The sequence below is a fragment of the Trachurus trachurus genome (assembly GCF_905171665.1).
Source record: "Trachurus trachurus genome assembly, chromosome: 13".
NCBI classification, from domain to species: domain Eukaryota; kingdom Metazoa; phylum Chordata; class Actinopteri; order Carangiformes; family Carangidae; genus Trachurus; species Trachurus trachurus.
The window spans coordinates 29537177-29602170 of record NC_139892.1 but is presented as its reverse complement, the minus strand read 5'-3'; the positions used below and the strand labels follow the sequence as shown (position 1 = coordinate 29602170).

Here is a 64994-nt window from a genome sequence, read left to right as displayed (position 1 = left end):
GTGCCACAAACATGACAGCTGATCACTTAACCATATCAAATAATTAACATGCACGTCACCATTTAACCATTAGATCATTATTTGCCATTTACTAACATTGGTGTACTACATTGCTGGCCAGCTTAGATATTTCGCTCCTGCTGTCTCATCAGGGCAGCAAAATATCACTATGTGTTCTACAGTCTAATGGAGTCACTTTGATTATTGATTGTACATCGATGGGAATGATCATTTTGTTGCCCGGATAACAACGTTTCTGTATTAACAATTTTAATGGAAAAACAAAATTGAGTTAAGTATTTCAGTATCGTTTCTACAATGTTATACAATTACCAAGAAATGCTAATCGGTGCACTACAATTACAGGGGTGGCACTACAGGGAGTCATACATACTTAGTAGTAATCAAATAGCTCATTACTGCACCACCTATGATGTACAACAGGTGAGAAAAAAGGGGGTCTCCCTACTGGTGTGCACGTTCTACTCCGTTCAGTTAAAGCAGAAGTAAGTGGTCTGGTCGTTTTCGCTAATGCTGCGTTCCAGGTAGGCTTTTGAAATCGTAAATTACAGCTTCAAGTCACAACTTACGACTTTGTAGCGTTCCAGGCAACCCACTCGTGTTTTTCCGACCTGTTTTACCGGTGAAAGTCACTATAACGGCCACTCGTAACTTCCGACCGGTGAACTCGTACCAGATCGAACTGGTACGACTTCACGGTCGGAAAAATACGAGTTTCCTTGAACGCACCATAACAGTCCTCGTCCCTACGTCACCACATTCACGGCGTTCCTTGGCTGCACACACAGCCCTGCATGCCGTTCTCTCTCCTCATTGGATAAAAACTGTAGGATACGATAAATGTTTTCTCCTCGGCTCAGAGCAGAGCAGAGTGACTGACAGACCCGTGATTCAGACCAAACACTCTATGTAAGTGATTGCTGTCGGAAGATATAACTATTTAAGACTTATATTAACACAAATATATCACTTACTTCTGCTTTAAACCAGGTCACCCTAAGAACTCATAAGCCCTTTTTCTTTCATAGCAGGTATAAAAACCTCCACCCAGTAATCCTCTGACATAGTGCTTCAATCCACACCACAGAAATACACACTCAGTTCTGAAAAGTAGTGAGCTGCAGTGAGAACACACAGGTATGTTAACACCGACCTCCCTTTGTTCACTGCTTCCTCTGCAGAGGACTTTACTCGTCATGGTCACTGTCTTCATATTCACAGGAAATACACAACAAATACCAAGACACTCACTCTCTCACACACACACACACACACACACACACACACACACACACACACACACACACACACACACACACACACACACACACACACACACACACACACACACACACACACACACACACACACACACACACACACACACAGTATCCAAAACATGTCAAAGCAAAATATCAACTTGATAAAATGCACTTCATCATGATGTAACTGTAAAACTCAATACTTTGGTCAAAGAAATAAAAATAGTTTTGTATCTCTACACAACATCAAATACAATTTAAGGCAAAAATCAACCATTTAACAAGTCAAACAACAAAAAGGTTCAAAAACGTACATTGAAAATATTTCTATTTACAATATTATCTTATAGAAAAATATGTTTGACTTGCACAGAGTTTTAAACATGGCCACAATAAGACTCAATTCAACGGAGTGCACAAGACAGCATCAGATTTAATCACAAATCTATTGGCTCCGGTGCAGCTGTAAATAAACGGATGCTATGGCATCCTGGTGGAGTTTCAACTGGCGTGGGGTCTAATGTACAATATCCTGCAAGCCACTGCAACTACTAAGCAATTACACTGCCAATAATGATAATTACACTGTCACTGTAATTATGTAGCTGAACAAGAGTTGCTCCCGTTTTAAAGCAGTGTCTGTCAATCTGTAAACATTTTATGGTCAAATCAACACTTCCCTACAAACTATTTGTGTTTAATCCTGTAGTAGTTACAGTAACCAACAGACAGAGCCAGAGCACGATCTGCAGGAGAAACAGGAACTACAAGTACAAATACAAATATAACTCTTTTGTATCTTAAGCTAGTGCCGCAGCTAAATTGAAAATAATTGTGGCATAGTGCAAATGCGGCCTCGGGAACCGAGTCATGCACAGCACAGCGCTTCAGTTGCTGTGGACCTGGTCTGAGGCGGCTGTCGAAAAGGCATATTCTGCCTCACTTGTAGAGGTGAAGGAGGATGGGTTGGGTGGGGATTGGCAGTCTCAACGCAAGGGAGACATCTAACAATAAGAATGAGATGGGAGGTCGGCCGATTTGGGCTCCAGATCGCAGAGCTCATGTACAGATTGAACCTAAATGTCACAGTGCTTCTCTGTCAACAAGCCCACGCAGGATGGGTTGTGTTGAGTATTTACACCGATGCAGGAGTCAGACAACATGACCACCTGTCAGCACAGCGGTCTGAATGGGATGAGAGTGTGGCGCAGCATCTTGTAATCTGCTGCTTGAGTGTCAGCATGTTCAAAGTCACGTCAGGCGTCATATTTTTCATCCTCTGAAACATGTGTGCGCATGAATATGTGTGTATATTTACCATCTCGAGTATGTTCTTCTGATTTTACAATTAGACACAATTTGAGCTTGACACGGCCATCCCCAAAAATCACTGGCATCCCCGGCATCTTCTTCACATTTCAGGCAACTGGAGACTAAGTGACATTATCCACGGGCAGGTCCGGAAAAAGGGGCCGAACGGGGGTCAAAGTGTAGAGGGCCAAGCGCAGAGGTAAAGCTGAGCTGTGAGCGATACCAGCAAAGGATCCAATGTACAGGTTCAGTAGGTAGAGATGACACTGTCAAATGAGAGAGGGAAATTAGGCACGTTTCTCACACTCGGGGAAAAGTCGACGGGTTGATGAGTGTTTGCACACTCTCTGTCAGCGTATTTGCTCCAACATATCTCATGGTGATACAGCTCCAATCTCCATAATTGCAACGACAATATTTCCAAAACTAAAAACGAGTGGATTTCAAGCATGGGAGGACACTGCAGTTGTAGCTCATCAGTACTCACATAATCATAATCATGCTGCTGCTAATAATAGCACACAAGAATAATTTTTCCCTCCTGTTGTTTTTGTCCTTTTTTTCTTCTTGCCTCTTAGACGCAAGTTTATTTTTAAAAATATGAATGCCTCTGCGTAAAGACTGTAATGTATCAGGTACAACAAAGAACATAATCTAATCAACGTGGACATTTATTGACTTTGCCGGAACTCAACATTAGCGAGCAAAATCAATCTACGTTTGTGCCACTGCTTTATGGAGCGTTGTGCGCTTAAAGGCTTAACAAGCAATGCAGTGAAGTGAAATGTGAAAGGCTGCATTATTCATCAAGATTTATTAAATTCATGTTAATGTCCACTGCTGTTTGTGTGAAAGTGATTGTTATTTTTAAGTGGGAAACAGTAACACAGCAATCTCATGCATATTGACAGTCTGCACTGCTGTGATGCTCTCAACACAAGTCTGTGTACTTTTGTCTTTTGGTACAGTAGTTTTCACACCCATTATATAAATAATACTTCAGTACACATGAACTGTACTTGAGGCCACCTTTTCAAGTGGATCTGAGCATCGATCAATGAACCGTGGCTGGGTCCACTTGAAAAATCTGCTCTCAACTATTGTACACAGTGCTCACACTGATCAAACACACTGCACTTTGTACTTGGTACTCAGATCCAGGCCCAGGTCCCTGATGTGAGGGGCCCACATAATGAAAGAAAATTTGTCCACTGATTTAAACAGATTTCTTCACAGGCAAAACTCAAATGCTATCCACAATGCACAGCATCTTGCCAACCAATCTTTTTTTTAAATACGAAACTAAATAATGTGTCTTGTAGCTCCATTCTTGACACAGTGCAGTACAGCCTCACATTGCTTTGTCGCAAGAGAAAACCTGCATCATTTGTGAAAGACATCTGTGCAAGTCCAGACGGAGATGAAACAAGCAGTTGGACGTGCTGTAAGTGACACCTGCAATATCAGTAATATTCCCTCACTGCACAAGAAGACTGTGAGCACACGACTGCATCAAGGTCAAACGCGGAATCTAGTGGTTTGCAAATTGCAAATTGCATTTAAGTAATGTATTTTCTGTTCACCTTCGTTTTCTCAGCCTACAGTAAAGCTTGTGTTCAATCATTTGAAGGTAATGATGAGGAATGCCTCAAATGTAAGATCCAAGTTGTTACAACCTCTAATTATAAGTTCAATCTTCAATGAACAACAAGATCTCACCTTGGCTCTAGACACTAAGACCTTTTTGTTCTCCTCTTCTTCCGTCCTCCTACAATCCTCGCATTTTGTTTTTGACGTCAGGGAGTTGTGTCTCCACGGTGTATGGAGGCCCGTCCCCATACACCTTGTCCACCGCCACCGCCTCCTCTTCCACCTCCGCCTCCGCCTCCCCCTCCTCCTCCTCCTCCCCCCGCATGGTCCTTATCGGACTCTGGCTGGCTCTGGGCTCGCTCAGGCTTGGGGTTGGGTGTGCACGGTGGGTCGGGTTGTTGTACTGACATGGTCCTGCGCAAGTGGGTCCGCTTACACAGGAAGTCAGGCTTCGCTGAGAGACCAAATGATCCTTTCCTTAGGACCATACGAACCGAGGGAGATTTCTTTGGTCTGGCTCTGTGCCCAAACTGAAGCGTGGAGAGGTGCGCTGCGTAGCCCTCACATAGGAACTGGAGACAACACACAGAGAGAGCATTGTAAGGAGATGATAGTAAATAAGAAAACACAATAGTAAAACCACAAATTTCAACTGAGGTAAAAGACAGAAACACTATTAAAAAGAGATAAAAGCAACAAATGGAAATTGAACCACCTGGCACTGATTCTGGTACTTCTTCGAAGGTCTGCCAACAATATAAATCTGTGAGGGGCTGAGGCCGAGCATGTTGTAAACAGAGATGTCCTTCATGGAGCCATAAGCAGAGTTGATCTTAATGTGACACTGGTGAGAGAGGAAATGATCATTCAGAGATGTTTGTGGCATTTCAATGCAGCACAACCCCAGACTGAGAGCTTGCAGAACAAGAGTGACACAGAGCAGAGAAATAGAAATATCGCTTCAGGGAGGAGGGGTAAAATGTTTCACATGCTTTTAAAGACAGATTAAATGCCCAGTTAATGTCAGAATGCTGCTGTGTCTCAGAGGTCTACCTCCTGTATTAGGTTCCTGAGGAAAATAGTCTTTTGTCGCAGGGGATCGTGAACCAGGCCTTCAGAGAAGAAGATCATTCCGTGGGGAAAATTGTGCTGCGAGAGCCAAGATACCACACGCTGTTTCTGCATATCGGGACGACCCGTTATGTAGATGATCAGATACCCCAGGTCCTGCCAGTGCCTGTGTGTGAATACATAACATCAAAACGGTTTCAAAGATATTCATCTCAAAGGTTTTCCTGTAGTAGGCATTAACATGGGAAGAACACGCTTAAATGTGTAAAACGCTTGGCGTGCACAAAGGAGGACACTTCAGGCACTTCTGAATTCTTACATCGCTCTGAACACTCACACGTGCAAACGCACTCACCCACGCACATTCAGAGGCTGCCTGTTACCTGACGACGTCCACGGCTCCCGGGCGGACCTTGGGGTCGCTGCCCATGATTGACACACTGGCAGCAAAAGAACCGTCGATGCTGAAGACCACACACTCCATGCCCCGTGGCAACACAGTCAGGTAGGCCTCTGCACTGGTCTGATCTCCCCTTGGGTTAGAAAAAAGGAAGAAAGAGAAACTGCATCAGCTACAACATGGTTGTTGGCCAGTTCAAGACAGCCTTTTATTACTGCTCTCTGCAGCTAGAAAGCTCACACACCGATACAGAGCATGAGCATAAGACCTAATTCAATGAGTCTCTCCTTTTTCTATGTCTTGCTACGTCTTATTAGATAATGCAGCACTCAGTAAAGGGCATGCTACATGGATGCTTACTTGACCACCATTTTAATCGGATAGACTCCCAGGCTGAGCTTCTTGCTCTTGGGTATGGTGTATGTGACTCTACCGCTGCTGTTGGTCACGTCCGTGTCAAAGTGCACCCAGCGGCCAGACTGAGGTTGTGTCATCAGCAGGATGTCCACCTGACAAGGACAAAGTGAGTCACCATGTAGCGGTTAAAGTCAGTCTTTCACACACAAACCTGTACCGTCAGTGATCAATCATGTCGCTCTTTTTCACCTTTTCTCCGGTCAGAGTGACCATGTCCAAGGGGCCGTACATGAAGCGACCAACCAGAGTCTGAGGTCCATCCTCCGTGGCGATGATATCATTCACCCTGTGGTTGGCTGTGACATTCTACAGTGGACAATAAGGAGAATCATAAAATACTTCATTCACGACATTAATGTTTCAACCTTTTGTTGCAACAGTAATACACATTTAACCACAAGAGCTTTGACAAAGACACCAAGCAGATTCAGACATCCTGAGATTATTTTTTCACACATGTTGCTACTGTCAAGAATTAACTTCCATGCTCAAACCTCAGGAAGCTTGACAAGGAGCAACATCAGATGTGTGTATGATTAGACAGTATGGTGTCTGCCTGAGCCACCACAAAGCTCCACTAACATCACCACTGGTGTTTGTCCTTAAATAATGTGCTTTTACAAGATTTTGTGACATACAGCACTACTCAACATGACAGAGAATAGCTGAAGTTTTCTCCACTTTGATGTGTTGCATTTCCAGATTTCAGCGCCTGTGAAGCACATACCGTGCGACCTTAGAGAAAAGAGTGTTAACTCTCTGTTAAGCTTCCTCGTCATGTTCTTTTCCATTCAGTGACTACCTCCGAGTGAGCCAGCAGAAAAACACTAATCCCTAAATCTCTTCTTGCAGAGATGGTTGCATTTTAATAGCATATTATGATCACTCTAATGTCTAATTCTCAGACACTGTTGTGGGTCACCATGACAGAAAATTTCCCCAACAGACTTCTCTGCCATTTCTGTAATCTTTACTTTGTCCTGGAGAACTGCTCGGCACCCATGTTCTTTTCCAGCACATGGCAGACATACTGACAGTAGTTGTCCTGTAGAGAAAGTATAGCATTTCCTCCACAAGTGGAGCATGTGCACTGAGTGCTCAGTAAGCTAATGTGATCAACCAAGTTGTGGATGTGTTACACAACCACACTGGCCAATGAGAGCTGATTTAAAGGATGTGATATCTAACTTCTAAGGAAGTTTAACATTTCCAGCTGTTATCCTGCATTAGCTTTGTTAAATGGTAACTTTCATTTCTTTTTTTTATTTATTGAATTGGGACAGTGCACATTCATCAATACTGACGCATTAAGCATGAGTGTAAATGTGCCGGACTTAGCACAACTGCTAAATTTCAGCTGCTGTTTTCAAACGCAAGTTCTCACTTACCCACTGATAGCACACATGCAGAAAAAGCAAACATGTATGTTCACACAAGTACAAATACAAATTCACACATAACTTCACAGCCCTGTGTGATGTGTGGAGGCCTGACGCCGTTCAGTATCTCCTGGAATTTCCCCAACACAGTCCACTAAATACTTGTGTGTTCTTATGTAACAACAGGAAAATAACATGTGCCTCAGTATCACCAGACTGAAAGACAGTGTGAAAGACAGACGGTGGAGTCAGCTGCCTTCGAAAGAGCAACATGTACAAAAAAAACCCAACAACAACAACCAAAAAAAAAAAAAAAAAAAAACAGCTACGCAAGTGGTTCCTCTCCAGCTGTGACAAAGACCTCTTACCGAACAGAGGAAGATCAGAAATAGGTGGCAAGCCTCTTGAATAGTATCACTCTGCAGCAGTGTATGCTGTGACTCTGCCTCCACTGAATCAGCACAGAGCAGTTCTAAATCTCTGTACAATGAATTGCATTCAGGACATGGCAACTTGTCACAGCTGTTTTCCTTGAAGCACTTACATCAGAGACACATGACTTGGCAGAGGTGAGGCATGAACAAGATGACACAGGAAACCGTCATGGCCCCATTTATAGATATGTTTTCATGGCTCTCTGGTTCTATAGCCTCTTGAAAAGAATGCAGTCACTAAATTCTTTAGTCTTTTGAAATAGCAGATAAAAGCAATGTTTGGTGGATAGCAAACCCTGGACCCTGATTGTTCTACTCTGCACGGCTCAGAATCAGCAGGTAATTGTTTTAACCCTCCATCTCATGGATATGTGTGGCATGACATGTGTGTCTGTGTTGCTACTGTTAAGGATGTGTGATTGTCATTGTGTTGTTTATGTCTGCACCTGTACTGACGTTCTCCTGCATTGAAGTTCCTAATGGAAAAATAAAGTGATTTTGACTTTGAATTGTCTGTCTGCCTGCTTGATTCAAGGTGAATGTGTAGGACTATTTCCAGAATCAGGCCACAGCACATTCACACAGACTGCACAGCTGAAGCACTGCAACCTCTGGAGCTATTGATAACTCTATTTTTAGTGTGAATGAATGCAAGGCCACTGCATAATAAAAGCCAACTTGTGCTGTTGTGGATGTGTGCGTATGCATGTGTGGGTGTATCTCTGAGATTGAGGTAACCTTGGAGACAATATCCTTGGTCGTGTAATATCTTAGCATCCAAGCCAAAGTGTTATGTCAAAATATTCACGAGTTTATTCACGTAAAGTTTGCGTATGAGCTTCTAAAAATGATTTGAATGGATTTCATATTTCTGTTAGTGATTTTGCAACCAGACTAAACTGGGACAAAAGTATATTTATACAAAAAAAAAACACACAGACTACTTTATTACCCTTAGTTTGACATGTGTCCTTCTTCTGAGCCATTTTTCTCGTGGGCTGGAGGGAGAGAATGGAGCCGAGTCCAAACGGTCCGCTTCCTGGGTCTTCACACAGTCACACCGCATGAGCTGCCAATAAACATAGATGCATATAAAAGTGGGCATACGCAAACACAAGCTAAACGTAATTAAATAACACCTCTCCTGCATTTGTACAGCACATGAGGAGCATTAAACGTGGGCTCTTGTCATGTCTCTTTGTTTCCTTTTCCGTTTCCTGTTTTATTCTGATTTTCACCTCTTGTCTTGTTCCAGCTTCCTGCACTTCCTGCCCTCCTGTGTGATTACCTGACCTCCATATAATGTGTTGCACCTGTGTCTCATTGTTTCCCTGGCCCCAGTGTGTTTAGTCTCAGTGTTCCCTCCACTCTGTGCCAGTGTTGTCTTGTTCACTTGTGTCAGTGTTAAAGCCTTTTTCAACATGTAAATTTAACCTATTTCTGGCAAAGACTGATCTATCCAACTGAGTTTGGTTTAATTTGTTGACCTGCAGAGCCAACATACAGTAAATGACCCTTGACCCTTTCGCCTATCGAAGAGTGAAGATAATAAAATAAAAGAGTTTCCACCAAACTCTCTAAGATCCTCAAGACAATCACATCCAATTACAGAGTGTGGAACATTTATTCGAATTAATGGGACTGCCCTTAACTGGTTGAGTCCTATTGCTGATTTCAGCATTATGAGGAAACACTTTAATCGTTATGCAGATGCTGATCGATTGTAGTTATAAAGGAAGGCTGGTGAAACAAGTCAGTTGGCAGAATGGATGTCTTGTAGTTTTATTTTTGGCTATTAGGGTAAGACAGAACTTAAGTTATTATACTTGGCCAAAAACACCACAGACATAATGATGATACAGTCAGTGTAGTTACTCTGGATGCTCTTGCCTCCAGCATCACTGTGAGAAATCACAGTGTTATCTCTGATCATGGTGGACCTTAAACTCTCATAGCAAATGTTCCATGTTAGCTTCACTACACTGGCTCCTTATACAAGCCATCCATCCAAAGAATTGAATCCTACACAGAATCTTCTTCACCCACAAAGCCCTTTATGCTCGGACACCATCATATCTCTAGAGTCTCAAAGAGTAGTATGGGAGGCAGAGTCTTCAGCTGTCAGGCTCTTCCCTGTGGAACCAGCTCCCAGTTTGGGTGCTGGATGCAGACTCTCTGTCTAAGTTTAGGAGTAGCCTTAAAACTTTCCTTTTTGATATAGCCTGGAGTTAAGGCTGGCTCAGACTTGCCTTGATCCGTCCCCTGGTTATGCTGCCATAGGCCTTCTAGAGGATGTCCCTTGATGCACTGAGCTCCTGTCCTGTCCTCTACCTCTGCCGCTGTATACATTCATATTCCCGTGGCACTTGTTACTAACTCAGGCTCTTCCATCCCAACAGGTTAGTGTTTTCTCACCTCACTCCTCCTGTCTCTCTCTGCAAGTATTTCTGCCTCTAGAGCCACTGTGCGACCCTGCTCCACACCCACTACCATATTATTATTCATTTTAGTATATTAATTATTATTACGTGTTTTGATATGGCACTATATAAATTTGACTTGACTAGTCTCACCTGAGCACTTCCTGCACATTGAGTGAGGAATACAAAGTAATCACTTTGAAGATTTAACTGCTGAAGCCTTGAAATTAAATCTGCGGTTATGTTTAGGGATCATAAATCACAATTCTAATGGAAAGCCATTGTGACAAGAGCAACACTGACGCAGATTAAGGGCTAAGGAGTGCTTTGGAATACTCAAATGAAAATGACTGCTCCCTACTTGAAAGAGGCCATGCATATTATTCTTGCCTCAGTCAATGGGTGGCTTGGACCTCCAGACGATCCGTGCGTATGGTAAAAGAGGTTCTCCCACTAGGTACACTGAAAAAAAACTTGATTTTAGGAAATTACTTTCTGCACAGCCCTTAAATTCCATGACGGTCTTTTAATACGGTACAGCGTCAAGTGGAGCTGAAAACCACTGAACCAAAATAATGATCTTCAAGTTTATTAGCTTTCTGATGGCGTCGATAGCACTTCTTATTTCCTATATGCTCTCCTCATTCCCCTCACGTTTCCTCACAAAGACATGCTGGAGCAGACAGTGGCAGGGAGGAGAAATTGTTCTTTTCTTTCTCCTTGGGGAACTCTGCTTTCTAATGATCAAGTTCAAAGACTGCCAGTGTTTCCAATGCCTCTAACAGGACATGACATGGTGCACTTTTTCTTTTTTGGGTCCTGCTCTTTGTTGTTGCCAGAGGATTTGGTTCACATTACAGTCTTTAAATCTGATGAACAAATACACATATACACAAATGCAATCACGGTTAAAGACATGATATTTCATGAGCAGCCAAGTGGGTAAATTGTTTAATTCCTACTTAGTACTTGAAATATTAGACTAGAGACACCATGAGACCTCTGATCAAAGGTTTCAAACTCCAAACTCCAAACTAACTCTTTATGCTTCTTTAATTTCTTCAGATTTAAGTCATGAGTTTTTATAATTATCCATAAATCAGCCCAAACTACATAACTATGTAAACACACCGGCCTTGATGTCTGTCTATATGTTGAAGTTTTCAACCCATAAATACTCTAGAGTAGCATTATCCACTGCTTTCACCCATCTTCAAACTCCACCTTCATCATGTTCTCAACTACACACTTGTATTTGCATTTTGTGTCTGTACATGGTTGTAACGCTAACATGTTGACAATATCAAAAACACCTGCCAATGTTTTTAGAATTCCCTCTGTGGTAGTTAGTCACACACAAAAACATACACACAGTCTCAGAGGGTGAAAACAATACAAGCATCACGCTGTTGCAGCTGGTAAGCATTTAATAAAATGGCCCCCACTTGTCTGGGGCTCAACTGTGAGGTGTGAGATGAATGCCAAACATTTCCACATAAAGTGTGCTAACAGTGGTGGTGGTGACCTTCCCTTTGTTTTGCCGACCATTACGCAATCTTGAATCACTCATCAAGGCTAAGTCAAGGTAAAAATGGGCCTTTACATCATGTGGCTTCCTGTCTGCTGTAAATCCACACGTCATGACTCAGAACCAGATTGTGCCTTAAAATTACTTCACACAAATCAATCAGTGAATATCGGTATACATTTCTTAACTGACTTTGTCCACAGCTACAAGTATTGACGGTGTTACTGGCTCCCTGCCAGACTGCTGGTAATAACATATTCAGTGAGTCTCATGTGCAGTAGCAGCCCTTGAACAGCTAAGCAGCATCTTTCTCCAGTGCCGTGTTGCTTGTGGGGCAAGACACCATTAAATGAAAAATGAAAACAGCTGCTCCACAAGCCGTAGCATTTGGAGATGGCAAAAGAGAAAAGTCATTAAGGATGCAGCATCTAACAAAAGCTGAACATACTATAAATTAAATGAAAAGTATTACCAAAATATCCCTGCATGTCAAGGCTAGTTTATATAAAGAAAAAGAAAAAGAAGAAAGGCCAGCAGCACTCGTGTCCTTCTCATTGTTTTTTATTGCGTCAGCGCTTAACACACGACGCTTGTGTGTGTGTTAAGCGCCGACGCAGTTTGCAATAAAAAACAATGAGAAGGACACGAGTGCTGCTGGCCTTTCTTCTTTTTCTCTAAGTGCAATTTTTGGCCGTGCACCTCTTCAGTTTGTTCCTGAAAGTTTTTTGGAGAGTGCGTGTTTTTCTTTGTTTTGAAGGCCAGTTTATATCAAATGTTCACAATAGGACTGTTGAATCTGTCCACGACCTTGCTTCTAAATTAGCAGCTTTACATAAAGGTATTATAATTCAATAATTACTTACAATAGATTTATAACATATTTAATAAATATAATGATATGATATAAAAAAAAATGTGTTTCAAAATGAACACTCTGTCCAGTGTCTTCACCTCCCACCTCCTACAACATTCTTGTTGATGGTTTTGTTAAGTTACAGTACAGTCTGAAACATTTCCCAGTTCATCTCTCATAATAATAAATGGTTGCGGCAGGGATGGGAAGTAACTTCCTGCTGCTCTCATTTGGGTGTAACAACATGTAACACAACAAACAAATGTGGAGGCTGTGGGCTTAGAGCAGAACACGCCTGATACATCAAGGAAGACAGGGTACACAGTCAAACTTATGGCCTGAACAAAAGACTGTGCTTGTACTGTCCTCTGTTTCTTTGTTTCATCTATTTTCTGAGCAGCGTGCTCAGAAAGCCTCCCCACCTTTGATTTAAGAAGTTCAGGCTTTTGAGATACGGTTCGGCAATTTCTTTTCTGCAAATAGCTTTGCCTTGCTGAAATGTCAAACTGAAACAGCCTTTAGATGATGTGTGAGCTAAAGTATACTTATAAATCACAGAAAACAACTCAAAACTTCCTATACAGTGTATGCTATGCTAAAAACACCTTCCAAATGTAAATGTGTGGTATTTGCAAGTGATGACAGCTGTCCCAGAGTATGAAACCTGCTGAGAAAGAAAGGTAAGGATGTAAATAAGGCTCTCCTACCTGTCGGAGAACAAAAGCTGCTACGTCGGTGGACTCCCAGTAGGAGGCATGAAAAAGATGCGGCAGAGCCACCGTTGGGAAGGTGGTCAGCACATCAGGGCAGTACAGAGCAAAGTCCAGCCTTTTGGAGCCCCACCAGCTACCGGATACTAAAACACACAGAGAAATAAAGACTGTGTTGAAAAGTAACCGGCTCAATTTACTAAAGGGTACTTCAGTGCAGTTTTGAAGTACTTCAGTCATCAGTCATCCAGGTCATGGTATTTCTAAGAGCTAAGAACTGTACCAATAGGCAGCTAGACTTGCTTGATGTTTTTGAGATGCTTCACCTCTCATCCAGGAGGCTTCTTTGAGGGGCAAGCTGCAAATTATAACTTTTCCCTGCAGCAAAGCGAACACAAGAGCTCCTGACGTCCACAAAGGATGATCTTATGCACCTATGATTATGCATAATGAATGATTTTACTTAAGTTACCAAGGATAAAATGCTCACATTCTGAATTATTTGAAGAGCATATTGGACAGTTGTTTTTCTGCATTTAGATCTAAATACCTCCTCTGAATGAGGAAATTAGAGGTCACCTTAAGAGCTGTGAAACCTTATGAACTTAACTTCATCTCAGGAGATTATAAATGAGACAAAGACAAGAGTCCTTTCCTTTTCTCCTCTCTTCTCCTTCCCTCCCACTCACTGTTAGCAATGGTTTTTCCTAGCTGGCCCATGGAGCAAACTGACGTTTCGCTTTCCATGCTGGTCAGACTGGCTCTGCGACCTCCCTCTTCTCCTCCTCCTTCAGTCTTTGTCTCAGAGGGCTGCTGTGGAGCTGGACCTCCGTGGGTTTGCTCACCTTCCAGAAACACGTTTGGATGGCCTTGGATACTCTCCTCTAGAGGGGCGGGAGGGGAAGGGAAGAGACAAGGACAAACAGGGAGAGATGAAGGCGGGAGATGCTTTGATCACACAACAACTGGCTGGCCTCAATCTTTAAATCAATGCTGGTATTTTGCTTAATAAGATAGTTTCTTGCTGTGTTTCGATTCGCTTCTTCTTTCAAGGAGGAAATCCAAGACAAGCACTAAGTAGGTGTACAATGTGAGATACTGCTTTTACTCTTTGGGGGTTGAATCCATTTGGCTTTGGAAGTCCCAAAAAGCATCTTGCTCTGCGCTCCTGCTGACAAGCAGAATAATTTATCAGGCTTAGTTCTTCTCTCCTACCGGCTTGTCTCTACGCAGCTCTTCCCTATTTGTTCGGCGATAATACTGTATATTAAGAAAATTTGAATTTTCCCCAGAGACCTGGTTCTACCAGGAATCATGGATCCACTTGCAATTCCCTGAGATGCAGAGCGCTTAGAAAGCACATCTTGTCAATAATTTAATCATTAGAGAAGCAAATGTCTACCAGATCAGCTCAATAGCACATTTAGGCTAAATCCTACAACCTCAAAAGGAAACTCACACTGAATGTAATTAAACTTCTACCAAACACAGGAAGCTGAAAAACACAGCAGCAACATCTTTCTTTGAAAACACCCCCACACCATGTTCCTCTCCAACCTGAATTATAAGAAAAACTTATTTTTTCAGCCTGACTCAAGAGAGTAGTCATTATCCTGTCAGCTAGACCTCCTATGTTACTATGTTACTAAGCTTAGCGAAAGTTCAGACAGGAAGACTATCTGGATTGCAAGGGTGTTTTATGTTTAATGTGGTTGAGTGTTTGTGTGATTTATGTATGTGGGTGGCTGTCAGTGTCTAGAATTTTGTTTGGGCCTAAATATGATCAAATGAAATGGTGTAGAGGTAGCAACTATCAGATGGTTCAATTAATAAATGTGATGGAGGATTTCAAGAAGTTTGGACAATGTGTTCAGTGAAATTACCTAAAAAGGGATTAAAGGTTGCTCACATCAATATATGCAGCCTAAGAAATAAAGTAATTGATATTACCAACATTCTTGTACAGGGAAATATACATATTTTAGCGATCTCAGAGACTCACCTGGACTCCACATTTGATAATTCAGCAGTGAGTATTCAGGGATACAGTGTACATAGGAAGGATAGAAATGAACATGGAGGGGGGGTCGCTATATACACTCAAGATCATATACCTGTAAGAATAAGGTGTGACTTAATGTCAAATGAAATCGAAGCAATATGGTTGGAAGTGCATATCCCTCACTTAAAACCCTTACTAGTTGGTTGTTGCTATAGGCCTCCCAATGCAAATGTTGGATATTTGGAAAAAATATGTGATATGATTGATAATGTGGGTGACCTGACTAATGAAATGTATTTATTGGGTGATTTCAACATAAACTGGAACGCAACAGACTGCCCACTGAAAAAAAGGCTTCTCTCAATTACAGATACATGTGGTCTAACACAAATGGTAACTGAGCCAACTAGAGTATGTGTTAAAAGAGATGGATCCAGAACCTCAACTTGCATAGATCACATTTTCACGAACACAGCTGAATTATGCACTAAGGTTATATCCATACCAATGGGCTGCAGTGATCATAACTTAGTAGTGATTTTGAGGAAAACAAGGGTTCCTAAAGCAGGACCCAAAATCATTTTAAAAAGGTCATATAAACACTTCAATGATAATCACTTTATTGATGATGTAAGAAAGATTTGTTGGGACCGTGTGTTAGAGGAAAATAATCCTGATGAGGCGGTAGAACATTTTAACAAACTTTTTGAGGAAATCATTAATAAACATGCACCTGTGAAGAAGAGATCCATCAGAAGTGTTAGATCACCGTGGATTGATAATGAATTAAAGGAATGTATGGAACAGAGGGATAATGCTAAGAAAATGGCAATCAGCTCTAATTATGAATCTGATTGGCAAGTATATCGCAAATTAAGAAATTATGTAACCAAGTTGAATATAAAGAAAAAGAAAATGCATTATGATAATCTGTTTAACAACATAAAACATGACAGCAAGCAATTATGGAATACTTTAAATAACATAATGGGCAGGAAATCTAGATCTACTCCTGCATTTCTGGAATCAGAGGGACAGTTCATTACCAGGCCTTTGGATATTGCAAATCATCTCAATAATCATTTTTTAAATAAAGTAAATAAACTTAGGAATGAAATGAGCCTAGTTGATAAGGTACAATCCCACTGTATTATAAGAAATCAAATCATGGAAGGCAAAAAGTGTGAGTTTGACTTTACAACAGTCACAGTCAAACAGGTAGAAAAACTATTACTTGGATGTAAAGACAAACCAGCCGGAGTAGATAATATTGACATGAAATTGCTCAGACTGGTAGCTAACCTAATTTCCGTACCAATTTGTCATGTGTTTAATTTAAGCATCAAGAAAGGTATTTTTCCTCAGGCATGGAAAACTGCAAAAATCATTCCATTACCTAAGAATCCTATTGTATCTTTCTGTACCTCAAATAGCAGACCAATAAGTTTGCTGCCTGCTCTGAGTAAAATAATGGAGAAAATTGCTTTTAATCAAATACAGCACTATTTTGCATCTAATGATTTGAATACTGACTATCAACATGCTTACAGGGAGGAACACTCCACTGCCACAGCACTCACACAAATGGCTGATGAGTGGCTTCAAGAAATTAACAATAGACATTTAGTTGGAGCAGTACTGTTAGATTTCAGTGCAGCTTTTGATATTATTGATCATAATTTGTTGTTACAGAAATTAGAATGTTATGGTTTCAGCTTGAATGCAACTCGATGGCTAGAGAGCTACTTGAAAAACAGGAAACAGACAGTCTGTTTTAACGGAAGTTTGTCTGAGACAAAAGTGATTGATTGTGGCGTCCCGCAGGGTAGTAGTCTTGGTCCTTTGCTATATTCAATATTTACCAATGACCTACCACTGGCCCTAAAAGACGCAAAAATTTCAATGTATGCAGACGACTCGACAATATATATAGCTAAAACCACAATAGAGGAACTTAGCAGTGTGTTAAATCAGGAACTTCAAGCAGTGGTGAAATGGATAGTTGATAATAAATTAGTTCTTAATACCTCTAAAACAAATAGCATTGTGTTTGGGACAAAAAATATGTTAACAAATGAGCCAAAACTGAAGCTATATGTGAATGATGTGATTGTAGAACAAGTGCACGAAACCAAGCTTCTAGGAATAATATTCGATAGTAAATTAACATGGGCAAAACATATTGAGAAAGTAATAAATAAAATGGGCAGGAGTCTGTCGGCGATAAGAAGATGTGACTTGTTACCTGTAAATGTAAGGGGAAGTGTAATTAAGAGCCTTGTGTTATCACACCTCGATTATTGTTCGGAGGTTTGGTCGTGTGCTGCTTCATCACTTATAAAGAAATTGCAAATTGCTCAAAACAAGGCAGCACGATATTTGTTGCGCTGTCCATACAAAACCAATGTTGATAAAATGCATAACTGTCTTGCTTGGTTGAATGTTAAGAACAGATTTACTGCCTCAGTAGCAGCTGTTATTAGAAGACTGTCTGTGACCAAATTGCCAAGGGTTCTATATAAACGTTTGTCTTTCAGTTCAGATGAGCATTGTTATAAAACAAGACATGCTACGGAGGGTAAATTCACCTTACCCAAAGTAAAAACAAACAAGATGAAAAGCACGGTAATGTATAGGGCCATGGTAATATGGAATGCTCTACCACCACATATCATCCAAGAACATAACAAATACAGATTTAAAGAGCTATTGAAAGAACACTTATTAGTCAAACAACTGTCTATCTAGCTGAAGCTATTTGGCACAATTAATTAGTATTTGTCTGATTTACTTGAAATATCTTCAGTCTGCTTGTGTATTGGGTACTGTCTGTAAGTTAATGTAATTATGAGGAACGAATGTCTTTAAACATCTGATTATTTCACAACTATGGTTAATAGCTAGCTACACTGTGGAAATGAATAAGGTCCAGTAATATGTATATGTTGTTTGTATTGTTTATGTTTTGTTGTTTTGTCTTGTTTTGTCTTGTTTTGTCTTGTAGATCGTTGTGAGTTGTTGTGGTTATGGATGTTGTTATTGTGTTTATGGTGTGATGTGTTTTTGTATTTATCGACTGCAATGGACAGTTTATCTGTGAAAGTAGACTCCAGGAAGAATAGCGATGGCCTTTGCCAAAGCTAATGGAGATCTAAATAAATGAAATGAAATGAAATCTCTTTAAGCACGCCTCAAAGCCTTTTCCTGTTTTCCCGCTATCCTCTCGCTCCACCCTTATTTTCATAATTCAACCAATCACAGTCTGCCATCCTCTTTCTCTTCCGCCAATCAGTCATTAGCATCAAATTTAAAAGTTATCTCTCTCTCTCCTGTCATCCAGCCATCATTTCAGCAAACTCTCCGCCCACCTCCACCCCTGCACCACCTCCATCAAGATACAGACTGTCTTAACCTGGATCTTCAACCGAGAAGTTCCCTCATCAGGCGACTTCAAGCTTCCCTACCACCACCAGTGTCTAGGCCCGGGGGGGATATAACTTCTTCAGATGCAAGCTTCTCATCCCCAGATCAGTTTACTCAGCTGGTCTACACCCCATGGTCTAAGTGCCAAAGTTTATTTTGTTCACAATAAATGTAATTTCATCTTCATCTTCAAACCTGGCTCTCTGGTCTATCCTGATTGAAATGACAATGGATAATGGTTTGACTTGCCTCTGCAACGCCGCTGAGATGCACAGTGTGCAACTAAAGAAATGTTGATGACCTATGAACCAATCCATGCCTCGTCAAACAACTAAATGGAAAGCAATCTGTACTGTATATTTGTATGTATGTCACATAAAAGCCAAGAGTCAAAGTGCAGGTGACCCCACTTGAGTATCATGTTATCTGCTCTCTGGTATTTACTGTAATACATATCAATTCCCTGTGATGTCTTTATGTGATGGAGTGGATAAGAGGAGGAATACTGAGAGTGTGAGCAGGGAGCAGCATGGTTTAGGAGAGCTGAGATGAAATGGGAGTGCGTGTGCCTGCTTGCCTGCAAATGTTGGCCAGAGCACATCTTTCATGGGAGCTGCATCTCTGGAAAGAACAAATTCTCCCAACAGCTTTCCTACAATTTTCTGTATTTACATGACTTCCTCTCACATTAATCACAAACGATGTGTGTGTGTGTGTCCACAGTACATGCATTCAACACATGTACTGTAACCGGGGATGGTTTTGTATGTGTCAAACACCCAGAATGGTCAGTTTGGCGGATGCAGTGGCCCAGTTATCGGCAGATTAACCCCTTATCTGCTGACTAGTTGCTGTGGTTCCAAATACAGTGAAGCATCAGATGCAACCACATGTTGCACAACTTGTCTATGATGGATTTACGTCTGCGGCAGAATACAGATGAAGAGACGTGACGGAGAATCAGATGTGATTAATACATCTACACAGTGAAGGCAGAGAATAGTGCACATTAGGATGAGGAAGATGGTAAAAACTGACATATGTATCAGTGTCAGGGAGAGAGAGAGAGAGAGAGAGAGAGAGAGAGAGAGAGAGAGAGAGAGAGAGAGATGGCTTTGTATAAAAAGACAAATACTACAAATTGAAGATTGTTTGCCTGGTTTAAATTAGTCTACATCAGGTTTAAAAGATGACTGATCAAAAATTTAGTGTAATAAACACACAAACTGGGTGCAGTCATGCAAAGAAAAGGCTCTCTTAAGGTGTTGTGTACTTGTGTGTGTAGTGCTGGAAAGTAAAGGTTTTTCATTCCTGTTGACATATTGTTGGAGCAAGAAATTGTTGCAACTGAATCACTCAATATATGGGACTTTGTGTGGTAATGTCATACAGCTGTCAATCAATATATACTGTAGAGCATATTTTGAGTGTTGGTTGGACAGAAAAAATCGTTTAAAGACATGACATGTTTTTGGTTTTTTATTATTTTCTCTGCAATTAGTGTGTGTGTGTGTGTGTGTGTGTGTGTGTGTGTGTGTGTGTGTGTGTGTGTGTGTGTGTGTGTGTGTGTGTGTGTGTGTGTGTGTGTGTGTGTGTGTGTGTGTGTGTGTGTGTGTGTGTGTGTGTGTGTGTGTGTGTGTGTATGGATTAAAGGTGAATGTTGTCTGCTTTCTATCTGACCTGTATGTCATCATATGTAACAGTGTTCAGGCGCTTTGTAACTGACAGACTCCTATATTGTCAACTGCACTGGCAGTATTTATGTCCCTTGTACAGGAACTCTTGTACTTTATGTGGGCGTAAATACATATTTCAAATGTGTATGGATTCAAGGTGAAGAAGATATTGTGGTTGAGTGTTGGAGCGTCTACCTTACTAGAGTTGCCTTGGAATATATGAAGTGCTACTTGTGCATACTACTTGGCAGGTATCCCACTGAGGTGCAGTGATGAAACTTCTTTTTACAGGTTTGACATGTTTTAGAGGTTACTGAGATGGAAACTATTGGTGAAAGATTAGTATTCACAGCTGATCACAGATGCCCTGCCTCTCTCTGTGCTCTAAGGTATATACTGAATACTTTACAGTGATTTTCTGTCAATCACAGCTGCTCTGAGGTTTTTAAGAGACTGAAAGGATGTTCATACACATGCATGTTCCTCCACTACAATCTGTTATCATCAAGAAGCTCTGCCTGCCACACACCTCTCAGCGGAGTCTTATTCTCATTCAAGCTCAAGAACATTAGCACGAGAGAGAGAGAGAGAGAGAGAGAGAGAGAGAGAGCCCTTACTAATGCATTTTACTGAAAATTTCAAAAGATGTATGGCGAGGAATTAAGCAGAGCGAGAGGAGCATCAGAAAAGTGCAAGGGCTAGCAGGAGAGAGACGAGGCTGTGTGGCCACACAGATAGACCCGAAGAGGGCAAAAAGGACGAGCATGTGCGCGCAACTACAGTCCGTTTGAGAGTAGAGGAAGAAGCAAATATGGTTGAGCTGCTGGTGCGATTATATGACGAAAAGATTATGATTCAAGCACAAGGCAGGGGAGAGTGAAACAGCTGATGGCTGTGGTAAAAAGGACACATGCATGAATACACAAGGTGACGGAGGATGATTGCTCTGCGGCCTTGAAACGTCTTTGTAACAATAAGAGACAGAAAGAAACATTTAACTCTGCACCCTCCCCTCACTGTGCTCTCAGCCTCCACACACACATGCACCCTGCTGACAGATTAATTCAGTGCGAGCAACAAAACATATACACACAGTGCAGCATCTTTGCATTAATAAATTTGCACAGCAGCGCTAGTCACATGATCAGTTCTGACTTTAATTGCCGTCTTGCATGATCATATTTCTAACTGGACCATAGCTGGAAATCAATAGGAAGAGGACTCATTCTCTCTATATTAGCAACATTCATCATAATAAAAGCCCCACAGTTGATGGGTGTTGATGTCAAAGTCATCCCCATAGGAGTCTGATTTGATTGGCTTTCCATGCCTTCATAACAACTGATTACCATATTACAGAGCAGGAAATGGGTGATCTGTGCCACTGTTTTTTCTGTTTGTCTGCCTGAACCAGTGTGTTTCGTACGTCTACCTATGCCCATGTGCATCTGTCTATGGTTTTTAATTTAACACATAATTTGACAGCATCCGAGCCCGATCAATGGAACAGGGATGCAGACCCATAATTAAAACCCAGTGTAGCTGCAAGTCTACGCCGTGTGTCTGCTTTTACACTCCATCACCTTTATCAGCACTACTGGCTCTAGGAGGCGTCAAGCATGCTGCTTTGTGACGGGCTGAACATGATTAAATTAATAAATCACATCTTGGGCATCCAGTATCCATTTTGCACACGTTATTTAGTATCACGCACCAGTTTTTTTTCCACTTCTCCTTGTACACAGGTCATGTTCAAGCAGTAGTGAATGGATTGGCTCTTGTAGTGGGTGGTGGAGGAGGGAGCTCAGATCCAGACCACCATACATGTGGCACGGTCTCATGTGCAGCTCGCTGACAAGCACACAGTGAGGGGCAGTAAAGAGACTGACAGATGAGGACCTGTAAAAATGTGGTAATGACTATGAAGGGTTCTGCTATACCTGCGCTGTTCGTAGTAGTACACCAGCACTCAAAGAGAATATCAATACGTAATATAAAATCTATCAAATCTAATTGTAGCTAGTTAAATCTGCCTCTTTCTCTTTCTTTAATTCTCCCTCTCACCTCAGTCGCCATGTGATTCCACTATTTATTTATTTATTTATTTGTTTATTTCGGGCATGTCAATTAAATAATCATCATCACACTTCATCTTAGTTCAAATAATACAATACACATGGCCGAAAGGGAAAGCGGGAGAAGCAAAAGCTTATCTAGTCCCGCCCCGTGTTTCCACTTTAGCCATCACTTTAAATTAAAAGCCCTCTCGATTGTGTAAACTTTGCAGCACTGAGCTGTTCTTGCAAAATGTATATCAGAAAAACAGTGCACAAGCAGTAGTTTTGCATTAGTTGTAGAAGCTTTACTCAAACATAATAGAAGCAATGCTTGGGCAATGGTTAGCAACTAGTGCAAAAAAGGGAGTGGGGTATAGCAGTGAGCTGGAGGACAATAAACTTAATGATAATTCTTATTGCTGAGGACCGAAAGAAGGGCTTGGCTGACTATGACGTTTTTTGGATGAGTAATTCTTTGAGAAACATGAAGAAGGGAAACATTAAACAACAGTTGCTTAGAGCTGGGGTGATTTTCATCCCAACCCAAGCATGACCCATAATAAACATAACAAATAATTAATGCACCGCTGCTGTTATGGTAACATACATAACATAGCACAGTGCATTATCTAACTTTATAACTTAACCCTATTACTAACATTATTAAGCCACTGTATATTTTCACTTTCCTTTAACGGTCATTGTTGTTGAATCTCTTGTTACAGTCAGGAAATGATTTTCTCAACTCAGTGATATAAATCAAAGCCATACCCTTAAGTGAATTTCCCCTAATCCTCCAGTTCAGGGACAAGGCTGCGATGACACAATTTTCCCTGAACGAGACAATCAGTATATACAGCATAATATTCAGTTTTTACTGAATCTATTTGAGAGGTATTGATTTATTTTAATGGTCATTTTTATATAATGTCTTCAATTTCTGGGGCTGAAATTGGGTGATCCTACTTTTTCTGTCAACTTCAGTGGGATAGACAAATGATGATGATCAGATGATTTAATTAAATATTTAACCATCACTGACATTAATAAGTAGGTTTTAAATGTGCTCCAGAGTTATTAAGGAAGATGAGCATTTTCTCTTCTCTCACCGGCCAAATCTATGGTCTATTTTACACAGATTTTCTGTTTAAGACTAAATTTATGACTATCTCACTCCTTATAGTAAATCCCCTCGATGAATGTTTTCATCAATTTAATCAATAGATAGCTGCAGTAACAGTACCCAAGCATAAGATTGACATAGGACTTTCAGTGAACTGACATGCTGCAGCATTTGACTGAATATTCACTCATATTCAAAGTATAAAATCTGGGGAGGTGGATGGCAAATGATCATTGTGTTTTAATTAACTTACCTGACATGAATGTCTTCCATTAGGGGAAACCATTTTTACAGTGACCTTTAGGAGGAAAAACACCTCATGGTTCATTTAACCCACTGACTGTAAAGAAAGATGGATATAGCTTTCTAAAGAGCAGCCTTGAGGCTCAGAGTGGACTGCTCTGCCGTCACTATTTTGGCAGAAATTTAGTCTGTCAAACTCCCAGTTAATCAAAAAAAATGAGCAAAGAGGCGCGTGTAGAGCCCAGACTTCATGGTATGCTGGTTTATAGCAGGCAAATGCTCAAAGTGGCACACCCTTAATTTTTACTTGAAATTTAATCCTTAATAAAAATTTAAACGAGTGTGTTATGTAAAGTATCCACTCTCCCTTGTACAGTTCTCGTGAAGGAGGAAATTAGCCACAGAGAGACCTAAACTATTATTACCAGGCTGTAAACATGTTTATTTCTGCTGTAAAATTGAGCATTTTTACATTGGAGTCTATGGGAATTAGCTCACCGATGGAACCACACTCGCATGATCATATGAAGAGAGGTTTTTCATTTTTCAGCCTCGGAGGTAGACGTTTGATGTCATCTCGCTTTGAGCAGATTTAACTGTACTGCTTGTGTGGCCATGATAACAATTTTGCCCCCTATGATGTACGACTGATACATTTATGTAACGCTTAATGTTAAATAGTTCTGACATGTAACTGTTTCCATATTAGTAAAAGGTGATGACGCTAATTTGAAACTAGTGATTTTTATTTTTTATCAAACACAGGGAAACTAGATCTGTCTAAATGAACCAGATAACATCAAAAAGCATCAGATCTCTCCTGGGATCTTGACAGAGATGCTGCTGTTGCTGTTCACACTCACTTCCACACTCATTATGTCTGCATTTTACATTAGTTTAATTTAAGTGTCAAACTGTCAGAATTGTGGTTTTCCTAAAGTTACATTTAGTAAGGTTTGTGAATATGATAATACCTAAGTGACTATATAGATGTGTGGTTTGAGGGAAATGCAGTGCTCCCCCGCAAAAAGCACAACTGAAAGCTAGATGGAAATTCATTTTCCATTTCACTGACATGGCACATTTCACAAATCTGCTTTTAGTCATACATATCTCTAATGATTGCATGTTGAGTAAAAAGGGTCTAAATTTTTTAAAGCCTTGCACCAAACCACAAAGCCTTATCTTCATATCAGGATTCATGCTCACAGGCTGTTAGCACAGCAGCGATCAGTCCTTGCCCTACTTTCTCTCAGTGAGGTAGGTGGAAAGAGAGGCAGGAACCAGGCGATGCGTCACAACTGCTGTGACTGTTTAGGATGAGTCTCTGTGTCCCAAAAGTGGGCTAAAACATGCTTCAAATAAATCAGTGGCTCATTAAGGACTCAGTCTCTACAACCAAGCCCTCCACTGGGATTACAGCAGGACTGTGCTATATCTAGCAGATTAATATCTCACATACTGCGCCTGATCCTCTGAGAGCTGTGGCGGGCTAAAGGTACTGCACCACAAGAATATAAAGTATAATTACTTCATGCTTCAGGCTTTGGGGTCAGGATTTACCTCACACAAATGGATCAGGCCTCCATTTGCCTTCTGCATCCATGACAATTCACATGACTAAACCGCAGAGTCTGTCTCTCTGCCACTGTAATCCAGGCTCACTGGAAGAATTCCTCAAAGGTCTAACGTCAGCTTTGAAATGCAAAATCTAAAAGGTTATTAATATGGCAATACAATTCCACCAGAGGATAGATTAACTAATGAAATATTCAGAAGGAGCTGCTCCCCAATATCTCCCCACACAGGTAAATTGATTTCCAGGTTTCAAATCACCCGTCGTACCTATGAGAATTGAGCGTCCGTCTCCGAGCGGGTAGCGCTGGTAGCGTGGGACAGCAAACGGTGGCAATTTATGGAAGAGAGGCTGCAGCAGCGGCTCCAGTCGGGAAGCCGAAGGGTCCGAGGGGTAGAAAAGGTTGAAAATCTGAGAGCAGGCTGGATGGAGCTGGCTCACTGACAGACAGAGAACACAATGGAGAAAAAAAACACATTAGGATTTTAGCATGAAGTGCAGCTGTGTCAGATGAAGAGTAATATCTGACAGTACTAAGCCGAAGCATATTCTGTGCTGCACTTGCCATTAGAGGACCTTTCATCTGGTGAACTACGAGCAGAGCATAAAAAGAACGTGTCTTTTTCTCCAGAGAACAGAGAACTCAGGTTTCAATGAGCGGAGAGGTGACATCCAGGTTAAAATGAATTTATACTGATCTGATCCTTTTAAAAATGGGAGCATTTGTACAGAAAATGACTAAAATGGTAAAAAAAACTTTGAGATCATGCAGCTACATAATTTTGAACTCGACTTTCCATCAGTCAGCCAAAGTTATTTTTTTGGCATCTTTCATGCTGATCAGTGCAGTTACAGTAACAGTGTTTTGCAGTTGGTTGACGAGCTGATACCAGAAAACCATGAAAAAAAGCAAAACTATTGGTAACTAATGGACACACATACAGTACACAAATTCTGGTATCCTTGTGTGTGTGCCTGGGCATTGCATATGCTTCTATATGTGCGTCTCATCTTCTACCACATGTGTTGCATGTGCGTAGTTCTTACCCTGGACAGCAGGCAGCACAGTGCGTCTCATGGCCAACACAAGGCCCAGCGGACAGCCCAGCAGGAAGCAGTCTGACACCTCAAAGTCGAATCGGCCAGGGTTCAGCATCAGACTGGTGTTACTGCTGCCTCGCTCCACACTTTCTTTCATCAAACTAAGAATGAGACACAAAATGTTAGATTTTATCTGCCGGTGAATTGTTCATGTATTTTTCCCTTGATGTTTTCTCTCTGTCGCCATTGGCTACCAGTTGAAAACAAATTGTTCTTCACTCTGATGCTGACTGCCAATAAATGGACAGGAGGGGAAAGGCATGTGAGGATTTTGTGAATGTGGTTTATACAGCTATAAAGGAGTGATTCACAGTGAATTCACTTTGCTGCAGGAGAGGCTTTTGGGGACATTCGATATTACTCTTTTAAAAGCTGTGTTTCCCGCGAAGAGTGAAGTAAAAGCCAGTAAAACGTAGCTTCAGGTAAGTAATATAAAAAAAAATGATCGTTTTGAAGTGTTACAATTCCTTTCAACTCTGTTCATGGCTCAGTATTGATATTCGAGTGTGAGTGGTTGAGCCTAGGCAAGAAGATGGGTGTGTTTTTTGTTTTTACTTGAAGAGAAAGGCAGGGTTACCTAAAACGTCAAAAATATGCACAAAGCAGAGGCAAATCTTTGATTCTTGATGAGTCACTGCTGTTTTCATTTTGTCCTCATCCTCATTGTAGGCTGGTTTGTTTTAATATTATGGGTCATTGTCAGCAGCAGGCCTTTGTGACTCAGTCTGAGTCGCTTTTCATTCAGCCTTCACAGGCTACATCCTGCTCAGAGCTGTTTGAATAGTCGAGCCCATCTCAGCCTTGACCCTCTGTCTCTCTGCTCTCCAGCGAGCCAAGATTTGCCCATTAAGTCCTGTGCAGGGAGAAAGGATTAGCCAACAGTCTCCAGACATCTTTAAAAGCCAAATCAATAGTGCTTTGATTGTCTTCTGCTTCCGTTTTGTTTTTTTTTAGTTCTCGCTTGTAATGTGTTCACTCTTTCTCTTCTCTGAACTGCTAATCTCTTTGTTTGTCTACCTACCAAAACCTGTTACTGTGCAAAAGATCCTCGGAATTAGTAGCAGCCTAAAAGACTCCAGGAGAGCTAGTAGCAGTATCTGTGCGGGTGAAGACATGGGGACCACCGGGTCATTATTTATTGAACAAACAGGACATGCGCCATAGGGATTAGCGTGATTAAAACATTGGGTTTGTACATGTTCTCGGTTGCTGTAAATAGCCTCATGCTCTGGGTAAGTGCACTTTCCATTCACTACAACATAAAATACTTAATAACATCGTACCCAGGACACTGTCATTTTGCCTGTTGGTGCAGAAAGAGATGTGTTATTTTTGCTGCAACTTAAATTGTCCTTTTTGCAGCACTTCTCATTTAACTATTACCAATATGTTAAATAAATATGACAAATATTAGATTTGCTTAGTGAGCTGAAACATGTCAAGTCTCAACATGTCCAGCCTTTTACTGCAGGAGCGGCAAATAGATCTAATGCTGGTGCCTCTCTATAAAGCTACAGCATGTCGAATAGATTTTCTTATGGGCATTAGGCACAGACTTTTAGTGGCTCAAACCACAAATAATCTTTTTTTTCTTGAGCGTTTTATACTACATTAACATTTTTCTAAATGCTTTATGTCAATTATGTCTATTAGGTGTTTTGGTATTTAATTTCTCTCAACCGTAAAAGTCAGTTTTATTAACATCAGTGAAATTAGTCAAAGAGAGGCTGGGGTGTGAGGTTCAGGAGCGTTGTGACCATTAGCACACAATCTCAGGCTATTCCCAGTCAGGGTCAAGGTACGTATATGGAAACATCTAAAACGGAGTGAAGCATGGATAGACAGACATTCTCATAGCATAGGATGATAATGTCTGGGAAAAGGAGTTTTAATAAGCCCTCCTGGTGACTATGGGAATATCCACTGGGACGTGCAAAGGAAAAGGGCAAAATCCAGTACAAGAGGTCACTCCACACTCAACTAGGCTTCAGCTTAATCAGTGCAAGAAGTGATAGGTGAAAAGTGCACTGTCACTGTAACTGAATTGACGAGCTCCTAACTTCAATTACTCTGTGACTATGGAGGCCAGAGTCCAGTGGAGCATATGGTTCAAAATGGGAATACTGGTTGCTTGAATTGAATTAACATGGCAGCCACATCCCCTCCAGCCAGCCCGACCTACAGTAGCTACATTCCCCCACAGCGCTCGGTCTCACACACGAAGCGGCTGGCACGGGCACAGACAGGCTATTTATAGTCCAGCAGAAGCAGGTAAGCATGCAGCGCAGTCAAGCTGCAAATATTGATAAAGAGCAGGGGCGAGACGGGCCGACACACTCCAGGAAAATCTGGATGAGGGCCGGCGTGCAACATCTGGGTCATTATATGAACCTTTAACAGACCTGTCATCAATCACCAACAGCTGTTTGATAGAAAGGGATGGCAGGATTTCTGTATCTTTGATGTTGGATGCGGTCTGTTGCCAGGTTGCTGGTGATTACGTTGACAAAATGACTATTAAATTATGCAAAAGTTGTATAACTATACACCACACAGTAGGAGTTGGGCCACCATGTGCAGCCAGAACAGCTTCAGTGATTCCTGGCATTGATCCTACAAGTGTCTGAAACTCTACTCGAAGTATGAACACAATTCTTCAAAGAGATATTCCCTTAATTCATGTTTTGATGATGGTGCTTGAAAGGCACTGTCCCAGAACCTTCCATTGTTGTTCACTTGGGTTGAGATCTGATTACTGTGAAATCAATATAAAATGATTCCTATCATTTTCATATTCAACATATTCATTCAACTGTCCCCTTGCACCTTACGGAGGGGAGCATGGTCACCCTGAAAGAGGCCATTCCCACCTTTTTCTCACATTCTGAAATAAAGAGAACTACTTCATTTGCTGTCCAAAAATGCATCACAGTTGTGGTTAATTGTTCTAAAGTATTGTTAATTTATGTGTTCTGTGGGAAAAGTGGCGCAGCCATATGAGGGGTTATTAGTGCCACACTACTGGGGTTATATTTAAAGGGGTTCTGTAAGTTTTGTGTTATGTTGCCCAGTTTATGTTTCGTAACCCCTGTGCTTGGTTAATTGGTTTGCCCGGGGGAGGGGCCAAGGGGGTATTTAAAGAGAGCTCAGCTCACTTGAAGACTCGCATTCGGCTGAGGAGCATGTAGATAACCCTTGCTGCCTGATTCTTGTAAATATCGTTTTGCTCCATCCTGTTGTAAATATTCCTGCTGGTTTTTTTTGCTTTGCCACCTGTGAGTATTTTGGTCTTTGGGTTTTTTTTGGTGTAATAAAAAGAAAATCACCCAACAAAAGTTTGCCGACTGGGCCATCATCTTTCCATCCATCGCTACAAAGTACAAACCCCGACACTTTCCAACAATGCCTTTTTACAGCCAGAGGGTTTGTCCTAAACAAAGGCTGGTTTCATGTTTTTGTTTACCTGTGCATTTTGTACTATTTAATGTGAGTGTGTTTTTGTGTGTGTGTGTGTGTGTGTGTGTGTGTGTGTGTGTGTGTGTGTGTGTGTGTGTGTGTGTGTGTGTGTGTGTGTGTGTGTGTGTGTGTGTGTGTGTGTGTGTGTGTGTGTGTGTGTGTGTGTGCCTATTTACAAAGGAACCTTTAAACCATTGCACTGTTGCACTGAGCTAAGCTTTCCTTTGGTCAAGTGTGTTTTCAGACTGACCAGATGGTTGTTATTGGTGTTGCAGAACTTGGTAGACTATATAGTTATGTGATATACACAGCTTTCTTTTACCCCAGCATCCTTGTTGCAGACTGATTGAAATTATAGGCTTTGTGAGTGTTTGAGTGTTTCTTTGTGGACGTACAACTGTAAGTCACCTGAGGTCCTTTTTTACTGACAGAGAATACATGCAAAACAAACCATGTGTTTTATATCTGAATACTTTGATAATCCTTTTGCCTATAGGACAAATGTTAAATTGAAAACTGACCTGTATTTATTTGGCACTGACAGAGATCATCCATGGTAAGGTTAAAAGTGAGTTTACCAAAATTTTCTTTTAGTAGATCTGATAAAATGTTTGAAATGTTTGTACTTTGCTGTATTTGCGCTTATTTTAGGATCATTCTTTTTGAGGATAAAGGTCAGAATCTGGATTAGACTACAGTTGCAGAGTGGTGTGGCAGAGTGTGTTTTATGTACGTGAACAAAAATGAACAATATGGATAAAATCCTCTGTAACTACTGATACACTTGTTCATGCTACTAATCATCAAGAAATCTGTGTCTATCTAATGATTTATTCGATAACTGCTGATCCAATCAATCACATTGCTTTCTGAAGTTTGGTTTGTAACTAAACGAAAACCAAACTAGAGTATGAAATGATCTGGAAAATCAATTGTTAGCAGAACAGATGGGAATGATTGTTCTGGCTAAGACCTAAATAAATATCTGAAAATTCAAACTACTTTACCACAGTGATGAAAAAACTTCAGAGCAAATAAAGCTGTGATTCAAAATTGATTATCATTTCTGTAAACAGTCACAATGTCTCAGTCTGTTAAACTTGTACTGTCTTGCAGTACTGAATACATATCAGAATAACACCTGCGCTGTGTGCTACGTCACCTGGGAAAAAAGGTGTGCTGGCCAGTGGTCGAGGTATCTCCATCATACGAGTCGCTCTGCTTCCTGCTGAGAGGCGGCCCACCCTGACTGTGCCCTTCATTGGGGGCAGAGATGTCGATGTTGCTCTTACTCAGCCTCTTGCTAGAGCTGAGCCCCGGGCTGGACTCACCAAGCAGAGACCCCGAGTTATCCTGAGAGGAAGCAGGAGAACCTGCGGGTTACTGTAAAGCCGCAAACACTCACAGCGTTGGCTGCATCAGAAGATAACACATAATCAGATTGGTGATGCATTTTCCTACGTGAACAATGTGGGAGGAAAACATTGTGTGCAAGTGGCAACCGGGGGGGAGGAGAGATGGAGGGAGTAAAAGGCACAAAGTGGGGATCATGCAACATTTAACAGGAGAAAGAGGACAAGAAAATGACAAGCTACAGCTAGAAATGTACTGTAACAATGCACACACACACTACAGTGTTACTTCTAAAATAACGCTTGGAAAAATTGAGATTCACATCAAGTTCCCTGTTGAAAACAAACGTGATCCAGAGACATAGAATGAACCTGCATTTGATTTACATCTTATGTATTAGATCATGGAAAAACACAGTGCCAAGGCCATGGCACAGGGGCATTTCTGGAAGCCTTTTTAATAGAGGTGTTGGACTGTAAAATCACTTTATGTTTGTTCCAGAGGCCAGAGACAAAAGATAACATCATCGTCATCATTTTGAGTTATTTCTCCCAAATAAAAAAATAAAAAAATCTTGTGCCAGCTGTTAAAAGTCTCCCACAAACCCGAACAACACGCAGCCCAGAGTATTATCATCATCTTATCACTGTGACGCTGAGCGCTTACCTTCAGGCTCTCGGTGCTGTTGTTCCTGCTGCTGTTGTCGGGGCTGCCGGGCCTCTGGTGGTTGCTGAAGCACAAAGCGTCAAAGCACAGCACACCTCCCACACAGTCGCCCATCAGGCAAACCTGCTCGGGAAATTCATGATTTAGATGCCTTACACATGTGCTTCACTCACTCAGTAAAAGCTTTAATTAGAGAGAAGTGTGGTTAGAGGGGAAAAAAAGAGGAAACAACGTATTGCACAGGAACAGGCGGGTATGACCCTCAGACAATATTAATCACACTACTTGAGTCAGAGTATAGATCCCCTTGGAGAAATATAACTCCAATACAAATGAAAGTTTTACTACAGTCAAATTAAAGTATTAGAGTTCTTGATTTTAAAAACTCTGTTTACATATTATTGTTCCACAGTGTATCAACAGAGCCGAATGACTCTGAAACAGTCTACTGAATACACAGACTTTATAGAAACTGTACAATAGAAAGCTTGTAGAATCCGGCCATAAAATACAATTGAATCTATCAATTGCCATTTTTATATTTCTTTTGTTTTAAATTTTGGTCCTGATAAAAATGGTGAACATTTAAAACAAGATTATTTTCAAAATGTTTTAAACATTGACTTATGGAAGATTAGACCATTGTGACTGTAGCATCATTTGGTTCAAACGTGACTGACAGTATACAGGAGTTGGCTGTGACTGTTTTTGTATTACAGTAAGTTACCCTGATAGTAGTAAAGTACTTATACTCCAAAAATATACTTAGTACAGCGCTCAAGTAAAATTGTCTTTCTGTTCACACCTGCCAAAATGCAGTTTGCCAAATAACATCAGTCAGTCTACACCACTGATGATAAAAGAGAAAGCCAGATGTTTTTCTAAAGATTTAAAACATGTTGTATTGTTGGCCTGTAATTTATCCCTCTGGAGCCTTTTCAACACTGTTCACAATTTATTTTAATGTTTTGAATCTCCTCCATCTCCTTTATGCATTGCGTTGGGGGGCAATATCATTCAAGAGCTGCTCACTCACAAAACAAGCTATTTTTTTTAATGCTGCATTCACAACATATTGTTCAGACTGTAATTACAAGCAACCCAGTGGGAAAGAACCTAGACCATTAGACCATTCATCTGTTGGGACTATAAGGCAAACAGTTTGGCTGACCATCTGGGAATATTGTGTTTGTATTTTGTTTTCCATTTGTTTTCCACACACATCACTCACGCATCATTAGATTGCGTGCTTTTTTTGAGTGTCCGTAATTTAGTGATTTTTGGCCTTTGAGCACACAGCCTCCTCCTGCTTAAAGTAAATGCATGTATGAAACTGGGATACAGTGCCTATACTGTATTTCAGTTACTGAATGTGCCAACCCATGTATCCACAATCACAAGGTAGCAAACTATTAAAAGTTTAAACTCCTTGATTAAAAAACTCTAGAGCTCTTACAATGAAAGTAATTACAAGTAGACTAATCTGTAAAACAATATTGCAGAAGGAAAAAAAATGACAAGTCGAATATTTTGATTGATGAGCAAATAAATTTGTAAAGGAGAGGAAATTACAAAATTGAAAAAATCAACACATTTTCTTATAATGCCACAGCCCCACAGACCTGAAAGTCTGGAAAGTCAAAGGAGGTTTGTATTGATTTTAGATGACCATCTCCAGTTCATCAATGTAGTGTTGTTCTCAATCAGCCAGTTGAGCTAGTGACCAATTACAAGTATCTTGGCACTATAACTGATAACATGTTAAAATTTGATATGAATTGTGACATGTTTTGCAAAAAAGGTCAGCAACGCCTCTTTTGTTTTAGGAAGCTCGCCAAATTCCAGGTAGATAGAAGCCTGATGAAAATGTTTTGTCATTGAATCTGTTATTTCCTTTTCAATCAGCTGTTGGTACGGGAACGTTGCCAAAAGGAACAAGAACTCCATAGGGAGAAGTGTGCGGGTAGCGTCTAAGGTAGCTGGGGTGAAATTCAGCTCTCTGGATGAGATTTTTAACATCCAGGTGCTTAAAAAAGTAAAGTCTATTCATATGGATGTTACTCATCCTCTCAGTCCTGAATACAAGCTGCTTCCTTCTGGTTTTCATTTAGCTGTCCCCCCTAACTAGTACCAAAAACAGATTCAAGTTCTCCTTTGTGCCTCTCTCCATCTGGGCTCTAAACGCTGCAGAGAGGAGGAGGTGATTGCACTGCCTATATTGCTGCTAGTGCTATTTTGCATTTGTACTTGTAACTATTTATTATTACTTATTCTCTATGCACTTTAATGTTGTACAGTAACAGTTGGTGTATCTGCTGTACCTTGCTGCACATCCTGTATGTTTTATCATGTATGTCTTATGTTTCTTATTTTGTGACTGTTGAATGTGTGTCTGCTGCAAACCAAATTGCCCTTCAAGGGACAAATGAATAAAGTGAAGTGAATTGAAGTGAAGTACCAACTATCACAGCATACATCATCTATTCACAATCAGGAATAACAGAAATTACTGTAATTACCTTTCATCAACTGCAGGCCAGCTAACTTGTACCTGACTTGACTGTATCTAATGTATCCCCCTGTGCTCCTAAGTGATTGGCTCATCAAGATTTTATTCACCAGTGGTTTTCAATCATGAACCATCACAGCCTGTCTGAGAATCTAATGCTTTTCAAAGAAAACAAGCACAACTGCAGCTGAAGTACATCAGCTGCGGCAGTAAAAAATAAACTACAGATTCGTTTTTATTATGTGTTGCTAATCTGGTTTTTAAAGTTACATTTAGACTACATTATACAACCTTATTGAAGCTATGCAACGACAGTGTGTTTCACAGCTGGACAGTAACAGGGTTTAATGCAACTCATGATGAACACTCTTCCTACAGATCATTACCTCATTATAAAATGCACCTTGAACCAAGAGCCTAGTAGTGGTTACGTAGAAGAGAGAGAATCTTTACTGCCTTTGACGATCATTGATTTCTATTACATTGTGTACAGCCCATTACTCAATAATGAGTGTACTTCTCCTCTCCTCTCCTCTCCTGCCCTCTCCAGAGTGCGGCGTGACAGACCTGACCCGTGAATCCCTGGCCGTCATCCGACTGCAGGAAGCTGTGGTAGACCTGGTTGGCTCGCGCGATGACGGTTGCCACGGCATCCTGGTAGCGTGGCGAGACGATAGCGAGGAGAGGGAGGGCGGCCAGGGGCAGGTGGTCGACGCTGCTGGACACGCAGCTCTCGTCGTAGCTGTACGGGTTTAGACTGGAGGGTTGTGATGGTAGGTAGGAAGAATGGAAGGAAGGTCGGATGGATGGATAAAGATAGATAGATAGATAGATAGATAGATAGATAGATAGATAGATAGATAGATAGATAGATAGATAGATAGATAGATAGATAGATAGATAGATAGATAGATAGATAGATAGATAGATAGATAGATAGATAGATAGATAGATAGATAGATAGATAGATAGATAGATAATTTATTAGTACAGACTCTGGGTCCAGTTAAAAACACAAGACAGGACAGGAAAAGAACAGCGACAATACCAACAACAATGACAACAACATCAACAGTAACAACAGCAAGACAACAACAGGAAAACGAGAAAAACAACAAACGGCATCATCACTTTGTCTTAAAAAAGGCCTTTTGTTTGATGTTTCCTTGGAGTCTAGTAAAATGCCAGTCATCATTTCCAAATGTCCCTGCTAATGTCAAAATAAATGAAGGTTGGAGAAAGTTCACAATGCTCCTTTTGTGATAGCTTCTCTTTGACTACCCCATTGTCTCATTCACTCTGATCATGATGCTCTCAATCTGGCTCGACACACAAAGGCATTACCACAACGGTGCCACCACGTGTGTATGTGTGTATACACAAGAAAGAAAACAAGAACAGGAAAGATGTTACCTCAACAAATAAAACCCGAGGAGCCAACAACACTGAGAGCACAGCCTCTGTTCCTTTACTGTGCACATTAATGGGTGTCTGTGTTTGCTAGCGTGTGCTGCAGTGACAGTGCAAGTACGGATCAAGTGAGACACTTCAAGTGACAGCGTGGGGAAACAGTAAAGGATGGCCCCCCCACACACTCTCTCCTTGAGCAGCAGTGGCAACCCTGTCACCATCCATCAGATGCTCTGATCGCAGGGAAAGGCGGCGATGCCACACCAAGGCAGAAATATGTCAGTAACCATGGACACCTCACCACACAGAAGGGCACAACCTCTGTGTGAGGATGAAGGCTGACAGTTTGCTTGTAGCGCAGACACAGAAGAGCTCCCCCACATGTTGTTTATATTCCAGCATCTCTGTTCAATCTTTTCAATACAGATTCTAGTGGCCTGTGACACACTTAGCGCAGCCTTCCTACGACCACTTCAGGAGCTGAATCGATACTTTTAATACTGTAGTTGACAAATCCCATGAAAAGACTGGAAATCTGTCTCTCAAAATGCTTGAGCTCCCATAAAAGCGTTGTATCCTTGAGCTGCTGTCCAATCTCATTTATGGATCCTGAAATCACAAGTTGATAGCAAAACGATACAATCTGAACAACCACTTATTTGTGTAATATATGATGCCCTATATCCCCAAACCCTCCAATTCTGATACGGACAAAATGACACAAATTCAACATGATCATCTTTAAAAATGGCAAAAGAGTTTCATAAAACAGCTTAAAGCAGAAGTAAGCGGAATGTTTGTGTTAATATAAGTCTTAAATAGTTATATCTTCCGACAGCAATCACTTATATAGAGTGTTTGGTCTGAAACACGGGTCTGTCAGTCACTCTGCTCTGCTGTAAGCCGAGGAGAAAACTTTCCTTGTATCCTACAACCTTTATCTGACAAGGAGAGAGAACGGCAGCCAAGGGATGCGCGTGAATGTGGTGACGTAGGGACGAGGACCAATAGATCCATGACGAGGGCGGGGGCTGCTAACTCCATCGGCTGACAAGAAGTTAGCCAAAACGACCGGATCGCTTACTTCTGCATTAAGGGCTGTACACAGGCAAAACAAAGGAGCTGATTTTAAACTATGCAGACTCGCTTCCTCTGATACTACTGTACTGTATGTTACCAGACTGTGGAAATTGTTAACTGTTTTAAGTATCTGGGAACACTCATACAGTAGATGACAAACTGAGTTTCACTGATAACACTGACTTCATCCATAAAAAAGCTAGTCAGAGAATTATTTTAATCAGGAAACTGAGGGGGTTCGGGGTCAGGCCAGACATCCTGGAAAGGGTGTATAGGCTATCAGTCTGGTAGAAAGCTTCTTATCTTTAATATCACTGTTTGGTACGGGCACCTGACATCAGTAAACAAAAACAAACTCAATAGAATCATCAACATGGCTGGGAAGATAGTTGGCCGTCAACAAAGATCATTAGACAGCCTGTATGACACCGCTGTACAAAGGAAAGCCCTGTCAATAATCAGAGATGAGACTCACCCCCTTATAGTGAATTTGAACTACTCCCCTCAGGGCGGCGGTATAGAGCACCTCTGGCAAAGAAAAAGATCTACAAGGGCTCCTTCATCCCCAATGCCATTTCTATAATCAATAAGACACAGTAAAGGGGATCTTGAAGTGCGGTTGTTACCTGTATGTATGTATTTTTTTTATTATGTGATCATGGTTGATTTGTTTTGTCTCATGTACCTGTAAGTCTTGCTGACTGTGTTTTTCCTACAGTATGTAAGTGAGACCAAAGATGAATTTCCTGCTTTGGCGGGACAATAAAGTTTTCTAAATCTAAATCTAGCCTAAATCTAAATCTAAATGTTACTCAAACAAAAGTAAAGAGTAAACAGCATGTTGGATGGGGACTATTTTCAGCTGTGGGTTTTACAGCAGCAGGATGGTGCTTTTGGGACTGAGTCAGCGTGAACTGCTGTGCCCACGTTTGTTGTAGAGAAGGAACATGTCACCCAGTTCTAATGTGTAGTTCAACAATGCATTTTAATTTAGATTATGAAGAGGAGGAATACATCAGGCTTTGAATACATCAGGCTTTGAACACACAGGCGAAAGTTGTTAGTTGGATAAATTTGTTGTTGGTTTTGCCTTGACAGTTATAAAACAAAATACCCTCCATCAGCAGTGAGGTAAAAATAAAAGGATTTTCTTAACAGGCGTTTATCTTATGGATTGGAGATAATTACCTAACGGCCATCTCCTGGGCCCAGTGTTTGCATGAGTTATTGGCACTGCACACGTTCCACCTGCAACACTTTGCTGTTTGCCAGCTAACAAAATACAACAGGGAAATAATTGTTTTGAAATTGTTTCAAGGTGGGTGTTTTATCTCTTGACTGGGGTTAATTATTTTCTGTCACTCACTCTCTGTAGCTTTTTTTTCTGCTTCTGTTTTCCCTTCATCCCGCTGTGAGCTCGTGGACTCTTACCACCAGCTGTAGGAAAACAGTAAACAAGACGTATGCTTCTTTCTGACAATGATACATTTCATAATATATTTGAAATAAGTTGAACTGAATTGAACCTGAAACATTCTGGACTAATCTCTCCACTAAATTAGACTACATTAATATCAATCTTCTAATATAATCTAATTTTACTGAATCTGACTAAGTGAGTGAATGATTGTATTTCCCGAAAGGAGGTAGATCTTAGTGTTGTTTTTCTAATTGGACTGCCACAATTTATTTGTAAGTCCAGTGACAGTCTCTTTTGTGCCTCTGGCAGGTTATGAACTTTGTTTTATTAGAGCAAAACATTGTGTCACCATGGTGACAATACCCCAGAAAAGAAAAAATGGAGCCTGTGTGTACCATCTATGCAAGAAAATATTTCCTTTATTTCGTGAACAATTGGGGTCAGAGCATATCGATGTTCTGTCACTGGCTGGGAAAGCTTGGATGTGTATAAGTCAAATTAAGCCAGTGTTTCTATGACTGCCTGAACTGACTACACGGCTGTGTAATTACCTCATTATAATCCTATTTTCAGGACCGAAACACTTTTAATTATCCAAATAAAACTTTGAGAACTACTGAAAAAAAAAACACCAATTCCATTATCATTACTTTTTTTCTTATTACAGTCGAGATTCTGCACTACCATATGTTTATAGCAGCCATGACCAATTTGTGTAGCAATTTAAAAAAAAAAAACCTTGCTGCAGGCTTCAGAAATTATGGAGAAGAAAGAGACATGTTTGTTGTGCTCACAGCAACATGGTGCTCAGCAGCAAGTGTCTGACATCTACGGTGGATAAAGCCACATATATATATATATATATATATAGACAGAAATATGTAAAATACACAGGGCCACAGCATGTCTGTAGACCTGTCCTATATACTGTAATCTCTATAAAACATCATCTCTCCCACTGGACCAGTTGGTATTAATGAGCAGCAGTGCGACGCATCACACCCAAGGATGTGGCTCTGATGTGTTGCTGTCAGCAGAAACATGTTACAGACATCACCTGAGACACAAACTGCTTTTGCAGTGTCAACTCCGTGGTGCATGAACCCTGCGCTCTTCTCTCCAGAGCACCTTATTGAGGCTCTACTCTATAACCTGCTCCCTTCATGCAGGTTTGAAAGCAAACAGTAAAAAGGGAGAAACTCTGTAATATATTCAGTGCCACTTGCATAAGGATGCACACAGGTATTTGCATATCAACAATGTCACTTCTACAGAGGCTTAAGTGAGAAATAATGCAACTCAGGCAATCCAGGCATGGAGTTGGCAACATTTTGGTCTTGGGGGAAACTTGCTGTGCAACAAAATACCATCAGGTCACCTCATACCACAAGTTATTACTGTATCTTCCTGTTTACTGAGTTTTGGAATTGAAAGGAGAAATCCCAACATCCCAAGTGAAATACCACCGAGGGCTTGGACTTTCCGTTTGTAGTTACACGGCTGTGATCTTATTAGAGTCATGTTAACAACTGCTGCTCAAACACACACACACCAAAAAACACAGACCTGAAAAATTGAAAATAGCTCCAATTAATATTCCAAATGCAGCTCTTCCTCTGAACAGGGTTCACAAGTCACATGACAGGAGCAGAGGTTCAACACCTGCTGTACTGTTCAACAAATGTCAGGTGAGACACCCATTATTTGCATTGCATAATTACTTGATTATGCAAGCACTTGTTAGTATCATTACCACAGAGCAGCCACTGTTATACATTCAAAAGAGTGCACCGAAACGATTTATTTGTGTGTATGTGTGTGTTTGTACGTGCATGAGCGTTAATGTTTTCTGGTTTATTTGCTGAGGCAGCTTGAAGGTACCACATCCTCACGGATTGCAGCAGGTTATTCTCGGTCTCGGAATCAATCATCCTAATTAATGCTAGGCGATCATTATCATCTATGTCTATACAAACATGCACTTCAGAAAGTCTGCTCCGCCACACCATCCAAATCCCATCAACATTTTAATGACCATAATGAATCTTAGTAATTCTGACTATTATTTCCCTAGTGATCAGTAAAATAGTGGCAGCGATTTCAGGCGAACAATCTTGATGGAGCGAAACGGAAAAACGCCGTATTTGTTGTCAGAGGCAGATGGTGTTCTACAGTCTGGATTTTGTGCATACGACTGGAGAGCACGTGTTCATCTAACAGCCACACACACATGACACACCTGACATCCATCAGCCAGCAGCACACAGGTAACACAGATATGTTACTTGTGAGGGACCGGTGTGTTTGCTCCTCAAAGAGAGGCATCATCAACAGAGCCATGAATGGTGCTGGAGCGTGGCTCACACTGCAGTGACAAGTCTGTCCCTGATATTTCAAAACATGAGTCACTCGCTCATGAGCGCCAACATTTACCCTGTTTACATCTCTCCACTCACATTAGGAAAATGTAAGTGATACTGACTGAGAATACACTGAGGTCATATTGTAACGTGCACCTCTTTGAAGACACATTCACACAATACAAAAAGCTTAAATAGCTGTTTCATAATAGACATACAGTAACTTAAAATGAGATTTGCTGAAAGGGTTCCTTTATCTTCGAAACCAGTGAGCCTCTTTGTCATGTTGATTTTCCTTGAGTTACAGAACTATTCTTCGAGGTTTTTCACGCCAATGTGACGATGAAGATATCCATTTACTGTAGCAGGGGGAGACGATAAGGCCAAGTGAGTCGATTAACCCTCAAATCAGTGTGATCTCACACAGTATAACCTTGAGAAAGACTCCATTATGCAACCCTCGCCCCCCGCCACCCCCCTTTTACCGCTCGCCACGTAATGTCAAACTGAAAACTCTGAAGTCTGTCAGATTCCTGTTTAATTGCTCTCCCCGTTTCTTAATAGTTGGCACAACGCTTGCACAATTAACATGAGCAGCAATGGCCCTCTGCAGAGTCCTCTTAATTAGGGAGAGGTCCCAGAAATAGTAGCGGCATGTCCCCAGCCGCCGATGGCCAGAATAATGAGACTCTATCACTATGAACTGAGGTCGCTTGCTGCACACATGGGTGAGCGGGCTTCCTCCTCGTCCTCCGCTCACCCTGATGGAAAAATGATCCAACACAATGACACCGAATCCACACAAACCAGTTTGATTTTTCTTTCCTGCAGCACAGAAGTTTTTAGCAGCTGAAATTTTTCTTTCTCTTCAAACTGTGACAGAGGCGGCGCGTCGGCTGCAAGAGGAAATCAATTTGGGAGCCTTTTCACTGCCACTGTTAATTGGATGTGCTATGGTGCAATAATACACATAACAGTGCTCTTTTCCAAGTGTTTTTTGTGTGGGATGTATGTGTGAGTGTGTGTGTTTATGGATTATATGTGTGTGTTGTCTTGACACCCAGCTCCTGGCCAGCACTGTCAGGTACATTCATTAGCAGGCAGAGCTAATAATGAGCGCTTGGAGCCCCTCAGAGCACAGCAGGCCATGCACACACGTGGCAACAGAGAACAACACAGGCTGAAAAACAAGTTCATCCTCTATGGGGACTTCCTCTGGTACATAAGGAATTATCAAGAACTGAGTCCAAAGTGGTTTGTTTATGTGAAAGTTTGTCTTTTCAGGCGCTAAGAGGATTTGCCACCTTCACTGCGTGGTGCGATTTTCAGCCAATCTGTTACCCAGAATGAGAGTAAATTACCCATACACCAGCGTTTCCCTCCTGCTTGGGTGCCCACTCCTCTGATGTTTATGTTGGCACAGAAATAAATGAGGCTCCACACACCCACATGTCCAACGCTGTCATTAGAGTAAACACTGTTAACTGACAAAAGTGGAGTTGAATAAGTGTTGTTTGGTGCAGTGTGGGCGTGTATGAATGCCTACTGGCTGCACATATTGTGAGAATATGTTGAGGACCTGGAGCCATCTGGCCATAAGCATTCTTTGTCTACTTTCACCAGAGCACAAAAAAACATTTTTTTTTCGTATTTATAACCTAAATTAATTCCTTTAACATATCTTAAAACAATATATTCCCCCTTACAGTATAATGCAAATTATTGAGGAAATAAGCAAAGACTTGTATCAGATTGTTTTGACATGAAATATACATATATCATATATACATCATATGTTTCCTGATGAGAAGCTTTAGAAAGGGTTAAAAAAATTACACTGGGCTGTTACATAAAAATTGTCTAAAAAAATATCTTGTTGAAGAAAAATGAAACCGGCAGGAACACAAGCCATCTAACATTACAATTAAGTACTTAATACATAAGGTGGGATAAAGTGTATTATACATCTCTTAATCCTTCTGAGATGATTTTTTTCTCTTCATATTCAGTCATTCACTTCCTAGTAAAACAGCTTTGGTCCGTGCTATTTTCATATGAATGGGTCTTTCCTCAAGCTATTTTTTCATGCTTGCCTTATATATAAATTGTGTATGTATTCGTGTGTCCACATGCATTATACAGCAAGCAATGGAGACATGTGGCAAGTTGTGCTCGTCTCCCACGGGGAGTTGTTGTTTTTAATATTTTAACTCTGGATGTGGTGACAGCCAAGCGGACATCAAGCTGCCAAGCAGCTACAGCACTCAAATCACTTTACACACATCTTGCTTCCAGTCACCACCTCTCTCCTGCTCACGCCAATCACAAAACCAGACTCTTCATTGCCAAACACGCTCTTTCAGCCACGGTGATTAGTGGCAATTCTGACAAAAACATCATCGGCTTGTAATTGGAGAGCAGTGAAAAACTAAGTGACACTGTCAGAGAGAAGACTGGTGACCACTGGGACATGTGACATTAAATGTGAAATGAAATCATTAGTTACGCTTAAGCTACTCTCTGCACAGACAGTTGACAAGACTAAAGAAGGAGTAAACCTGTGAACAGAGACATGCATTTATATCTCCTGTATCTCAGAAATATCTAGCAGCCAAGGACGTCATTACACAGGACTGCAGGGAGTTAAGACCTGTGCAGTTTAATGGCCATAATACTATATAATATGCCATATGGGAAGACTCATTTACTGTCGGCTGTTCATCACTGAGCTACTGCCACAACATCCAAGATTAACTTTCACTCTGAAATTGATACCAAAATGAAACCTGAATACAAAGCAACAGTAGCTAATTATACAAACAGATCATTGCACACTCTCCTTGCAGAGGCCTCAGCATCAGTGGAAACTGTGTGTAACATCATTTAGCCATTCATTTGTCTGCCAAGCAGCCACCTCCAGTACGTTACAGGGAGAATTCACAATCAAAAACAAAAGCATTTCAAAAAGGTTGGGAGTTTAATATTCCACATGAGCACTTGCTTGCTAGGGCTGGAAATGTCATCAGCATGCTAATTAACATTGCACTGTCTGTTTAGGGGTCTTTGGTCAATATATTCTCTCAATTAACCTTCGCTACCATCACCAGCCAAGCGTTTCTGTCTCTATTCATGTAGGCTTGAATTCACACTGGGCAGATTTAGGAAATAACTCCTTTAACAGTAAAGTCCAGTGCAGATTCCCTGTTTTAGTCATTGAGATGGTCTATTAAAATACAGAGAGTGTTGTTTACATAAAATTAAAAGAAACAAATTAAGGGAAGCATGGCTAAGTGCCTTTCTCAATGAAGCATATGGAATATCTTCTGTATCGGATGTTATGTGTACATGCAACTAAGAATCGCTGTTGAAATCTGATTACTCCAGACAATTTAACAGTTTGAAACATTTACTGAGACGCAGCATGCACAGAACCAAGACCCTGAAACTGAAGCAGGTATCATTGATTCATTGTTATAACTATAAACTGCACTTGTGTTAGGCTAAACCTGTGAAGCTCATGGTCTTTTGAGTGTTTTGAGTGTGTTGCAGCAGGCTTTTAGTCTTGATTTTGTATCATGGAGACAGTGTTGTGCAGCATCAGAGTCCAAAATGATAAAGAATATTTTTGGTTCTGATTCTGAAATTTAATAATATCTGGCTAGTTCATCCATGCTTGTATTGCATACTGTTTTTTTATTCCTCTGGCATGTTTTTGGAGTTACAGTATCAACAACTTCAGATGCAGAGCAGAGCAGCACCTACCCAGATTTGCATATAGCTTTGGAAAAGCAAGATTGATGCTATCCGATTTGTGATCTGTCTAAAGAAGGCATGTGATAATAAACTGGAACAGATAACAGGTAAGATATGTCTTACCAAACAGACTCCAAAAATATAACCCCCTTGTTGCATATCTTGCATTCTTACTAAATGCAAATGTGTCATTATTTTTGTAATAATTTATTTATGTTTTTTTATTCTTTTGTTTTATATTCCTTTTACTTATTCACTGTGGAAAGCATTCATTCCAAGGTCAAATCTTGCATATGACATGACATATTTTGTAAATACAGTATATCTGTGAATATATTTCAATATCATTTTATAACCATTTTCTGTTGTGAAAACAAGAGCTTATACATTGATGCGTGATGGCTGAATATATGATTTTCTTTGGCTCAGTAAAACATATTTGAAACAGAATAGTTCACTACAAGTGTCCTGCACTCGGGGAACATGTACATGTACATTTGGTGTTTTGAGGATGTTGGTGGATAGCCCCATCAAACACATTGGTACAAAATGTCCTGGAAGTGTTTCACTGGGTTCAGAAATGATGACTAAGAAGGCCATAGCATATGATTCACTTTTTCTTACTCATCAGTCAACTCAGTGAGCTCTCGTGTCCTTGTCCAGTTATCTAATCAGGTTTTTCCTATGACTAAATATAAATGAAAGCATATTAAACCACAGTCGGATTTTATCCAGATATGAGTCACTTTCAATGACAAGTGCAAGAGGGACCGATGAGACTCCCTGTTTTGGCAACAGCACTTACTTTGACACCAGGGAGAAGGCTTCAGCGCACACAGCCGGACATGGCACCAGCTTGATCATCACATGTTCTGCAGCAGCCTGGAAATGCGCCCGCGTCACTTTCTCCAGCACTGAGGCCAGGGTGGCCACATCACCAGTCTTTGTGCTGGGGTCTCCGCCCGCTGTGTCCAAGATGTTCCCCCCATGCACCACGAGCAGCAGCACATGGGTTTTACACTTCCTCTGCAGGAGAGTTCAGTTAGAGTTGGAAAAAAACAAACACTTAAAAGGAGAGACTCAAAGGGAAGGAAGGAATAGAGGCATCATTTTGTGAATGCAGTGAGGTTGCACGGAAAGACAAATGCCCAGGTCCTTCTGCTTGTTCCTGGCTGCTCATCAATACACAAAATATAAAGGTTCTTCGTAATGATCCTACCTCTGTGTCCTCCAGTCCTTCAATGCTGCTCTGAGGGGCACATCGACGACCACCCAGCTGGTACAGACCCTCTGTGAAGGGTAAGTGTAGTAAAAGGGGGGGTAGAGAGGGAAGAACAAAAACACACAAAGAAAGAGAGAGAGAGAGAGAGAGAGAGAGAGAGAGAGAGAGAGAGAGAGAGAGAGAGAGAGAGAGAGAGAGAGAGAGAGAGGGAAGGAAGAAAAGCGTCACTGTGGGAGCCACTTCACCCTGATGCACCGATAGCAGAAGCGAATTTGATATCGATCAGTGAATATGGTCAATATTACTAATGCCTCTCCATCTCTCTCCATTCTTCCTCCAAACTGGGTGATGGGCTTATAGGTGCCCTTACACTCTAATGGCATAAGCATAAGATTCAGCAGTCAATAGTGAGAGTAAACAGCTGGAGCACAGTTGTTTTTCTGCTGCAGTATCTGTGGCCATCACATGTAATTGGATTCTGGCTTCTGTGATGCAGAAAAACAATGGAGTTCTTTTCTAGGCACAAAAGATGAACAGATGGGGACAGTTTTATCCAAACTGGAACAACTAAAAGCATCTCTCTCTCTGTCTCTCTCTTCCTCTCCCGATGCAGTGCAGCATATCATGGGAACCTGGCCAAACTCATTACCCTCTCCGGAAGCCTCTGCACCCCGTGTCATCTTATTCCTGAGCGCTCTCTTGTCTCTCTTTATATTTTCTCTCTCTCCAGGCTCAAGGCATGGCACTGTGCTTTTCTAGCTATGGTTGTTTACTTGGCCTCCTCGTCCGGGACCAACTGTCATGGGAGGCTTGCAGCAGACTCACGCGCTGTCAGCTCCCTTCTTCTCCGTTCCCAGCCCACAGACTGCCTCCAACTGCCGGCTTGTCTAGAACAGCTCAGCACTCACAAGGGACTCAGCCCACTGCACTATTTTGGTCACAAAGTAACAGAAAATCAATGGAGAGAGATTTTCTTCTTTTCTGAAAGAGGGGAGGCAGGAAAGAAAAGTTCCTCCAAAAACCTTTTCAAGTATTTTAGTGTGCAAACACTGTTGGAGAGAGAAACAATTTAAGGTTTGACAGCAAGCAGAAAAGAATCAGGCTTTCTTTTAAAATACAATATTTGTACTTATTATTTGTCAGACAAGATCATTAAGAGTGTTTTTGAAATCCATGTGTGATGGAAGCACCTTTATTATACTGTATAACTAACAAGTGTCAAGTCTGTGTTGTGAATGTATACTTTGGTCTAGTATATGCGCTACACTTATATACTTTGTATTTTATAGACTTTTTTTCAAAGTCTGTTGGTTGGTCTGCTGGTCCATTATGTTGGTCCAGACTTACATATCTCAGCTATTCAATGAATTACGATCAGTTTATAGTCCATGGTTCCCAGGAGATTACAACTATACACTTTGGTCATTCTCTGGCTTTTTGTCAAATACCTGTTTATTATAGAGCGATGGCTGCATGGAATGCTCTGCCGAGATTTTTGATGCAAGAAGGTAGTGCTGCCTCTTTTAAACAGGGACTAAAGATGTATTTGTTTTTACAAGAGGGAGTGACTCTCTGACCATTTGAGACAGTTGCATGTCACAAACAACGCATGATTTCTGTTTCTTTGTACTTTAAGAACAGTTTGTAAATGAAATGTGAGCTTTTTTATGTTTTGTGTTGCTGTTGTCTATCTGTATGAATGATGATGATCTATGTTGAATGTTCTGTGTTAAATTCTGAAACAGAAATGTTTGTAAGATGTTTTGACCCCAGGAAGAATAGCTGCTGTCTTGTACAGCAGCTAATGGGGATCTAATAAACAAACAAACAAACCTGGGATATTTATGGTTCCAAGTCAAATATTCATAACCACTGGATGATTCCCAAGCTTTTCATTTAGCACCATCACCATTATCTGGTCAGAACTCTACAGAATTTCCCATCAGCCTCAGCTGTCTTTAGTTTTTAGTGACCTTTAATTCAAGACGGTTGAGCATGAAATGAGAAAATGTAAAAGATGTAGTAAAAAAAAAAAAGAAAAAAAAAAGCTATTTTTTTAATGCCAAATGTACAGTATACAAATACATGACAATCATTGAATATTTTTTGGTTTACCTGTGCTTATTTAATTTCAATTATCAGGTTTTGATTAACACCTGAACTCCTACAAATAAAATAATTTCATGTGGGCTCAACAAATGTGTTCAACAAATTTCTATCTGACTATTTTCACATGAGCAAAATCCCCTGAAACAGCGTGTGTGGTATGAATCAGACAACTGAAAGCCAGACAAATAGAATTATTTTAGGCAGGTTAGAGCAGCGCCTTAAAGCAGGCAGCTGAAATAGGTTTCATTACAGGTTTCACAGACTACAATTTCTGTGGCTGATTGAGTGAAATATGATTTCTCTGGTTTGGAGGGCAGGAAATGTTCCAGCTACATTCAATGTAGTTTAAATTTATGATGCAATAAAAAAAAGTCTATGGATCTTGACTCATTAACAACATTATCCTTACAGAAATTATGTTAATTACAGTAAAGGCAATAAAAAGTGAAAAATTGTTTTATGACTAAATAGCAGATAGACTGTACTCAGACACGCCAAGTATAGAAAAGTCTTGCATTTCAGTGAGTTTCATAAGTGCCAATCTACAGCAAACGGCTGCGTTCAGCAGATTGTAGGAAAGACAGTTAAATGAAATAACAGAGCTGCACTCACCTCATCATTTTGAGAGAGCAGCACACATGCTGGGATGCTCCCGATTTGTGAGACATTTGTCTGTTATTGGCCTAAACTGACAAAATCATCTTTCTGTTGGTGCGGCTCAGTGGTTTAAACCGGCTTCATGTGGTTATGAAGCCAATTGTTTTTTCTTCTTGCAGTAGATTTGAACCACTGCAAGAGGATTCTCACAATCCATCTGCTTTTCTGTTTTCATTTCTTGTGCCTCCTCTCAGAGGTCTGAGTCCTGCCAGTCAATATGTGCTTTATGAAGCTTAGTGGTATTTAGCAGCTCTCTCCTTGAGCCCATTCTCTCCCGACAAATTACCTAGCCTAGGAGGCACCCTGTGGAAAGTTGACAGCACTATTGTTCAGTGGCATCACTGTCATTTCCAGTGGTTTAAAGCCCAGTCAAACACAGAGTTGCAGCAGGTGCACATGGTGCACTTGTTATCATACTGCAGTCTGATATATTTCTTAACTTACCTATGAGAGAGAGGAGGGGAAAACTGACCACGAGGGATGTGATATGAAGGATGAAGGGCTCTACAGAGAAGTTTAGCTGAATAAGGGATGAAATATTGATGTATTGATCTCTGTTTGGTTCCCCCATGTGTCATTTTGTGAGCACAATAATGATTTAAAATGCCATTTCCTATAAAACTCTGTTTTTGTCCCCAGCAGCATACACAGTTTTTGTTGTCTGTTTATCTCTCTCTTTCTGAATCGTCTTCCTCTCAGGTCACGACCACTTCTATCGCCATCACACATTTGTCACCTTCGACTGAGCAGATGGGAGAAAGACAAGAGCAGGAAGATGAGAGTGGGAGGCAAAAGACGGCATTCATCATCAGTGAGATTGGCTTCCACACTACAGATTTATATCTTCCCAGGGAGTATGAAAATGGCAAAATGCCCTCAAAGTTTCCAGCCTGCCGGAGTGTGAATCGACTCATTAGAGAGCTACAGTATCACGGTGAATTATCTGTCTCTCTGGGAAGACGTGCACAGAAACCAGCAGCGGTGGCTTCTTCCTGCAGTTTGTTTTTGCCTCCAAACCTTTATCTTAATTTACGGGACATGCCACAGTTTCAAGCAATATAAGATGAGGTTTACGACGCAGAACAAAGCCTATGATTACATTTGTGAGGAGTGATTATGGACACTTTTTAGCACACTGTAGGAAAATGTTAAATAATAAAACTGTATGTGGCAATAATGGTTGTAACATAACGCTGAACAGGTTCATTGTTTTATAGCAAGAGGTGTTTTCTTTCTTTATTTCTTTCTATTTTTAGTTTTGCAGTAACCAGCTGTGCCTCTCAGGTGTCACTGCCCATCCAATAAAAATGAGACCAACACAGTATGTTGGGTTTTAGCTCTGTTTTTGGTCTCCATGCACTGAAAGAAACATCTGGCTCTGTTGCTGCTAAATTTTCCACCAGATTGTCACTACAAGAGAGGTCTGTTTATTACAGAGTTTTCACTGCTCCACACAGGGCAAAGGGTGACTGCAGATTTGGGTGATAACTATCGATGAGTTCATCACATATAAAATATAGTCAAAAATGAAAAAAAGTTAAGTTAAGTGTTTATTTACACCCCCCAAAATTGCAAGATTTCCTCCACCGGGTGCTGATAGAGTGTGTGACAAACCACTGCTGTAGTTCAGATCTGCAGCGGAGGATGTGATTTAAACTATTACCTACAAGTACAATAATGAACAGGGAAGGTAAGATTATGGGGGACAACTATAAAAAGGTGAAGTATGACTGTATGTATATATGTATGACTCTGTTGTGGTTTGTTCCACAGTGTGTGTTGTTGAGCAGTAACAGGTTAGGGTGCTCATTTGGGGGACTACTGTCTCCCGACTGGGCGAACACCCCCCTCTGACCCCTGGCACAGTGCAGGCATGCTAACACGCTCAGCCATCTGTTCACTGCTGTCGGCATCAGGGTCTGTGTTGGCCTACTACTCTGAAAGGACCCCAGGAGACGCCACCAGCTACTGCATACCAAAACCTGCCGACCTCACGCGTACATGTGAGCAGCACACACTTACATGCACATACAGTACCATATGGCGAAGAAGCGGCACAAAACGTGACTCAGACACATATACATTCAGACACACAGTCTGTCCCAAACAATCCCAGCTGCTACCTGTCTATACGATGTGGCTGCTGCACTGCAACAAACCAAATCCTACTGTAATTAATCTTGTTCCCTTAATTTAAGGGCGGCTGTGGCACAGGAGGCACAGCGGGTCGTTCACTAACTGGAAGGTCAGTGGTTCCTCCAGTCCGCATGTCGAAGTGTGCTCGGGCAAGACACTGAACCCACACTCGCCCCCCCGGGTCATCAGGTGTTTGAATGTGTGTGTGTGAGGAATACTTAGCTTTCGAGTGCTTTAGCTATGAAAAAGCACTGTGTGAAGATGTGTGAAAGGGCGAATGAGACAAACAGTGTAAAGCACTTTGAGTGGTTCTAGAGACTAGAAAAGTGCTATAACGGTGCATTTACCATTTACTTGATTCATATAAAGTCAGTCTTTGACTTTACTGGCTGTAGCTCCTGACCTGACAATGGTCAGGCACCCATGTAGCTACATGATGTTGATACAATGAATGTTGGTTGAATATATGTATCTACAGTACATGTACCAGCTTATAAATTCATGAATTTTGTTGTAATATATGAGAAGATCAGTTTTACATCTGATATAACAAGCTCCAACATGTGCAGCGACTCTAGTGTGTCATTAAACCTGAGCGAGCAGCAAAATTGAAAAAATGGGTCTTATTGTGAAATGAGTTTCTGTATTGAACTGGCAACAGAGTACGGACAGAGACACTCAGTGTTTTAGTATCAGTTTGGAGATAAAAGAAATATGGGAAATCAAGTAAATTTATTTTTATAGCCCCAAGATCACACATTTGTCACAGGGGGGTTACAGTTGTAAAACAAATGACTTACTAGTAGATTCTTGATTTGTATGAGAAAAACCCCAGGAAGGGACAGATATTCAATAAGTAATTAACCAAATATTGCACAAAACATATATTATTCAGAAATTAAGTGGAATAAATTGAAGGGTTTAAGTGGTATTGACGATTTTCTACCCTTAAGTGCTACAGCTGCTGTGTGATCACAGTCACTTCATGCCACTTCTGCAGAACACAAACACTCACAACAACACTCATTCAACATTTGTTAAGGGTCAGGGAGTGTGTTAAACATTAGCTGGGGAAATCTATGGGGATCTTGGAGATGTGGCACATCTCAGATATGCCCCCACCCCAGGGGCTGTCAAAATAAAAGATGAGGCAGAATAATACTCCAGATGTGGAGTCAAGGCTGGGCGCAGTTTGGTACAATTATCTCACCTCTCCCTTGTTTGTTATTTGCCGGCTTTAATCGAAATTCTGCAGAGAAATTTGTCTCTCTCTCTGGACACTTTCTGTTTTCACGAGAAAGACAAAACGATTAATGGGAATTAAAATGAGAAACTGTGTCGTGCCTCAGAATTGACTTGACCAGGGGGACGTGGCAGACAGAAAACAGATGAGTTTCAGACCTTAAATTTATGTTATCTGTCTCTTTCTCTCCACATGTGTTGCTGAATAGAGCTGCAGGGTGCATGCAGAAAAGAGAGCCCCGGTACGTAAATGGAAAATCATTCTCCCATTCATTATATTTCTCTGTGTGGAATTAAACTCTCATCATATATTATGTTACCGAGAAAAAATTGGTCTGTGTTGGGTTGTTTGGCTGGGCGTATCTCTTAGTCACCTCCACCAAACTGTCTGCTACTGACATAGCCATTTTAGCTAATGTTATCCCAGCTTGGCAGCACACACCAAGGAGGAAGCCAAATCTGGAATCGAGAGTTTTTGTTTATCATGGAGTCAGTCATTTTCATAAAAGATCAGTTATGTAACATGGCTATTTCAGGTCTGACTACATTATACGGCATCGGTCAGTGAATGAAGTGGGGGAAAAAATGGCAATGAAAAGAGCACAGCATAAACATACCGATAAAAGTGTTTGCATAGTGAGCAGATGGGGAGCCTGAAAGACAGTGGAGCTGTGGCTGTTGTTAGATCACAGGACGTAACAATGAGCAGCGATGAAGATAGTGGAAAATAAGGGGCAGCTGTGTTGCAGGCATTCCTCTCTGTCAATGAGGTTTCCATCACTGTAAGCCGTCTCTATTGAGAGAGAGTGTTTACAGTGGCCTGTGGCTTGTGGGGTAACAAATGTAGCGAGCAGGAAAATATATAAGAACATGATGAGGTGATGCAATGGGAAGGGCGTGAAGGAGCAAAGGGGGCCGGGGGGAAATGCACGGTTACAGAAGCTGAGGAGAACAAAGGAAGGGAATGAAGGAATAATCAAGAGCAGAGGGAGAGAGGGGTTATAGACCCAGACGTGCTTTTGAGGAACCGACAAATGCATGGGGATCAAAGGGTAGTGGATGTTTCAGCTCTGACTCAGATCAGTCCAGCTGAACCTTTAAGGTTTCCCACACATTGCATTTTCTCTTCAAATTGCAGGTAGCTTTCCCATCCAGGGAAAACCACCCACTGATCTGACCTCCACAACAGCACAATCTGATCCAGTCTTTTTCTCACCTTTTATCATAAACCCACAATAAAACATAAGCAATGAGATGCGTTAACAAATGGGTAGCTGTAACTGTTATAGTGACTCATTTAACATTTTTTTTTAAAGCACTGACAATAACACAGCATATCTGCAACATAAACTGAGCAGACAATTTAGACACATCTGTAGGAAGAGAATGTGCTAATGCCTAAATGCAACAGGATTTTAAAAGGTCAGCGCTGACTTATTTGAGAGTTTAAAGCTCTATAATCAATATGTCTGTCTCCTGTGGGCACACCATGGAATGGAAACATTATTCATATATCCACATCATCACTCTTCCTCCTTTATTACCACCAATAAAGGCATAGGAATAAACTGGGTAATGACACAAAGTACAGTAGGTAATTCCATCTTGCAATAAACATATCCACTGATGCTGACTGTGTTCAGCTAAAATCACACCATTTGCTGGTCAAATCAGTTTCACACCCAGTTGACACCCAGCTGCACCAGGCCAACTTTGTGTCTTGAATATCCCTGTGCTGCTCTCAAGAGTGTAGGATGTAAATAAACATTAAGAATACAGAACCTCTGCAGGCTTATCCACATTTGTATGCAGCACCATGCTGTGGAGTTTCTATTTTTGGTTGAGTTTGACTGTCGCTACTTAAGGATGAGAGACCGAGGGAGAGAGAGTGAGAATGTAATTACCAATATTTTGAAAGTCCAAGTAAAATTCTAAGCAGCAGTCTTAAAGTACTAGAAGCACCCCTCCTTGTCTTTTCTTTCCATGGGCCTCAAATGAACAATATTTCAGAGCTGAATGGATTTTTCAAGAAATCACATTTATGCAACACTATTAGTGTTTGCAAACATGCTTTGCCACTTCAGGCATGTGGTATGATTGAAATGTGAAGCACCTGCTGTACCAGACAGAGCCGCACACTGATTATACTGCAGCAGGGGGAATGTCTAGTCTGTGCCACCCTTTCTTTTGCATAAAGAAGATACTCTTAATGTTTTCACACATTATAAAAGATTAAAAGATATGGGGCTCTAGTTTCGTAGACCAGGTGCAGTCTAAGCGCAGCGCAGGTGCGGCGCACCAACGTGGTGTGTTCAGGTGCACTTTGCAAGTGCACGGCACAGCCCGGCGCAGGTACTCCTCCCGTCCCTCCTACCGGCACACAGGGTTTAAGATTTTCACCAATCAAATGAGCTCCTCTTCTCACATTTAATTCAATTTTGTCATTTTATATTTCAACATGGACAAAGGAGACAGCAACGCCAGACGGCCAAATATTTTACAGGAGGAAACTGATGTTTTGGTCCAGGAGGTCCAAGCTCACACAGTGGCCGAATATATGGTAACACGAACAGACCTCCGCCGACTGAGCAGAAGTAGTCTGGGAGGAGGTACAGTATTGTAAATCAGTTCTGCCCTGCGTTAACCAATGTGAAAAAACAAACAAACAAACAAACAAAACACAGCCTTTTTCCATTAATGAAGACACTCACATTTACCACCCCGTGTAACAAAGATCAGGCATTGTGCACAGATCACAACATAAACAAATACTAGGTGTAATGGGGATGAAATCAGAGCAGCTGTGCGTAAAAGACGCATTGCAGAGCGTCTCTCTCTCTCTTTTTTTTGTTTGAATTTTCTGAGATGAGAGATGCCGAATATATATTCACTCTCTGATACCGAGGCTGTTTGGGATTGGCTGAGACTGAGAGAGATGTGAACTCGTTAGTTGGCATCATGTTTTAATCTGTGTTAATTCAGTCAGGTTGAGTTTCTCTTACGTGTGCCAACCGCCTTTGATCTGACATCAGATGTGATGGGAAAATCGATATAGATATAAACGTGTTGATTCCATTAGTTGCATAATTAAAGCTGTACAGAAAAGAAAATAGAATTTGAGCCCACTGTGGGTCTTAACATTAGTGTAATAACTCATCTATCAGACGATGTAGCCCAAACTTTGTGCAAAATTCTATTTTTGATTAAATCCGGGATGAAAGAGAGGTTTTTTTTTTTCCGCATTGGATAATGCAGGTGCACGGATTATACATCAGCCTGCTCACGATTCATCAGCCACTGATATTGGATCCGTCATCCATCAATCAAACGTCTGAGACACACAGACACACACACACACACCGAGCTCGGTCTCACCCCAGACATTGAATATCCCTCACTCGATAACGACCAATCAAATTAATTTTCCTTACTCGGGTAAACTCGTGACAACTCTGCACGACAAACAGGACAAACTGCCATTTCTGTACACCTTTAAATAGTGGTTGTTGATTATTTATTGCATCTAAATGTGCCTGAAACTGTGGAAACCTGCCTGTGAGGTCTTCGTGATGTGTGCGCACTGTGCGCCGGTCAGCCAATCTACCACTGCTCTGCTTTGCGCCGAGAGTAGACCAGGTTGGAGCCGGCAAGATTTCAGCGCACCTTTGGCACAGCTTTTTTGGCACGAAACTCTCACTGCCCCAAGTGGAATCTGTGACACCTCCCCCTGCTGCACCGCCACATCTATCTCGGCGCACCTCGGTCTACCAAACTGACTGCGCGCTGGATGAAACTTTGCGCCGCGCCACGAAACTAGAGCCCCTGGTCTCAGTGGGTGTCAGTCTCAAGATGAACACTATGACTACGTAATAATGTCTCAGTTCAGTGTCTCCCACTATGGATGAATGCCAGTTTTAGACCCCTACAGACACCACATACATCACACACTCTATTTAAGGTAACATATTCCTTGCCATCTACAGCAGGGTTATTTTTTTCAATGGCCAGTGAGTACACTTAACTTCTCAAGCACCACTGATGTGTGGACCAACTCCAGCAACAGACACCCTGTCATTAATGGAGTAATGGAGAATGAAGGCCCTCATTTTTTTACAGTTTTACAGTAACTGATGACAGAGGCGGCAAAATGCAATAGTCCGTCTAGCTGCTCAACAAATAGAAGAATAGCTGTGGCTTTGCCGCAGCTAATGGGGATCTGTATAATAAACTAAACTAAACTAAACTGACTCTTTAGTCACCTTGTGCTTTGCAATATACACATAATATTAAGTTCAGTTCTTAGTGTTAGTGTAACAGCTCACATTGTTTGGCCACAGCAGGCAGCTTAAGAAACTAGCTAGTGAACATGGTGGAGAATTTAAAAGCTGAGCGGCCAAATATTTCCCTCAGGAGTTGCTGAGACCAGAACAGACAAAGAGAAGGAATACTAGGGTTTAAATTCCTCATGTGGCTACAAACACAACCTCGAATAAATGTGTATAATACACAGAATTTTTGAGGTTGTGTTACCAACTAAGCAACTGTTTGTGTATAAACAATTATATGGCAAATTAAAAATGCTCGTAACTGTTAACATTATTGTGGAGCACTATAATAACTGACTAGTGCTGCTGCTGCAGTTGAGCACTTCACTGGTGTGTATCCACAATGTACCCACTTCTTCAGTTACTACCACATGACTTGGTACAGAATCCCTGCAGGAGTGAATTCTTTCATCTCTGCAGGACCAGACTACACTCCCACTGAACCACTGTGATTAAAAGCATCCACTCCAGTTTTCTAAACCTTTGGAGCTGACCTTCCACAAAGAGCAGAGCATTTGTCAGTAAACAAAAACCAAAAACAAGTGCAATGCTCTCTGCACATGACCGTGGGAGGAAAAGCACAGTTGGTCAATTAAAAGATGTAATTGTCACTTATCTCTGTGGTTCATTTGACTCTGCCTGTTTTTTTTTTCTGTCCATTGTTTGGTCCAAGTCCTTGTCTGGTTATGAGGAAAACCTAACTATCATTCACGAATATGGCATGTTGATAAGTAAAAACACAATTTAACTATACAATTTTCTCATGGAGAGAGACACAAAAATTGTGAAACATTATGGAAATCTCGCCCTGACAACTGAATTTGACACTCTTACATGATATCCTCTGCTGTGGGAGTTTGACGATTCTATTAAAAACCAGTGATCTGCACAAATCCCAGGGCTGATTCATGATCTTTGAAGGCACAAACTAAACTTTTCTTATTGTGTCTGAGCTGTTAAATCTCTCGGTGAATGTAATTCAGTTACTGAGGTTGGATAATCACACCAGAGACTTCGATAAATGAATCTAATTAAATAACTTTCTCACAGGAAGAATTAATTTGGAGAATCACTTACTTAAAGTCAGTGTGAAGAGTGATGTGAAAATATGCTGGAATATGACATTTTTCCTGCCAGGACTGTTTGTTTGAAAAATATTTCTACGGCTCCACACAGGCAGGCACGGCATCTGTTCATTCTGCTGCTCAGAATATTTGACTTACAGTGTACAAATGAAACAGTTTTGGACGCTCTTTGATTTACCGAATTACGTGAGGAGCTTCTTCTCAAAGACAAGATTAAAGACCGGGTAAACCAAATTCAGTATTTTTCTTCTTATCATATTAATTAGGCCTTAAATGTGTCCCTCAAAACATGTAAAAAATATTTTTGCCATTCATCATTTCCTTGAGGAGCTAGGCCTCAGAGACAGTTCTGTGTGCAGGTTTTGAATGGGCGGGCTTAAGAAAAGTCTCTCAATGTGGGGCTCAGGCAAAAATAAAGAACTGCGGTTGCCATGTTATACCTCAGGACCTTGATGTGAGTATAACGAGGATGGAGAGACATAAAACTAAACACAAAAGAAGGAAAGAAGGGAAATCTCTAAAATCAAAGAAAATCATGTTCACCGAGGATGTAAATCTTTTAATTTAATTTGAATCATTGAATTCTTTGTTGCCTCATTAACTGATCCACATCAGAGGAATTGAAATGAAAGAATAAGGAAGCTGAGCATCCACATCTATCAGTATCATTGGCAGTCTCGACAGGTTTTGTTTGAAATTCGATGCTAGCCTAAAATGAAAAACATCAGAACCTTTTTTTCCTGGCAAAGAGTATATTCAATTTTAACCAATGTGCATAGATAAACTGTGGCGCAGAAGGAGCAGAGGACGAATGCAGACATGCATGTGTTTCAAGATCAGTGTTTCTTCCTCAGGCATCAGTGAGCAGGGAGAAGGAGCGCTGAGCTTGAAACACACTGCGTATCTGCAAGTCAGATCTCAGGCACCCTTCCGTTTATCTTGTGTTCACTATGTGCCTCTGCTCACTCATGCTCAACTAAAGCATGAATAACAAACTGTTCACATTTCGCAAGCAATGACCATCTAAACTGTTTCACTTCAGATCTCAAAGTTTAACAACGGTTTTTGAGATAGAAGCCTGCATGAAGTAACCTCTTTGATATCAAAGGACTCAGTGTAATGTGAAAAGGTCACTCACAACACTGAAACACCAAGGAAATAACACCCACTGTAGGTCTGTGCAGTTTTTAGCCACTTTTAGCTCATTGCTTTGGTTTTGCCTCCCACACATTTACAGCTCTCACTGACCCTTTAACCTCTGTATAAAAATATATGCTATTTCCTGAAGACAAGCGTTGATAAACTGAGTTTATGCTGCCTGCTTAACACTGAATGGTAAAAAGACAATTAAATAAGTGTCTAGTGAAGGTTATCAAAGTGTTAGTGAAGTGACCAGGGCTTAAAAGATTAGTGAATATATAGACACACTGTACATCAAATGGCCAGAAACACAACATGATCCTAGACTGAAAAAACACAACAGCATTAAAGGGACTACGAGGAGTTTCGGAAAGCGAAGTGTTTTCACACTACATTTCCTATGAGCCTCCGCATGCACAGTGAAATTCTTGGACTGGTGCAAGACGGACGAAAACAAAAACATTTGCCAAGAATGTTTTCATTAATCAAAAATGAAAGTTCGGGGGCTGTGTTTAGCTCAGTTGGTAGAGCACCTGCCCCATGTGTTGAGGTTATAGTCCTCACTGCAGGCGACCCCGGTTTAATCCCCGTGTCGAGCGGCCCTATCCTGCGTGTCATTCCCCCTCTCTCTGCCTCCCCATTTTTCTGTCTCTTTCAATGGTCCTAAAGGCATGAAAAGCCCAAAAAAAAGTTGGAGGTTCGAAGACGATCAGATACCGCCGTAGTTCCGACCATAAACGATGCCAAATAGTGATCCAACTAGCGATCCGGCTGCGTTATTCCCATGACCATGATGACAGCATCCGGGAAACCAAAACTAGGAAATGCTGGGCGAGCCGACCACAAAATAATAATAATATCAAAATAACTATAAAGACAAAACGTATATATTTATCGAAAATGGACCCATTAACAAGCATGGATAACGTAGATTCATAGATGAATATGAGACTCTTTTATAACTAAAAGCAAACTCCTCGGGGGTCTCTGCAATCAAGAAAAATCAGAAAGCATAGCAACCATTTTTTTTTTAGAGTATGTGGAAATCGGGGGTAAGAGTTGATGGTTGTACGGCAAAAAAGAATCTGGCGACAGTGGTTTAGGAGTTAGAGCAGGTCGTCCAGCAACTAGGACACAGCGGTTTGAATCCTGCTGTGTCCTAGTTGCTATTTTAGTGTCCTTGGGCAAGACACCTTACACCCACCTTGTCTTGTGTGAATGCGTATGAATGTTTGGTGGTTGTCGGTAGGGCCGTTTGGCGCACATTGGCAGTCTGTCAAACTGCCCCAGACTACAGACGTAGCTTACCATGAATGTAGCATGAGTGAATAATGGTGTCATTAAAGCGCTTTGAGTGCCTAGAAAAGTGGTATATAAATCCAAGCCATTGTGTTTGATAGGTCTTCAAACTAGGTTTGTAATCCAATGATGAACCGATAACAACAACCCATTGTGGTGCTTGTCTTGAATTACTGTTACTGTTGTTGTGAATGTCGTTCTCAATAAAATGAAATCAGGGTAGTGGTTTGAGCTCTCTCCAGTGGTTTGGGCTCTCCCAAACCACTACTCTCTGTTTGGTTTTGGGCTCTCCCAAACCACTACTCTCTGTTTGGTTTTGGGCTCTCCCAAACCACTACTCTCTGTTTGGTTTTGGGCTATCTCAAACCACTACTCTCTGCCGCCTAGTGGCCAGAAACGTATTTAATGTGGCTTTAAATAGAAGCTGCAGTCCATTTACAGTCTACCCACCATTATCATCATTCAGTGGGTTACTCTCACTCTCATTCCAGCCAATTTGAACCTTCATTATGGATGTGTAAGTAAGTAAAATACACACCTCTGCTGTGCACACACGAGTAGTGTATGTGTGTGTGTCTGAGTATCGTTATAAATCTGTGTGTGTGTGTGTGTGTGTGTGTGTGTGTGTGTGTGTGTGTGTGTGTGTGTGTGTGTGTGTGTGTGTGTGTGTGTGTGTGTGTGTGTGTGTGTGTGTGTGTGTGTGTGTGTGCAGGCTGTACCATGTGAGTGGGCCTCCATGTGTCCCAGAGTTTCGATCTGCTCCACCAGGTCATTTGAGTTCCACTGACTCATGCCCAGCAGAATGGCGCTCTTCCCCTCCATAACATCTGCTGGGACACACACACAAACACACACACACAGATGAGTAAGACAGAGCAGCACAGGCAAAATCCTATTCCTCTCTCTCTATCAGTAATATGGCAACTCATTGATCTTGAAGCTCAAACTGATCAAAGCTAAACAACATTAAAGGCCTTACAGATCTGCAGTTCAGACTGACATCTCCCTCACTCTTATGTTAGTTTTGCGGCACCTGTCTGGGCGGGCAGTTTCCCCCTTTGGCAGAAGGTGTACACACACCATCTCGTTTGTAGCAACTGACAGGCTCTCAGCTTCATTTAAATTTGGCTTGCCAGACAGTACACACGTTGCTTCTGCTAACCTGAGGAGACAGCCTAATGTGCAGTAAACAAAACAACAAAATGCCAGAAGAGAGCCAACGACATGGCAAACAACTAAGTCTAGTAAACATGTGTTTTTCGCACGGGCTTGTCAAATGGAATAACAATTGTTTCGCCTTTGCCAACACTTGCAGGCTGCAAACTTAATTTTGCCCTGAATTACGTTTACAAAGATTAAATACAACCTACAGTCAGAGGTGTGACATGTTTATTTATATATACTAGGCTATATACAGTATATACAGTATATATATACTAGTCCACCATCCACTGTGAGAAGGCTGTTGCAGCTTCAGCCATGTTACTGGAGGCGGCTATTTGACTATTAGCTATACAGTAAGTGCTGCATCACGTGCTGCCTGCACTTCATTTAAAAAGATGCCCTACAGAGTTTTCTTGTAAACACACACTGTTATGTTTACATTGTTGTGTTTCTAACCTTGAGACTTATTTGAGAAGTGTTTGTTTATTTTTTTTACACTCATGAAACCTGCAGTGTTAACGTCCATGTTTATATCAGCTATCAGTGCATTGTTTTTTTGGCCATCCACGGCAGACCAATCATGAATGTGTGTCCACATAGCAGCACATGAGATACAAACAGAATAAACACTCGCTCATCAAAACATTGCTTACAGGAAAACTACAACAGTAGGTTCATTTTTGTATAGGTACAGTATGGCTGTATGGATGCATCGCTAACAAATAGATTCTTCAGGGGAACAAACATAACAGTTTATAAAGAAACCCTGACTATAGCCCCGTTTCCACTGCAGGAACTTCGAGACGATTCTTGCATGTCTCCGTAGCAAAAAGCGCAAAAATTGCAGAATTTTTAAAGGGGAACTATGCAAGTTCAGTCGCTTTTCCGCTGTTTTGCTAACCCTCCTCCTGGCCATTTGCATTTGTTTTCAACAAAGCCAGCGAGAAAGCAATCCTTGAAGCAGTGGATAACGTTGTATATGTTGCGAGTCGTATAGAAAGTCATTTATTTAACCATCACAATTACTCAGAAGCTGTAAAAACCCTGCATAGTTCCTCTTTAAAACCCAGCAGAAGAGGAGCATTAGTGGAAAGTGTCCACACTGCCGGAAAAAAACAACAACAAACGCAGTAAAAGAAAAACTGCCACACAACGATTGCGCAATGAACAAAACTGCGGCACAATGTTTACATCGCCTTAAGAGTCCGGTGGGTCCTACACGTGTCCTACTCTGCAGTGAAGACAGAGTAGCCTATAGGGCAGAGTGAGAGGACGTTCATGTACAGTTACCACCTCCTAAATTTTTACCAGGAACTTTCTCAGTGGAAAAAGTTAGTAGTTTAGTTAGTATGTTTATTTGAAGGAGAAAACAACGGTGAATGATAAAATCATAAACGCATCACTGACGACTGGGGTACACCAAATACAGAAATAATTTGTCTTGACTGTTGGCTTGTTCATGGTTGTCTGAGCATCTTAAATTAAATGACCACATTACAAGTTGTAATAAAACAGGTCTTCACCACAATAAGTCCTCCAACTTCAAAAAATATATCGGTCAAATGTTCCCACTCTTGGGTAGGTAGCAGACATATTAGATATCCACGATCATGGTAACAATAGGAGGCCTACTACACAATACAGTTGTGGAATAGTCATGGCTAAGGGAAACTAGTCTGTGACTATTGGTTTGAAACTTGAGAAGACACCACATCCCTTGTCTCTATGTAGCTACTACATCACCCGAATGGGAGCGTACCTATGTTCCCCGGGTCCTATGTTCCCCCATCCTCTTTTTGAAAAAGGGTCCTATGTTCCCCGTTTTTCCCAAAAAGGGTCCTACTGTATGTTCCCCGGTCGCAATACATACTGGGGAACATAGGACCCTTTTTCTAAAAAAGGGTCCTATGTTCCCCACTGTTGCTTGTTGATGGACTCTCTCTATTTATCTGGACTCTTATCTATCTGGCCTGTCTAGCCTCTACCTGGTCTTTTTACTAAACTTAACCAACTCCTTTCTTCATTGCCTGAACCCAACCAATGGGACAATTCCACTTCTCACTCAAAGTCACAACTCAACTTCTCACTCAAAAATAGGCAAAAATCTGCAAAGTCACAATTCAACTTCCAGGTATGGGACCAAAAATTGCATGTTCCCCGGGTCCTTTTGGGGAAAAGAGGGGAACATAGGACCTTTTTTAGAAAAAGGGTCCTATGTTCCCCGGTCCCATACAAAGCGGGGAACATAGGACCTGGGGAACATAGGGATGATCCCACCCGAATTGCTCTTTTTCTACCAACATTATTGTCATGGCCCACTAGAGGTTGCCTTACCTGAAAATGTAACTATGGTCTATGGATTGTAAATACCTGTTTCGCCTAACAACCAATGGGAGAAAATAACATCAAGCGATATTATTACATAACGTCATTTCAGGCAGGGCTTCCCCAAGATTACACCTAAGCTGAGGTCTAAACAGCCAGAGAAACCAAAAAAACTGCAAGGACATGCACTGCATTTAAAAAAAACCAAACCATCACCATGTCACGGTTAAAGGACATGCTCTGCTCCATTTCTGGAGTGAAAGTACAAGCCTGGTGTGGTTCAGCATGACCGAAACGGTTGTCTGCTCGTCACAGACTGTCATCGAAGAGAGTCTTAGACAGGATGAGTCATGCAGGAAGAAACCCCTCTACCTGACGTACTTCTCTCCTCTCTCACACATTGCAGCCTGGCAGCTTGGAGAGACTGTGACACAGGGCTGTATGGGCTGTCCCTTTGGATCACACAGCCGCCGTTCTACTGGTCACAGTTTGTCTTTCACTATCTGCAGTGACTGCCCCCTCCTTTGGACCCCCCTCTCCCCCTACGGTCAGACCTTACTGAGCTGAATGTAATGATGCAGGGACATAAAACACAACTTGCTTGATTCAAACACACATTGATAAGCACAAAGAAAATGGAGAGGAGCAACAAAGAGAGACACAGAGATGTGGATCTTAACACAGCGTTGCAGGGGTGTAAGAAAGCTTGTGTTTGGACAGGATGAGAATGCAAAGCAGGCTTTGCACCAGACACTGAAAATGCAGGTTACTGAATCATCTCCTGGAGGGAGAACTGCCAAAATACAAGCTCTTCTGTCAAAATTTCTTTGAGCTCAATGAAAAAAAGTACCTATACACTAAAAAGCTTCCGATCCACAGCAATCAGATGCAGCACAAAAGAAAAAAATCAAATGCAAGAATCAGGCAGAGACTGGAGCTGCCACATCTCCTGCCTTTGGTATGCGAGAGAAGAGCAAAATCGGATTTTAACAACAGGCAAAAGGAGAAATAGAAGTGTGTTATTTACCTGCAGCGGACAGCCCCGAGGGGGAGAGAGGGGATTTAGAAACATCCTTCAACCTGTCAGCTCAGAGTGAATAAGTGTCAGAGTGGAAGAGAGAAGAATAGATGCTGTAATTGTTAAAGACTGAATAAATGGCCTTGGTTGACCTCTACCACTGCAATTCTTCTATTCTTCTTTTTTTTTTTGCACTTCTCAATTCCTTGATCTCATCATTATGCATTCATTGAAGAGGAATTACCTCAACACTACTTCTGGCTTCATTTTAGGCCCATTCAACCTCCTATGATACACTATGAAAATGAGATTGCTTAGGGGATTATCCTGTGAAATGGCATAAACAGGATGAGTCTGTCAGGTGAGTAGGCTACTGAAAATGGTTTGGATTGAAACGCCAAGAACATAGCTCACATGCAGGCTCAGGGATTATATAACAGTAACTGTAATATAAACAATACGGTTATATACTGTATATACGGCATACTATGTAATAATTTATTTAATTGTATTGTGACGTGAGTCATGATTTAATTCTTAGAAAATGGAAATTTGGACATTTCTGAGCATCTATGTGATGATCAACATTTTGTGGTTACAGTCCCCCATTCTAAATAGTTAATTTCAATTTTGTGACTGTTTAACAAATATCTACGATCAGTCATAAC

At 41.2% G+C, this 64994-nt stretch overlaps 1 protein-coding gene across 1 annotated transcript; it reads right to left on the bottom strand.

Moving 5' to 3' along the window:
• Positions 1 to 4390: 4390 nt before the first annotated feature.
• Positions 4391 to 60649, bottom strand: pitpnm3 (PITPNM family member 3; the record flags this gene model as incomplete). Its single annotated transcript, XM_083985419.1, has 17 exons — positions 60539 to 60649; positions 45824 to 45894; positions 45410 to 45630; positions 35149 to 35338; positions 32073 to 32195; positions 31216 to 31406; positions 26544 to 26698; positions 25766 to 25936; positions 14086 to 14280; positions 13394 to 13542; positions 8838 to 8954; positions 6262 to 6378; positions 6016 to 6164; positions 5639 to 5788; positions 5238 to 5421; positions 4900 to 5028; positions 4391 to 4756 (listed from the first exon to the last, which is right to left on the bottom strand). The coding sequence occupies exons 1-17, from the start codon at positions 60639 to 60641 to the stop codon at positions 4391 to 4393; spliced, it is 2781 nt and encodes a 926-aa protein (XP_083841545.1). The 5' UTR covers positions 60642 to 60649.
• Positions 60650 to 64994: the final 4345 nt, after the last annotated feature.